The 72,089-nt window shown below is 39.7% G+C and overlaps 1 protein-coding gene across 1 annotated transcript; it reads left to right on the plus strand.

Moving 5' to 3' along the window:
• The first annotated feature begins 1,029 nt into the window (after positions 1–1,029).
• On the plus strand, positions 1,030–60,452 carry LOC122725876 (beta-1,4 N-acetylgalactosaminyltransferase 2-like). The gene is given in 12 exon segments (XM_043963223.1): positions 1,030–1,100; positions 1,426–1,431; positions 6,838–7,041; positions 14,702–14,833; positions 23,997–24,103; positions 42,513–42,550; positions 42,913–43,093; positions 44,014–44,100; positions 53,315–53,502; positions 56,370–56,510; positions 58,795–59,014; positions 60,241–60,452. Coding segments are annotated over 12 exon segments (1,587 nt in total).
• Positions 60,453–72,089: the final 11,637 nt, after the last annotated feature.

Below are 72,089 nucleotides of genomic sequence, written 5' to 3' on the forward strand. Positions count from 1 at the left end.
AGTTCCTGGGACCCAGCACGGTTGGATCTGGGAGGTGGGTCAGATTCATTTTGTCTGCTGGATTCCCGATGGACTGTTATGGGTGAGTGGGAATGCGGGAGGCATGGCATGAGAGGTGTGGAGGGGGAGAGGAGAAAGTTGTGGGAGGAAGCGTGGGCTACACGGGGAAGTGACTGTCTTTTCTAAGAATCTCGAGATTTACAGCCATAACGTACTCTAGAAAACTACTAGTCCAAACCTTCATTTTCTAGAGGAGGAAACAGGCCAAGACGGAGGTGGGTGGAGGGAGATTGGGGGGTGGGGTGGGGAACGCAACGGCTTGGCGAAGGTCAAACCGCCAATAGGTCGTAGGGATTGGTCCCCAGGTGCCCTGCCCTATTCCTCTACTTTTCTCATGATACCCCTCCACTACCTTGCTGAATGGAATGTGGGCGATAATGGGTAAAAAGTACACATTGACTCCAGTTGATTGTCTCCAGAGTAGACTGGTGCTGTGCTTTGCGAATCATCGGAACCCATAAAACCAGCCCTGGAGGGAGGAGAGTCCAGCACCCCTCCGGTTTTTACCGAAGCCCACATAGTCTCACTCTCTTCTCTCCCCACCTTTCCCAACTCCTCAAAGAACTATCTTTTTGGAACGTTCCCGACAGTTTGGAAGTTCGTCTTTTGTTTGTAATCGGTTCTGAGCATTCAAATCCACTGGCATGTTCTACTTGGAATGCTCCCTTGAGAAGGTGAAATATGGGAATTTTCACCTAGAATCTGCTCATCCCTCGCGGGGTCAGATCCTTTGCACCTGTGTCTGCCTAGTTCAGAAAGCTGAGAAGGAAATTGCTGCCTGGTGGGACGAAGCAAAGCCCCCCCCCCCGACCCCCACCACTATCCCGCTCCCTTTTTTGTGGTGTTTGGGATCCCTTTGGACTTAGGGAGTCTCCTCTGCTTCAAGTCTGGAGAAGAAAAGATCCCCATGGTCAATGTACGCATTCTTCACAACAGTCTTTCCCTCCTCTCTATCCAATTTCTTCATCCATGACCGAGAAGAGAGGAAGATAGTGGGGGTCTCAGCTCTGCTCTCTGGACAGAGTGGGACAAGGGTAAGAGTCCTTCAGGGATTCAGGAGACTTGAGCTTCATGCCCAGCCCTGGGAAGCAGTTCCACATGACAGTTTACTTCTCTGTAAAATGAGGTCTTTAGACTAAATAACCTTAAAGGATTTTTGGAGCTTTATGACTCGCAGAAACTGTTTCCTCATCTGTATAACCATGATAACTGTCTCTTCCCTGATTGCCTCCTTCAGGACTCGGATGAAGATTGAATGAGAACTTTTGCCAAGGTTGTAGACATTTTCTTTGAAATTGGTCAAGTTCTCTAGCTGTGTGACCCTGGGCAAGTCACTTAACTCCCATTGCCCCAAGAAAAGAAAAGAAATTGGTTAAGTTCTGTCACAGAACCTGAATTGGAAAAACATCCTGGGTATATAATAATATGATGATGATGAAGCTAGCATTTACCTAATGCTTTAAGGTTTTGCAATGTAATGTAATCTCAAATATAATCTCATTTGATCTCTTCCAAACCCATTACTTGAAGAATTTCTTCTCCCACCTCCCTAAGAAGGTGTCTTCCAGCCTCTGTTTGAAGACCTCCAAGGAACTCATTGTAATTTAGGCTTACTCTGATCGTTAGAAAATTATTCTTATATAGGTCTAAATCTGTCTCTCAGCAACAGTTCCCTATTCATCTTAGTATTGCCTTTGGGGCCAACAGAACAAACTTAATCCTTTGTCCACAGAATAGTTCTTAAAGTATTTGAAGACAGCTAGCTCTCTTGTTCTCCCCAAGCCTTTTCTTCTCTAGATTAAATATTCCCAGTTCATTCAATCTGTTTTAAACCCTTCACCATCCTGATTACCCTTCGCTGAATGCTCTTTAGCTTATCAATATCCTTCCTAAAATATGGCGCCCAGGTCTAAGCACAATGCTCCAGATATGGTCTGAGCAGAGAGCAGTGGGATGCTTACTTCTTGATCTTGATACGGTGTCCCTACAACCTAAAATCAAATGACTTTGTTTGATTTTCATGTGTAAAAAAATTAATTATTAATAACTATGTCTAATCTAGTCTGAAAAATTATGAGTATATGAAAAATTATAAGTTTAGAAAAATTATAATTGGGCCATAAATCCTGCTGTGGTCGCCGTTCGAATGTAGAATATTTTGATGACTAGGGCTAATTTGGGGGGACTAATTTGACTGGTGGACTGATCTGGGGACTTTTGACTGTTTGGCTATCACTGCTCCACTCCCAAAATGATAAGCAAAATATTAAGAAGCCTCTTAACTAAATAATCAAAGCAGAGTTTATTTATGAGATACTATTTAAAATTAAGAATACAGGGAAATAAAATGTACAATGTGACTGCTTTCCGGTTCTTCCTTTCACCTGCTGAGCCTGGAACCTTTTTAATACAATAAGGGCCTTAGCCACCTCTCAACTCAGGGTATGTTACACTTTCCCTGCTTAGCTACTTTCTTCTAACTCCTCTTAATCTTCACTTTCTCCAACCTGTATCCTGTGCTGACCTTCTCTGCTCTCCACTGCCTCCTGGTCAGTCTGCCCTCTGCCGTCTTTGCCGCCCCTCTAATCTTATCCGCCTCTCTTAATCTCATCTGCTGGCCTTTCCTCCTTGCTCCTAGTCCTGCGTTACTGTTCTTCTCGTCCCACCCCTTCTAATCTAACTCCCAGGTCTATAAATACCTTTTCTTCTCTCCACTCAAATCTAGAGGCTTTCTGTACATGTTAAAGCAATGTATTGACTCCTAATTGAACCTATAGCCCTTGAAAATCCTCGTATCTCTTTTAGCTGAACTGCACTCCCTGCCTCCTCCACTGTGTATTTGTGAAGCCAATTTATTGAACCAAATATTTACACTTGCCTCTGTCAAATATCATCAAGTAAGATTTTACCCATTTGAACCTTTTGCAGTCTTTCAGGATTGTGGCATGTTAGCTCTGTGTTCCAGCTGCACATTTGATAAGCATGCCCCTGTTTCTTCATCCAAGTTATTGATAAATGTATTAATATAACACAAGGCCAAGGACTAGATTCCTGGGGTACTCTACTAGTACCTCCACGGTCCCAGTTGACATCATGATTCCCCAATGGATCCACACATTCAGTCAATTCTGAATCCACCAAACTGTCCTATTTTTATTGGCCTCAAAGGATATAAAAAAGTTTGGCAATGAGGATCTCCTGAAAATGTCTATTCAGCTTTAAGACATAGGGCAGAGATGTCAAATACATAACCTATGTCCCACAACATTCCTGAGGGCTGCCCAACCAGATTAAAATGTAATTGGGAGGGGCAGCTAGATGGTGCAGTGGATAGAGCACTGGCCCTGGATTCAGGAGTACCTGAGTTCAAATCCGGCCTCAGACACTTAACACTTACTAGCTGTGTGACCCTGGGCAAGTCACTTAACCCCAACTGCCTCATCAAAAAAACAAAACAAAACAACAAAAAATGTAATTGGGAAATAGTTAACAAATATATATATAGAAATACAATAAAAATAGATAATATTACATTTTAAAACCAAGTCAATATGTAGTTCACAGCGATCCTTATGTATGACTTTTGTGGCCCCATTTCTATTTGAGGTTGACACCACTGATGTAAAGGATTAAAAACTTTAGAGATAATGGTAATGTCCCCAATTTCAGTTCTACCCAGGGCTTCTCACTCCCCAGGTTTTCCAGATAGATGGAAGGTGAGATTCTGCTATTTTTCCTGTGGCCAAAGGTTTTTATTCATGTGTCTGAAATAGACTGTGAATTCCCTGAGGACAGGGGTTGAGTCTTGTAATTTACATTGCTCAAACCCAGTGCAATTAGACACCTAGTCCAACTTCTGTGAAGAATAGAAGATGAGGAACTTCCGGGGTGGATCCAAGATGTCAGAGGAAAGGCAGTGAGCTCCCGAACTCATGACATGATCGCTCCAAAAAACATCCAAATAACGCCATAGGACAATACCTGGAGCAGCAAAACCCACAGAAGAATGTGCTGAAATCATCTTCTAACCAAGAACAGCTTAGAAGGTCAGAAGGAGGGAGCTGCTATGCTGATACAGGAGTCGAGCCCCCAACCCCACAGTCACCCTGTCACAGATCCAGTCCCAGGAAGGCCTCACCAGAAAAGCAGACCCCCCCAGAGCCTCTGAATTAGCTGAAGCGCCAGTGTTGTCTGGAACTAAGCTCACAGTCTGGTGAGTGGGCTGAGCCCTGGGCAGGGGGGAGACTACAGGGGTCTATGCTGGTGCTAAGGCAGAACTTCGATTTTACACCCCTGCTGAGAACCAGGAGGTAGGCTCAAGCAGCAGTGGCCCAGGTGGGGGAGGGGCACAGGCTCGTCAGAGCTAACAACCACAACACACAAAGCTGGTTGATTACCAAGTTGGTCTGGGGTCATCTAAGGACTAGGGAACAGGCCGGGCAGGGAAGAACCTGATTCTCCTTAAATCATACCACCTGGGACTCTTAAGCTTGGGATACTGCAGCCTGGAAACAGTGCCCCACTTTAAGGAGCTAAAAGTCTAGTAAAAGAAAGGCAAGATGAGCTGACAGAGAAAGGTGAGGACCATAGAAAGTTTTTTCAATAACAAGGAAGACCAAGGGGCACCCTCAGAGGAAGATGTCAACATCAGGGCCCCTATATCTAAAGCTTCCAAGAAAAATATGAATTGGTCTCAGGCCATAGAGGTACTCAAAAAGGATTTTTAAGATAAAGTTAGAGAGGTAGAGGAAAAAATGGAAAGAGAAATGAGGGTGATGCAGGAAAGACCTGAGGAAAAAAGTCAACAGCTTAAAAAGTCAAATTGGCCAAATGGAAAAGGAGGTACAAAAGCTCTCTGATGAAAATAATTGCCCAAGAATTAGGATTGAACAAATGGAAGCCAGTGACTTTATGAGAAACCAAGACACAATAAAGCAAATCCAAATGAATAAAAAAATAGAGGGCAATGTGAAATATCTTCTGGGAAAAACTGCTGACCTGGAAAATAGGTCCAGGAGAGATAATCTGAAAATTATTGGTCTACCTGAAAACCATGATCAAGGAAAGAGCTTAGACATGATCTTCCAAGACATTCTCAGGGAAAATTGCCCTGAAATTCTAGAAGAAGCTAAAATAGAAATTGAAAGAATCCACCAATCACCTCCAGAAAGAGATCCCAAAAGGAAAACTCCTAGGAGTATTATAGCCAAATTCCAGAGCTCTCAGGTCAAGGAGAAAATATTGCAAGCTGCCAAAAAGAAAGAATTCAAGTACTGTGGAGCCCCAGTCAGGATAGGACAAGATCTAGCAGCTTCTACATTAAAGGACCGGAGGGCATGGAATATGATATTCCAAAGGGCAAAGGAAATGGGATTACAACCAAGAATCACCTACCCAGCAAAACTCAGCATAATATTTCAGCGGAAAAAATGGGACTTTAATGAAAAAGAAGACTTTCAGATATTTGTGATGAAAAGACCTGAACTGAATGGCAAATTTGACTTTCAAATACAAAACCCTAGAGAACCATAAAAAATTGGAGCTGGGGGACATACCTGGGGTCGTACAGTCTTGTGTCTGAGGCTGGGTTTTGCCTGGGATCCCCCTGGGTCCAGGGGAGATGCTTTATCCACTGTGTCACTTAGCTAGGCGATGACATCTTTAGGGTTAAATTGAGGGGTGAAGGGAATGCACTGGGGGAGGGGGAAGGGCAGAAGTGAAATCCTACATGAAAGTAACAGGAAAAGGCTTATGGAGTGGGGGAAGAGATGGGAGAGGAGCAGGTCAGTAAATGAATTTTACACTCATTGGAAAAGACTCAAGGACCTTAAACTCATCAGAGCTGCCTCAAGCAAGGACTAACAGACACACTCAACTGGGTGTAGTAATCTGTTTAATCTGGGCAGTAAATGAGCCTAACACTCATCAGAATTGGCTCAAGGAGGGAATAATGGACACACGCAATAGTGTGGAGTAATCTCTCTAATCCTGCAGGAAAATAGGAGGGGAAGGGGATAAAGAGAGAGGGGCAAAAGAAGGAAGGGCAGAGTGGGAGAGGGGACAGACAGAAGCAAATCCCTTTTGAAGAGTGATAGGATGAAAGAAGATGGATAATAGAATAAATATCATGGGGAAGGGAATAGGATGGAAGGGAAACAGTTAACAATAGTAATCATGAAAAAGAGAAAAGGGGGGGAAATTGTACAAAAAAATATTTATAGCAACTCTTGGTGGAGGCTAAGAATTGAGAATCAAGGGAATGTCCATCAATTGAGGAATGATGGAAAAGGCTGTGTTATATGATTGTAGTGGAATGGTCTTGTGCTACAGGAAATGACAAACAGGATGATCCCAGAAAAACCTGGAAAGACTAATGAACATTGATGTATAGTGAAGTGAACAGAGCTGGGAGGACATTGTGCATAGTGACAGCAGTATTGTTCAAGGAGCAATTGTGAATGACTTAACTACTCTCAGCAGTGCAATGATCCAAGACAATCCCAAGGAACTAATGAGGAAGCTTACTATGCACTGCTATAGAAAGAACTGATAAAAAGAACACTTGTGGATTGTACATATATAACCTGATTGCGATCTTGTGGAGGGGGGAGGAAAGGGAGGGAGGGAGAAAAATTTGGAACTGTAAATCTTATGAAAATGAATGTTGAAAATTACCCTTACATGTAACTGGAAAATAAAAAAATAAAAGTTTGTTGCAAAAGAAAAAAAAAGAATAGAAGATGAATCTGTTAGGTAAAATGTCATTTCTCCCCACAGCTGGAGATTCCTGAGGCAATGGATCCATCTCAGATGGTTGCTGGTGTTTTCCCTTTTGTTGGTTGGTTACCTTCTCTTTCAAGTCTTCAGAAATCTCCAGGAATTCCAGGAAAACCTACCCAAGTCAGACTTTCCAGCTCCCTTTGTCTTGAAGTTATTGCCTCAGGAAGAACTCAAGAAGCTCTTTAACTATGATGGACTATGGTGAGATGTTACCCCTTACCCCACTTCTCTCTCCTGAACCCTAGTTCTGCTCACCTGCTCTTGATAAATTATAGATTTATAGTTGCAAGGGCCTTCAAAGAACAATTAATTCCTTCTCATTTTGAAGATTTGGAAACTTGAGAGAGGCTTAATAACTATCCCAAGGGAAAGTCAGGATTTAAACCCTGGTCCTCTAACTCCAAATGTTAGATGAGCATCTTTCTTCTCTAGATAACCAAGCCCAACTCTATATAGCCCTCCTCTTTGAGTTGCTTTCAGCCCTCAAATCCTTTATTTTAAAGGTCACATCTTTATAGTATGAACTGGAATCATTGATCATCCATTACTAAGTATTAAAGGGATACTGAGAGTAAATAGGGAAAGGAGAACTCACACCTCATCAAAGAGCTAACTTTGTTTTTTCAAGCTATTCTTGGGCACACCCTCTATATTCTCTTCTCAGTTAAAACAATTTTCACTCCCTGCAAATTTTATTAGGTTGCTCTTATCACAGTATATGGCTAGGCACTCCTAAAATCCAAAGTCCTTTGTATAGGACCAGACTTCCTTTTCCCAGCCCCCATCATGCCAGTTAGTGATTTAGGTGTGGGGTTAAAATGCAATAAAGAAAAAAATGCAATAAGGTTCTTGTGAACCATTAAATGTGGTAAAGACAACTTTTCTATTGACAGGGATAAAAAGGATACAATTTCTAAGGTTAAAAAGATAGTAAGGGGGCAACCAGGTGGCACAGTAGATAAAGCACCAGCCCTGGATTCAGGAGGACCTGAATTCAAATACTTCAGATTCAGATACTTGACACTTACTAGCTGTGGGACCCTGGACAAGTCACTTAACCCTCATTGCCCCACCAAAAAAAAAAAGTAAGTTAAAAAGATAGTAAGAAATGGCTACTTCCCTCTGTTTCTGCATTCATTGTTGTTATCAGTCATGACAGGTCAGAAAAACCTTCCTTACTAAACTGAAATATCCAGTACCAATTTCTCATGGAAGAGGAATTTATACCTCTGGCAAGAAAACATCTCCACCTTCTCGAGGGACTAGCCCAAACAATAGAAAATAGATGCCTCTCTTACCTCCCCCACACATAATTGTATAATATTCTTCTGGTAAATCACTCCTGCCTTGGTACTTACAAGATTGTTTAAAATTGCCTTCCCTCATCTTCATCTGAGCTTGTCCAAGTCCTAACCTATCCTGCAAAGTTGAGTTGAAGTACCCTTCTTTCTTAAAGCCTTCTCCGAATTCTCCATCCCTTCTCTGAACTCCTTATAGAACTCAGTACCACCTCCTATCATTTTGTTCTCTAGTTCCAATGGCTAAACCTGTTTCCTAGGAGGTGGTTAGGTAATGTAATGGATAAAGTGCTGAGCCTTGTCTCAGGAAGACAAGTTCAGCTCCAGTCTAAAATATTTACTAGCTGTGTGACCCTGAGCAAGTCATTTAGTCTCTATCTGTCTCAGTTTGCTCAACTGTAAAATGGAGTTAATAATAATATCTACTTCTTAGGGTTGTGAAACTCATATGAGATAATATTTGTAAAGAGCTTAGCACAATGCCGTGTGTGTGTGTGTGTGTGTGTGTGTGTGTGTGTGTGTGAATGAATCAGTCAATCAAAAAGCATTTAAGTGTTTACTGTGACCCAGACACTATGGTAAGTGCTGATGTTACAAAGAAAAGCAAAAAACCATGATGCCAGTGTCTTGGGAAGTTCATATTCTAATGGGGAAGACAACATAAATAACTATGTATGCAACAAGTTATATACAGTTTAAATGAATGGTATTCTCAGAGTGAAGGCACTAGCATCAGAATGGATTGTGAAAGCCTCCTGCAGCAAGTGGGGTTTGATTTGAGGACACCAGGAAAGCCAGGAAGTGATGAGGAGGCAGAGAATTCCAGGGATGGAATGTGCATGGAAGCATCTGGCCAAAGTACAGGTGTAGAAGGCTGCACAAATAGGAAATGCATGTTGTTCAGTTGTTTTCAGTTATGTCTGACTTTTTGGCCCCATTTGGGGGTTTTCTTGGCAGAGACGCTGGACTGGTTTGCTATTTCCTTCTCCAGGTCATTTTACAGATGAGGAAACTGAGGCAAGCAGGGTTAAGTGACTTGCCCAGGGTCATACAGCTAGTAAGTGTCTGAGACCAGATGAACACTCTCCAGGTTTGGCACTCTATCCTCTATACCACCTAGATACCCAGAAATACATGTACTCAGGGCAAATACAGGAGAAATTTATGTTTCTTATGCTGTAGGATGACCATTGTCTTCTAATGATGTCATCATGTAACCCTCACTGAGCCTGATTCTGCTGGGTGTGGCTCATCTTCCCGGTGCCTTATCCCATTAAGGTCTAGGTGATCCTTGGTGATTGATGAGTCTATAGTCTCAGCTAGGTGTTGCACTGTTGATCTTGTGGTGTTTTATTGTCTTCTCTGTGTTTAATCTCTGCTGGGTATAGTTTCCTGTTCAGGGATTGTGATAGTCATCTCTCCTAGGATTATACTTCTAGCTTCTGTGGGAGAAGGTTTGGTGAGGAATAGGAGAAGAGAGGAGGACTTGAGCTAAGGAAGAAGAAGGAAATAATTTCAGTACCTTGGAGGGGTTTGAACTAACAAAATAGGGCAGAAGTTGAAATTGGTGAGAGAAAAACTTGATAAAATTTGGAAGAATTTGAAGAAAAGTTGAAGGAAAACAATCTCCAGGTCTAGGTCCTACTTTCAGGATGTAAGAGAAGCAAAAACAAGGAGAATTAAAAAGGATATAAAAGGATTAAAGTGGATAAAGATGGGCTAAGGAGGAGAGGTTGGAGTGATAGATAAAAGGGGGAAGAGAAAGTAGATGATAAGACTAGCCAAGGCCAGGAAAGTAAGAAAACAGAAGGGGAACAATTATGGGGGTTAAGTACATTGATAGAGTGTATTAGTGGATGAGTCAAATTGGTTGTAAAATGTTTTAACTTTTAAAAGTTAATAATTGACTATTTAATCTGATTCTTTGGGTTGAGCTGTAAACAACCATTATTAGTTTCAAGAAACAGGGTAAAGGTCTCAATCTTTCTGGATGGTAGGGGAAATTTGTGCAACATCTTGGATCATGGTATAATGTTTTTATTTCTTCCACAATCAGGATGACTGTAATCTTAGGCTCTTTGTCTCATTGCAGGTATTAGCTGATGGGTTAATCCATTGCTGGGTTAGTTAATCAGGGGGCTGGACTGTGGCTGGATCTTCTCGTTGACCTTGGCTGCTGTTGTTAGTGGCTCTGGTACCCAGTGGTACCCCTATCAGCGTTGATGTATTGTCCAGTCTCATTGGTCACTTGGGAACTCCTTTCTAGGGATACTCAGGAAAGAATAAGCAGAAAAGATGGAGAAGAGGCTTGTGTTCATAGATAGATGGTAGCTAGGTGAGAGAGTGCAGTTGCTTCCCCTGTCCTTCCCAGTAGCACATAGGATTTCTTGCCTCATACACCTCCAGGAAGGAAAAGAAAGAAAAGGAGGTTGAGGTAAAAGCATATTAATTATTTTGTATTTGAACTGTTTCAGTTCAGTACCTCCCAAGTCATTGGTGCCTAAGTCCATAGTCAGCCAATAGTCAACACAGCACTGGCTCCCAAATAACTTATGGACAAAAATATCTCACCAAGGTTCCTTATGTGACTTTATTGGAATCAGGACAAAGAATATCCATATGTTCTGTGTATAATTCATCAGGAAGGAAAGCTTAGGTGTTATAGTGGATAGAGTACTGGGCCCGGAGTAAGAAAACCTGAGTTCCAATTCAGCCTCAGACATTTATTAGCTGTGTGATCCTGGGCAAGTCACTTTCCTTATCTCAGTTTCTTCAGCTGTAAAATGAAGGTAATAATAGCACCTTCCAGGGTTGTTGTGTGGATCAAATGAGATAATAATTGTGAAATGCTTAGCACAATGCTTGGCACATAGTAAGTGCTATATATTATTATGCTTTTATTATTTACTTTTATATTTTAAGTACAACCATCCACACAAACACATCATTAGAATTTAAAACTATAAAAGAAATGGATGATTATTATTAAAACTATAAAATTTCATGTGACAAATCAAGAAGTAAATAAGTTAAATAGAACATCAAGACCTTACTGAAGGAAAAATTACAAGTGCTCATGTTAAAAAAAATCACAACCTAAGTAAAAGGAACTAAGTAAAAGTTAATTATCCAACAAGTAACTCTTATCACATATAGACTCTTTATAAGCACAAAGGGGGAAGTATCCATATCCTTCTATAGGGAAAATAAGGTTTTGATTGCTAAACTAGACAAAGATTAGATTGAGAAAAAATTAAAGGTCATTAAAATCATAGATGTGGTGAAAATAACAAATAAAATGCTAGCAAATTGATTAAGTAAAAAAGAAAAATTATGTTATGACCAAAGAGATTTCATAATTAGAGTGCAAAGATATTTTAATAGTAGAAAACAAATAAATGTTATAAATCATAGCAGCAAGAGAAAAAATAAATATGGCATGATTATACAAAGAGAGGCAGAGAAAGGCATTGATAAAAATATGGAAATAGAAACATTTGTCCTAATAAGGTAAAAAAAAATACCCCCAAACAAATACAAGTTGTTTTAAAATACAGTTATTGCTGAGGCAGCTAGGTAGTGCAGTGGATAAAGTACTGGCCCTGGATTCAAGAGGACCTGAGTTCAAACCTATAGCTTTCAATACTGATTCAGCCATAGAATCAGAGAATTTTAGGGCTTGTCAGTACCTCACAGTAATCTAGTCCATCCCATGAACAGAAGGAACCCCCACTGTAACATAACATAGAAATGGTCATCCTGACTTCTGCTTGAAGACCTTCAAGGAGGGGAAAGCCACAAATTCCAGAAGCAGTCCATTTGAGACAGCTTTAATTTGGGGGGATTTTTCCTCTGACTAGTCTAAATTTACTTCTTTCCAACTTTCACCCATCATTCCTGATTCTGTCCTGTGGGTTGAATCAGAATGTCCCTCTTCCACATGACAGCCCTTCAAATATTTGATGGCAATGTCCCCACTGGGTCTTCTCTTATTAGTCTATCCATATGAAGTTTTTTCATTAGATCTTCATATAACATGGACCCATTCTGGTTGCCCCTCTTTGAAAACTCTCCAATTTATCAATGTCCCTCCTAAACTGGGGTGCCCAGAACTGAACACAGTACTCCAGATTAGGCCTGATGTAAACCACGTACAGAGAGACTCTTACCTCTCTATCCCTCAAAGCTATGTCCTTAATGCAGCACAAGGTTGCATTAACTTTTTTGACTGCCACATCACACTGCTGCCAAATTGAGCTTGCAGTCCACTAAAAACCCCAGATCTTTTTCAGAATAAGTCCTCTATACTGCCCCCCATAGACTTGTGAAATTGATTTTTTTTTGCATTCAAGTATAAGACTTGACATTTATCCTTATTGAATTTCCTTTTATTAAAATTAGCCACATACTATAGCCTCTCAAGAGCCTTGTGGATCTGGACTGTCATCTACTCCCACATTTGTGTCATCCCAAAATTTACTTGGAAAATTCATATGCAAGAGTAGAAGGCAAGAATATTAAAAAAAAAAGAATTTTCTAAAAGCACAATATCTAATCATGTCTTAACTTAATGATAATTTTATTTTTCAATAGATAGAGGAACAGTTATGGGGATAGTAGCTGGATGCAAAGTGTTTGAAGTTCCATGTGGCAACTTACAAGAAAGGTTCCCAAACCAATTATACTTTTGAACCATATCCATAAACATTTATTAAGTGCCTACTATGTGCCAAATACTGTGCTAAGCTTTGGGGATACAAATAAGAAAGATAGTCTCTGCCCTCAAGGAGTTTACAATCTAATGGGAGAAGACAATGCCCAAAAGAAAATTGAAGGGGAGAGAGGGAGAAAATGAAGTGGAGTTGAAACTAAGCATAATAGCTAATAGTAAGCAAAGTTAGCTGGAAAAATCTCAGCCCTTTATAAAAGCCCTCCAATCAGAAGGGAAAAGCAATTGAAGTTGTTAAATAGCAAAGCTGAATTAGTCTCCATGATGCAGAGATTTCAGGTGATAAGCTTATCCTAGGAGAGGCATGGTGTGTGTTGAAACCAACCAGAGCAACTGATGGTAAATGAATGAACCATGAAAATAACAAAATAAATAAATGATGGCTCTCCCTAACACATTTCAAAGTATATTACAAGTTATTTTTTAACTGATTCTGGTGAAAAAAATAAAGAAACATATCCAAAGACCAAAACAAAAAGCCCAGAAATAGAATCCAGTGTATATAAAAGGGTGTTGGACAAACCCAGGTCTAAAAGTCTATGGGACATAGAATCACCATCCAACAAAAACTGTTGGCTTTATTGTGAAAAATAGGTTTCAAGAAATACTTCAGGGGCAGCTAGATGGCGCAGTGGTTTAAGCGCTGGCCTTGGATTCAGGAGTACCTGAATTCAAATCCGGCCTCAGACACTTGACACTTACTAGCTGTGTGACCCTGGGCAAGTCACTTAACCCCCGTTGCCCCACAAAAAAAAAAATACTTCATATGATACACTACATTGATGTTTAACTAGATCAATAATTTGAATTCCTTTGGTCATAAAAAATATCGGAAGAGAAGGAATAATATATTTGTCTCCATTATGAAGAAAGAAGTAATAATTTTTATAATGAAAACAAATGAAATATATGATTAGGGATAAAATGGTTTGATTATACAAAGATAAAAGGATTTTGTCCCCCCAAAAGTAGTTCTTCTAAAGTTAAAAAAAAACAGTTTAGGGGAAATATTTATAGCATGTTACAGGTTTCCAGCTGAAAGGGTCTAACATCCAGAGTTTATAAAGAATTAATACATAGCTTTATAAGAAGGGGGCAACTAGGTGATGCAGTGGATAAAGTTCAAATCCAGCCTCAGACAGTTGACACTTACTAGCTGTGTGACCCTGGGCAAGTCACTTAACCCTCATTGCCACACCCCACCCCCAAAAAAGATAAAAGTGACAGACACTCACCAATAGAGAGGGGATCAAAGGACATGAACAATTATTGAAGGAGACTTTGTTGGGGGGACAGTAGCAGAGTACAAAGCGTTTGAAGTTCCATGTGGCAACATGTGAGAAAGGTCCCCAGACCAATAATACCTTTGGATCCAAAGATTCCATTGCTAGAACTGCCATGATTAAGTATAAGGGATTTTTCTTCTGTTCCCTTTCCTAAAGTTGGACTGACCTAAAGTTGGAATTTCTCTGCATATGTGAAGAACCATATATGTAGTTTCTCTGCCTTCCTCTTCCTTTCTTTTTCTTGTTGTGCAGTGGCTTTGGAGTGAATCCCAAATGTAGAGAGTTGGCTCAGGAAGAGTGGCATCACATGACAAATGAGCAGTGTCTCTGGACCCATAGCTCCTCCTACATCTCTAGCCTTGACATCTCTTTGTATCTCCATGGAGAAAACCCATGTTCTGTTCCTAGTCTTTCAGTCTAACTAGACCACCTCCAGGAACAACAGGGAAGAAATAATGGGATGCTGTTTTCCTGGGGTGAGTCTCCGGGTCCCCCCATTCCAGTCCATCCACATGGACTGTGTTTTATAGTCTGCCCTCTTTCTACAGGTTGTTCCCACAGAGGCAGTGTAAATGTAAAATGGAATCAGGAAACTTCTTCTTTCAAGAGTCCTACAACAAGAATGAACTTGAGGCAGTGAAAGTCAGAAGAAAGGCAGAATTTGAACACTTCCAAAGGAGGTAATGCAGACCATATAAATGAAGAATCTCTAAAAAGTTCTCTGGCTGTACCCTAGGATTTTCCAGGGTCTATGTCTCAGGTGGATCCTGGGGCAAGATCTCTCTTGAGGTCACCATAAACTGCAACTCCTGGTAGCACTTATAATCCCATTTGCCTGGCTTTGGGGAGTTATCCTTTTATCATATACCATTGGTGAGGGGAGTTTGGTTCAATTTAAGGGTCTGAGAAGATAGAACTGAGGGGAAAAAAACAGAAAATATCTATGAGGGTGAGGGAAAGAGTGTAGAGGGAAATAGATGGGCAGCTGGGTGGTGCAGTGAATAGAGCACTGGGTTTGGAATCAAGAAGACTGATCTTCATGAATTCAAATCTGGCCTCAGACATTTACTAGCAAGTCATTTAACCCTGTTTGCCTCAGTTTCCTCATCTATAAAATGAGGTGGAGTAGAAAATGACAAACCACTCCAGTATCATTGCCAAGAAAATCCTAAATGGGGTCATGACTGAACAACAACAACAACAAAGGGATAGAGAATCCATTTGGATCTTGAGTTTTGTATGGGTATTTAGGCAAACTGTATTCAAGTCCTTTTCAAGTGAGATCATCTTCAGGACCCCGATGAGTACGATACCTCTGTGGACAGAACACTGTCAATCACTGTTGGTAATAAGGCATGTCTCTGTGTGATGCGTTATGGAGCTTAAAAGAACAAGAGAGACAGTCCATGCCTTCACAGACAGAGTTCCTAGTATGATAAGTGGGGGATAGTCTCTCTATTAGACATTGGAGCTGGGAATATGGGGAAGATATGAAAGGAGAACAAAGTTGAGTAGGGGGCATAAGAGAAGATTTTTTGGAGAAGAGGAAAAGGAGATGTTTATCTGACTAGAGTCTTACAATTTCTCCCCAGTGAAGTAGATCTTTAGTGCTGTTTCCCCTCTTGAAGTTACCCTTTTCCCTACTCAAAAACAACAAACTAGGCCGGTAAATAAACCTGTGCTAATTGAAGAGGGATAAAGGAGACACACCAAGACCTACAACCCTACTCCCCACTTCCAGGAAGCATTTTAACTATAACCTTCTGGAGATAGTTACTCCACTTGAGATAATGTCTTCCACCTTTATTGTCTAGGCTTCAGGAGTGCCTTGAAGATTGGGAATTTCACTTAAACTCTCTGGGTATCAATATCTTCATCTGTAAAAATAGTTGGATTAAATTACCTCTAAGGTCTCTTCTCATTCAAAATCCTTGAACATACATATAAGCTAAAAGGGCAATAGGAAGACACATGATAGGTTTGAATAGGAAAGGCAGATAGGCAGCACAATGGACAGAGTGGTGGACCTGGACCTGAGTTCAAATCCAGCCTCAGATACTAACTAGCCATGTGATCTTAGAAAAGTCACTTAACCTCTGTCTGCCTCAGTTTTCTAAACTGTAAAATGAGGATAAGAGAACCTATCTTACAGGGTTGTTGTGAGGATCAAATGAGATAATATTTGTATAGCGCTTTAAACCTTAAAGTGATATACAGATGCTATCTATTATCATCAAGTAATCTTTAGCATATTGTCAATGTTGATTTACAAATAAGAATTGAGGAGCAGTTAGGTAGTGCAGTGGATAAAGCACCAGCCCTGGATTCAGAAGGACCTGAGTTCAAACCCAGTCTCAGACACTTGACACTTACCAGCTGTGTGACCCTGGGCAAGTCACTTAACCCTCATTGCCCCACAAAAAACAAACAAATAAGAATTGAATCAAAATGTATCATCAAAGATGTTTCTGGTAGGAAAAGAAGGTAGACAGGTTGTGTATAAAAAAGGAGAAATTACACAAGTATAGATCCAATGCTGAAATGGTCTCCCTGATGTAGAATAAAAACCAAAGGCAGGGGGCAGCTAGGTGGTGCAATGGATAAAGTACTGACCCTGGATTCAGGAGGACCTGAGTTCAATTCCGGCTTCAGACACTTGACACTTACTAGCTGTGTGACACTGGGCACTTAACCCTCGTTGCCCTGCCAAAAAAAAGGCAAGTCATAGTAAATAGGTTGGATCCTTGGTGGACAATTTGTGGAAAGCATGGGCAAGAAACCTTGAGGGGTTACAGATTGCATGAAGCAATAGATTCCCACTTGTGAAATCACCACTTTATCAAAGTCTCAGAGGGTCTTGCAGTAGCTATCAGATGATACTGTTTTGTCAAAGGTTTGCTGAAAGACCAGGACAACCCTTGAAAATCCTTCCTTAGAGGGGGCGGAGCCAAGATGGGGAGAGGAAGCAGCAAGCTGCCTGAGCTCTCCTTCTGTTCCCTCAAAAAGAACATTAAATCAAGCCTCTGGATGGATTCTGAAACTACAGAACCTGCAAAGCGACAGAGAGACACAGTCCTCCAACCAGAGATAATTTAGAAGACTTCAGGAAAAGGTCGGTCTGACTCGGGCAAAAGGGAGGCCCAGTGCAGGGCAGCAACCTAGCGCTGAGGGGGTCAGGGCAAGTCAGCTGGAGCTGCGGGCCACAGCCAAACAACTGAGGCCCCTGGAACCTGATTCAAAAATCTGGTGGCCAAGAAGGACAGTGGAAAAACCTACCTGCACCGGCAGGAATGGACACCAGGAGCGGGCGCCTGGCTGGCCGAGCGCACCCAGACAGGAAGTGCAGGGCGGGGGATCGCCACACACCATAAAGGCCTCAGAGTAAAAAGCTGGTCACACAGCACCTATACCCCTGCACAAGAAGCCCAAAACAGGGACTCTGGTGCCCCGAGAGCAGACCTCAACTTAAAAAACAAATAAATAAGCTGCAATAATGAGTAAGAAGCAAAAAAGAGCCCTCTCCATTGAGAGCTTCTGTATCAATAGGGAAGAAGCCAACACAAATTCAGATGAGGACAATACCCTCAAATTGCCTACATGTGAAGCCTCACGAGGGAAGGTGAATTGGTCTCAGGAACAAAAAGCCTTCCTGGAAGAGCTCAAAAAGGATTTTAAAAATCAATTGAGAGAGGTAGAAGAAAAAATGGGGAGAGAAATGAAAGCAAAACAAGAAAACTATGAAAAAAGAATCAGCAGCTTGGAAAAGGAAGCACAAAGATTGACTGGCCAAATGGAAAAAAAAGTGCATAATTTCACTGAAGAAAACAATGCCTTAAAAAATTCAGTTGGCCAAATGGAAAAAAAGGTGCATAATCTCATTGAAGAAAACAGTGCCTTAAAAAATTCACTTGGCCAAATGGAAAAAAAGGTGCATAATCTTACTGAAGAAAGCAATGCTTTAAAAATTAAAATTGGACAGTTGGAAGATAAGGAATCCATGAGACACCAGGAATCAGTCAAGCAGAATCAAAAGAATGAAAAAATAGAAGAAAATGTGAAATACCTCATTGGAAAGACAACTGATCTGGAAAACAGATCGAGGAGAGACAATTTGAGAATCATTGGACTGCCTGAAAGCCATGATCAGAAAAAGAGTCTAGACACCATATTCCAGGAAATCATTAAGGAGAACTGCCCTGATATCATAGAATCAGAGGATAAAATCATCATTGAAAGAATACACTGATCACCTCCTGAAAGAGACCCCAAAAGGAAAACTCCAAGAAATATTGTAGCCAAATTCCAGAATTATCAGGTGAAGGAGAAAACACTCCAAGCAGCCAGAAAGAAGCAATTTAAATATGATGGAGCCACAGTCAGGATTGCTCAGGACCTGGCAGCTTCAACATTAAAGGACCGCAAGGCTTGGAATATGATATTCCGGAAGGCAAAGGAGCTTGGATTGCAGCCAAGAATCTATTACCCAGCAAAAATGTGCATTTTCTTTCAGGGGAAAAGATGGACATTTAATGACATTGGGGACTTTCAATCTTTCCTGGTGAAAAGACCAGAACTGAATAGAAAATTTGATCTCAACATACAAGACTCAAGAGAAGTTTAAAAAGGTAAACAGAGGGGGAGAAAAAAAAAAAGGTTACCCTATTAGGTTAAACTGTTTATATCCCTACATGGGAAGATAATACTCATAACTCTTAAGAACTGTAAATATATTTGGGCAGAGAGGACTTTACACAGAGGGTATAAATATAAATTGTCTTTGATGTGATGATACAAAAAAATTTTTAAGGGGTTAAAAAGGGAGTCTCTGGGGAGGAGAGGAAAGGGGAGGTGGAAGGGGATGAATTATATCATATGAAGAGATGAAAAAAAAAACCTATTACAATAGAGGGAAAGAAAGGAGGGGTGAACATTGTTTCAACCCTATTCTCATTAGATTTGATTCAAAGAGGGAATAACATATACGTTCATTGGGATAAAGAAACTTAACTCATTCTTTAGGGAAGCAAAAGGGGAAGGGAAAGGGGGGACTGATAGAAGGGAGGACAAAAGCAAGGGAGAAAAGGGTAAAGAAAAGAGAAGGGGGTGATAAAAAGGGAGGGGCAGATTGGGGAGGCAGGGGTAAGAAGTAAAATGTCGGTGAGGATGAATAGGGTGAAAGAAGGGGGGGAAAGTACAAAGGGGGAAAATAGAATGGAGGGGAATAGACAGTCAGTAATAATAACTGTGAATGTGAATGGGATGAACTCTGCTATAAAATGGAAGCGAATTGCAGAGTGGATTAAAAACCAGAATCCTACAATATGCTGTTTACAAGAAACACATTTGAAGCAGAGAGATACACACAGAGTAAAGGTAAAAGGCTGGAGTAGAATATATTATGCTTCAGCTAAAGTAAAAAAAGCAGGGGTAGCAATCCTTATCTCAGACAAAGCACAGGCAAAAATAGATCTCATTAAAAGAGATAAGGAAGGAAATTACATCTTGCTTAAAGGTACTATAGATAATGAAGTAATATCAATATTGAATATATATGTGCCAAGTGGTATAGCATCCAAGTTCTAAAAGGAGAAGTTAAATGAGTTACAAGAGGAATTAGACAGTAATACTATACTAGTGGGGGATCTGAATCTCTCCCTCTCAGAATTAGATAAATCTAGCCAAAAAATAAATAAGAAAGAAGCGAAAGAGGTGAATATATTACTAGAAAAGTTAGACATGATAGATGTCTGGAGAAAATTGAATGGGGATAGAAAGGAATATACCTTTTTCTCAGCAGTACATGGCACATTTTCAAAAATTGACCATGTATTAGGGCACAAATGTAGAAAGGCAGAAATAGTAAATGCATCCTTTTCAGATCATGATGCAATAAAAATTACATGTAAGAAAGAGCCAAGGAAAAGTAGAATGAAAATCAATTGGAAACTAAATAATTTCATTCTAAAGAATGAATGGGCCAAACAAGAAATCATAGAAACAATCAATAACTATATCCAAGAAAATGACAATAATGAGACAACATACCCAAATCTATGGGATGCAACCAAAGCAGTGCTTAGGGGGAAATTTATAGCTCTAAATGCTTACATGAATAAAAAAGAGAAAGAGGAGATTAATGAATTGGGCATGCAACTTAAAAAGCTAGAAAAAGAACAAATTAGAAATCCCCAATTAGATATTAAATTAGAGATCCTGAAAATCAAAGGAGAAATTAATAAGATTGAAAGCAAAAAAAACTATAGAATTAATCAATAAAACTAAGAGCTGGTTTTATGAAAAAAAAACGATAAAATATTGGTTAATTTGATTAAAAAAAAGAAAGAAGAAAACCAAATTACCAGTATCAAAAACGAAAAAGGGGATGTTACCACCAATGAAGTGGAAATTAAATCAATAATTAGGAATTATTTTGCCCAACTGTATGCCAATAAATTTGACAATCTAAATGAAATGGATGAATATTTACAAAAATACAAACTGCCCAGGTTAACTGAAGAAGAAATAAAATCCTTAAATAAACCCATATTAGAAAAAGAAATTGAACAAGCCATTAATGAACTCCCTAGGAAAAAATCCCCAAGGCCAGATGGATTTACGGGTGAATTTTATCAAACATTTAAAGAACAATTAATTCCAATATTATACAAATTATTTGGAAAAATAGGTGAAGAAGGAGTTCTACCAAATTCGTTTTATGACACAAATATGGTGGTGATACCAAAACCAGGCAAAGCAAAAACAGAGAAAGAAAATTATAGACCAATTTCCTTAATGAATATTGACGCTAAAATCTTAAATAAGATATTAGCAAGGAGATTACAGCAAGTGATCACCAGGATAATACACTATGACCAGGTGGGATTTATACCAGGAATGCAGGGCTGGTTCAACATTAGGAAAACTATTAACATAATCAACCACATCAATAAGAAAACCAACCAAAATCATATGATTATCTCAATAGATGCAGAGAAAGCTTTTGACAAAATACAACACCCATTCCTAATAAAAACACTGGAGAGTTTAGGAATAGGGGGAGCTTTCCTTAAAATAATAAATAGTATCTACCTAAAGCCATCAGCAAGTATTATATGCAATGGAGATAAATTAGAGACCTTCCCAATAAGATCAGGGATGAAACAGGGATGTCCATTATCACCCCTATTATTTAATATTGTCCTAGAAATGTTAGCTTTAGCAATCAGAGAAGAGAAAGGAATTAAAGGAATTAGAATAGGCAAGGAGGAAACAAAACTATCACTCTTTGCAGATGTTATGATGGTATACTTAAGGAATCCTCAAGAATCAACTCAAAAATTACTTGAAACAATTAACAACTTTAGCAAAGTAGCAGTATATAAAATAAATCCACATAAATCATCAGCATTTCTATACATGACCAACAAAGTCCAGCAGCAAGAGATAGAAAGAGAAATTCCATTTAAAGTAACAGTAGATAATATAAAATACTTGGGAGTCTACTTGCCAAGACAAACCCAGGAACTCTATGAACACAACTACCAAACACTCTTCACACAAATCAAATCAGATCTAAATAATTGGAAAGATATCAATTGCTCATGGATAGGCAGAGCTAATATAGTAAAAATGACAATACTGCCTAAATTAATTTACTTATTCAGTGCCATACCAATCAGACTGCCTAAAAATTATTTTATAGAGCTAGAAAGAATAATAACAAAATTCATCTGGAAAAACAAAAAATCAAGACTATCCAGGGAAATAATGAAAAAAAATTCACAGGAAGGTGGGTTAGCAGTACCAAACCTGGAGCTCTACTATAAAGCAGCAGTCATCAAAACCATCTGGTACTGGCTAAAAAATAGAGTGGTAGATCAATGGAATAGGCTAGGCTCAGGAAATGCAGTAGTAAATGACACTAGTAATGTAGTGTTTGATAAACCCAAAGACTCCAGCTTCTGGGATAGGAACTCAGTATTTGACAAAAACTGTTGGGAAAACTGGAAGATAGTATGGCAGAAATTAGGCATGGACCAACATCTTACACCTTATACTAAAATAAGGTCAAAATGGATACACGATTTAGACATAAGAGGTGATACCATAGGTAAATTAGGAGAGAAAGGAATAGTCTACCTATCAGATCTTTGGAAAGGAAAACCGTTTTTGACCAAACAAGAGATAGAGTATATTATAAAATGCAAAGTGGATGATTTTGATTACATTAAATTAAAAAATTTTTGTACAAACAGAAGCAATGCATCCAAAATTAGACGGGAGGCAGAAAGCTGGGAAACAATTTTTGAGGCCAGTACTTCTGATAAAGGCCTCATCTCTAAAATATATAGGGAACTAAATCAAATTTATAAGAACCCAAGTCATTCCCCAATTGAGAAATGGTCAAAGGATATGAACAGGCAGTTTTCTGATGAAGAAACCAAAGCTATCTATTCCCATATGAAAAAATGCTCTAAATCTCGAATGATTAGAGAGATGCAAATAAAAACAACTCTGAGGTACCACCTGACACCTATGAGATTGGCTAAAATGACAAAAAAGGAAAATAATAAATGTTGGAGAAGCTGTGGGAAAATTGGAACACTAATGCATTGTTGGTGGAGCTGTGAACTGATCCAACCATTCTGGAGAGCAATTTGGAATTATGCCCAAAGGGCAATAAAGCTGTGCATACCCTTTGACCCAGCAATACCAATTCTGGGTCTTTTTCCCAAAGAGATCATGGAAGGGGGAAAGGGACCCACATGTACAAAAATATTTATAGCTGCTGTTTACGTGGTGGCAAAGAATTGGAAGTTGAGGGGGTGCCCATCAATTGGGGAATGGCTGGACAAGTTGTGGTATATGAATACAATGGAATACTATTGTGCTATAAGAAACTATGAGCAGGAGGAGTTCAGAGAAACCTGGAGGGTCTTGCGTGGGCTGATGATGAGTGAGATGAGCAGAACTAGAAGAACATTGTACACAGTAACATCAACATTGAGTGTTGATCTACTGTGATGGACTATATTCTTCTCACCAATGCAATGGTACAGAAGAGTTCCAGGGAACTCGTGATGGAAGAGGATCTCCAAATCCAGGAAAAAAAAAAAAAAGAACTGCGGAGTATAGATGCTAAATGAACCATACTATTTCTTTTATTTTTGATGCTGTTGTTTTTTTTCTATTTTGAGGCTTTCCATCATTGCTCTGATTTTTTTCTCTTATAACATGACTAATGCAGAAATAGGATTAATGTTATTATATATATATATACATATATATATATATATAACCTATATCAGATTACCTGCTGTCTAGGGGAGGGGAGGGAGGGAGAAAAATCTGAAATTGTAAAGCTTGTATAAACAAAGGTTGAGAACTATCTTTACATGTAACGGGAAAAAAAAATACTTTATTAATTAAAAAAAAAAGAAAGAAAATCCTTCCTTAGAGTTTTCAGGTTCAGGAAAGTTCTCAGAACCTCATCCATCAATATATGTCTTCAAACTCTACTTCCCTCAAATGAGCAAATGTGGAAAAGTTTATAGTACATTATTTTCACCCCATTGCTGGATGACTCTGTAGGTGTTCTCAAGTTCTATTTGGTATGCATACTCCATTTCCTACAATCAGAATAGCTATTTCCAGAGAGAAGGTACTGCATCTCCCCTAAACATTTCTGCTCTCAGATGAAAAGTTTCCCCATGCTGTCTCTCTTCCCACAGACCATCTCAAGTCACCATTCATGGGAAATGTTTTGTAATTGCTTGTTGGAGGTGAGAACAAATGGGACAAGAGGATCTCAAAACACTGCACTCATATTTCTTTCTTCTGCAGAAAAGGGCTGCCCCACCCTCCACCTGTGCTGGCCCAGCCAAACATCCCTTTTGGGTATCCTATTCATGGGGTGGAGGTGATGCCCCTTCACACAATACTGATCCCAGGTAGGTGCCTGCTCATTTCCTTGGCCCCATTCCCCTCCCTTGTTTTCATGCTTGCTCCCAAGACTGAATAATGGCTCATTTATCATTTAATTCTCTCACTCTCAATCACCAGTCATTAATTAAGGGCCAACTTTATTCCAGGCTAGGTTCTAGGGATAAAAAGAAAAAAAATGAGACTTCCTGTCTTCAAGGAGCTTACATTTTAATAAAGTAGAAAACATAACACACATATAAATATATGCAAAGCATATATATAACATCTGATGTGGTTTACCTCTAGCATAGAACCCACACACACACCATATTCAATCTTTTGTCTGGCTCTTTTACCTCAACCTGACTTCACACTGTCAGATCTGAGTTCCCAGAGAAGGACCACAATTGGCTGTGCTCAAATTCTGTTAGGATCCTAACATGTAGCTTTTTTTGGGAGGTTGGAGGAATACATTCCTCATAGCCATCGCAGATCTCATGTTCTCCCCTGTATACTTCCATTTGACTAACAATAATGGTGCATTAGATAGAAATAAATATTTACTTAACAATAAAGTAAAAGAAACAATCATAACATCACAATTATTCATGTAAGGCAAATAAAAGAATAATAAATACATCACAATTTGCACATAAACCTGGGTCACGCTCTTCCACCAATGCACTTAGTGGCTGTATAGAAGAGTGGGCACAAACCTGGCAGGGAAGTGCATGAGTAAGGAAAACCCATGTGCTTGGCATAACACAACTCTAGAACTGAACTTTAGTGCCTTCTTGTTTCAAGAACTAGCTTCTGTATTTAATAGACACTTCTACTTCTAATATAAAGTTTATCTATACTATGCTAGAATAGTACTAACATCTCAGCCACCCATATCAATCCACTGAATGACTTCTCTGATTCCCTACTTCCAAGTTGTTCCTCCCCTCAGTTGCACTTACTCCTCAATAGCCACTGTAATATCTATCACTTCCGGATTCAGGCTTAGCTGATGCCTTCAGCTAAAGTATTCTTACACTCTTTTAGGAAAAGGCAATGACTTTGACTCTAATTTTAGTAAAGACCTCTTCAACTCTTATCCTAAGGATCCTTCTTTTCTACCTCTCAGCAACAAGTAGCAATGCAGAGAAATGTATTCTGTCTTCTCTTCACTACTCTTACTCTCAGCAGAAAATCACAATAGATGGCAGAGTATATTCTCTCTACTTCTTATTATCCATATTCATAGAAGCAAGTTATAATAGAGAACATAGTATATTTTTTCTCTTCCTTCTTCCTTTCAACAGCAGGTAACAGCAGAATAATCTGCTTCTCTTTGGCATATTAATTGGCTTTGCTTCTAGTGTCAGTACAGAGATAGAGTTATGATCTCTAAAACAATTCTTAAATCTTTACTTTCACCTCTTTAATCTTTCTAGGTACATGGTCTGGATCCTCTCAGGGAATTACCCCACCTTATCTTATGGTTGGTAACCAAATTTTTGTCTACTGCCTTTGATCTAGCAAAGTATATGTGTCCTATATTCACAGAACAATTCTGACATCCATATGTCCTATTATTAACTTTAAAGTGATCTAATCAACCTGCTCATCATATAGCACAGCAGTATTCCATCACAATCATATTCTGCAGCTTTTTTAGCCATTCCCTTGTTGAAGCACATCCTTCAATTTCCAGTTCTTTGCCACCACAAAGAAAGCTGCTATAAATGTTTTAGAACATACACGTTCTTTTCCTTTTTCCCTAATCACCTTGGGAAACCGACCTAATAGTGGTATTGCTGGGTCAAAGAGTATACACAGTTTTATAACTCTTTGGGCATAATTCCAAATTGCTCTCCAAAATGGTTGGATCACTTCACAATTCCAACAACAGGGTATCAGTGTCCCAATTTTTCCACATCCCCTCCAACATTTGTCACTTTTATTCTTTTAGCTAATCTCATAAGAATAAGATCATATCTCAAAGTTGTTTTAATTTGCATTTCTCTAATTGATAGTGATGTAGAGCATTTTATATAACTATAAATTATTTTTATTTCTGTACTGGAAAACTGCCTGTTCATACTCCTTGACCCTTTATCAATTGGACAATGACTCACATTCTTATATATTTCACAAAGTTCTTTATATATTTGAGAAACTGTCTATAAAATTTCATCTCCCACCCCCAAATTTTTTGCTTTCTTTTTAATCTTGGCTACATTGGTTTTATTTGTACAAAACCTTTTTTAATTTAATGTAATGAAATTATCCATTTTATACCTCACAATGCTCTCTATTTCTTGTTTATTCATAAATTGTTCTCCCACCCATAAGTCTAATGGATATGTTCCACATTCACCTAATTTTCTTGTAATAGCTCTCTTTATATGTATCCATTTTGACCTTATCTTGGAGAATGGTATAAGGTATTGGTCTATGTGCAATTTCTCCCAGACTGCTTTCCAGGTTTCCCAACAATTTTTTTTAACCAAATAAAACTTAAACTTTTTACGCTTGTCAAACACAAAGTTACCATAGTCATTTGATGCTGTGATATTGTAGGTATACTCTATTCCACTGATCTACCTTTCTCTTTCTTAGCCAATATCAGATAGTTTTGAAAATGACTGCTTTATAATATAGTTTAAGATTTGGTAGTGCTAAACCTTCATCCATTACACTTTTTTATTAGTTCCTTTGAAATTCTTTACCTCTTGTTCTTCGACATGAATTTTGTTATTATTTTTTCTAACTCAGTAAAATAAGTTTTGGTAATTTAATTGTGATGGCATTGAATAAATAGATTAGTTTAGGTAGAATTCTAATTTTTATTATATTGTCTCTGCCAATAAACAATATTTATCCAATTATTTAAATCTGGCATTGTATAAAAAGTGTCTTATGTTTCTGAAGTTCCTGGATTTGTTTTGGAAATTGTGCTCCCAGGCATTTTATGCTATCAACAGTTATTCTAAAAGATATCTCTTACTACCTCGTTGCACAGGGCTTTGTTGGTGATATATAGAAATACTGATGATTTATGTGGGTTTATTTTGTACCTGATACTTTGATAAAGTTATTAACTATTTCGACTAACTTTTTAGTTGAATCTTTAGGATTTTCCAAGTAATATTGTCTACCAAAAGAGATAGTTTTATCACCTCATTGTCCATTTTAATTCTTTCCATTTCTTTTTCTTATCTTATTGCTATTGCTAACATTTCTAAATAATATTGGATGATATTAGTGATAATGGACATCTTGCTTCACTCCTGATCTTATTGGGAAAACCTCTAGTTTATCCCCATTATAAATAATCCTCGCTGATGGTGTTAGGCAGATGATTCTTATCATTTTAAGAAAATATCCATTTATAACTTCTTCCAAGTGTTTTAATAGGAATGAGTGTTGTATTTTACCAAAAGCTTTTCTTGCATCAATTAATATAATCATGTGATTTTGTTTATTTTGTTATTGATATAACAAATTGTGTTAATAGTTTTCCTTATATTAAACTAACCCTGCATTCCTGGTATAAATCCTACTTCATCAGAATGTATGATCTTTTTGATATTAGGATTTTTTATTAACTTGTGAAATTGGACTATAATTTACTTTCATTGTCTATTATTGCTTTTAGGTGTTATCAATCCCCAGAATGTTAGCATTGCTCTTATGGCATCCTTCAGCACCATGGTCAGGGGTATAGGAAGGAACAGAAAACTATGAGCTCCGTCAATACTAGAGCAAGGTTGCTTGCAGTTAAGCCATGCTGTTTGCCATTGGGGGCATATGAAGATGACATATAGTATGATATTTGAGAAGGTTATTGTGCCTGTGAACAGTTTGTAAGTGAACCTCTTAGGCTTGAGAAAGATTCTGCAAAAGAAAATGCAGACCACAAAAACTTCCAAGAAAAATAAAGTTTTAAAAGTATGCTTCAATCCGTATTTTGACTCCATCAATTCTTTCACTGGAGGTGAATAGCATTTTTTCATCACAGGTCCTTCAAAATTGTCTCAGATCCTTGTATTGCTGAGAATAGCTAAGTCATTCACATTTGATCTTCATACAACATTGCTGTTACTGTGTACAGTGGTCTACTGGTTCTGCTCACTTCACTTAGCATCAGTGCACTTAAGTCTTTCCAGGTTTTTCTGCTCATCATTTTTATAGCTCACAACATAATCATATACCACAACTTGTTCAACCATTCCCCAATTGATGGGCATCCCATCACTGTAAATATTTTTTTATACATAGGTCCTTTTCCTTATATTTCTTTGGGATACAGACCTAGTAATGGTATTGCTGGGTCAAAGGATAAACAGTTTTATAGCTTTTTGGGTGTTCCAAATTGCTCTTCAGAATGGTTGGATCAGTTCACAATTCCACAAATGGTACTTTAGTGCCTGATTTTCCCACATCTTCTCCAACATTTGTCATTTTCCTTTTATGTCATGTTAGCCAATCTGATATGTGTAAAGTGATATCTCAGAGTTGTTTTAATTTTCACTTCTCTAATCATCAGTAATTTAGAACATTTTTTTTTCCTATGACTTTAGATAGTTTTGCTTTCTTCATCTGAAAACTACATATTCTTATCTTTGGGCCATTTATCAATTGGGGAATGACTCGTATTTTTATAAATTTGACTCAGTTGTTCGATAAGACATATGAAGGAAGATACTATCTGTATCCAGAGAAAGGACTGAGGGGGCATCGAGGTGGCACAGTGGATTAAGCACCTGCCCTGGATTCAGGAGGACCAGAGTTCAAATCTGGCCTCAGATATGTGACACTTACTAGCTGTGTGACCTTGGGCAAGTCACTTAACCCTCATTACCCTGCCCTCCCAAAAAATACAATTTATTTTTTTAAAAAAAGAAGAAGGCACCTAGGAGGTGAATTGGATAAAGCACTGGCCCTGGATTCAGAGAAAGGACTGATAAGTAGAACTATGCATAGGATGGTTTTACATATATAAACATATTTGTGTCTAATTGTAGCTATCTATAGGGGAAGAAAAAAGTTACATAACAACTTTATTATGTATTTAAAAGGAACATCAAGGTATACTTAATAGATTTGTAGTTTCACATAAAAAATTAAAGTGATGTAAAAACTTTTAAAAGAGAAATGAGACCTTTATCAGAGAAATTTGCTTCAAATTCCTTAGCAGTAGCAGTTTTCTGCTTTGGTTTTGTTTGTGAAAACCTTTTACATTTAATATAATCAAAATTATTCATGTTACATCTAGTAGTGCTCTCTTTTATTTGGTCACTAAAATTTCCCTTATCCATAGATCTGATAAGTAAACTATTCTATGCCCACTTACTTATTTATGATATCACATTTCATGTATACCCATTTGGATCTTATCTTGGTATTTGGTGTGAGATCTTGGTCTATATCTATTTTTTTTTTTTACCAAATTGCTGTCCAGTTTTCCAAGCAATTTTTTTCAAATAGTGAGCTCTTATAAAAAAAGCTTTGATCTTTGAATTTATCAAACACTAGATTACTATGGTCATTTACTACTGTGTCTTCTGTACCTAATCACTGAGCCACCATTCTATTTCTTAACCAGTACTAAATTGTTTTGATGGTTATTGTTTTGTAATACAATTGGACATATGGTATGCCTAGGTCACTTTTCTTCACATTCTTTTTCACCTTGACATTCTTGACCTTAGTTCTGGCAAATGAATTTTATTATTTTTTCTAGCTCTATGTAATAATTGTTGATAGTTTGGTTGTTATGACACTAAATAAGTAGATTAATTTAAGTACAATTATCATTTTTATGATATTGACTCAGCCTACACATGACCAAGGACATCTAGGTGCCATTGTGCATATAATGCTGAGCCTGGAGTCAGGAAAACCTGAGATCTGGCCCCAGACACTTATTAGCTATGTGACCCTGGACAAGTCACTTAACCTTGTTTGCCTCAGTTTCCTCATCGATAAAATAAGCTGGAGAAGGAAGTGGCTAACCACTCCAGTATCTTTGCCAAGAAAAACCCAAATGGGATCATAAAAAGTCAGACACAACTGACACAGCCAGTTAGATTTTAATTCAGGAAGATGAGTCTTCCTGACTCTAGAGCTGGCACTCTATCCACTGTACCCCCTAGCTGCCTGAATTTCGACCCTATCATACTACTGAAACTGCTTTCTCAAATGTTACCAGTGATGTTGGAAGGGAAGTTGGTTGTATAACTAGATTATACAACCTTTTCCCAATTGTTTACATCTGACTTTATTTGTGTGAAAAAATATTTTGTAATTGTATTCATATAGTTCCTGGTTTTGTCTTGGCAGGTAGACTCCCAAGTAGTTTATATTGTCTCCAGTTATTTTAAATGGAATTTCTCTTTCCTGCTGGACCTTGTCAATAATATATAGAAACACTAGGGCAGCTAGATGGCTCAGTGGATAGAGTACTGGACCTGGATTCAGGAGGACCTGAGTCCAAATCTGGCCTCAGACACTTAACACTTATTAGCTGTGTGACCCTGGGCAAGTCACTTAACCCCAATTGCCTCACCAAAAATGTGTATATATATATATATATATATATATATATATATATATATATATATAAAACACTGATGTTTTGTGTGGATTTATTTTTTGTCCTGCAACTTTGTTAAAGTTGCTAATTATATCAACTAGTTTTGTAAATATTAATCCATTTCACTTAGATTGTTAGATTTATTGGCATGTGATTGGGCAAGATAGCTCCTAATAATTGCTTTAGTTTGGGGCAGCTAGGTGGTACAGTGGATAAAGCACCGGCCCTGGATTCAGGAGGACCTGAGTTCAAATTTGGCCTCAGACACTTAACACTTATTAGTTGTGTGACCCTGGGCAAGTCACTTAACCCCAATTGCCCTGTAAAAAAAATAATAATTGCTTTAGTTTCATCTTCATTGGTGGTGAATTTATACTATTTATTTTTGATACTGGTAATTTGGCTTTCTTTAAAAAAAAATCAAATTAACCAATGGTTTGTCAATTTTATTGGTTTATTCATAAAACCAGTTCCTAGTTTTATTTATTAGTTCAATGGTTTTCTCAATTTCAGTTGAGAAAATTTCAATTCAAGATTATTTAATTTCTAATTGATTTTTAATCTATGCTTCCACCGCCCTTTATTGAATGTAATTTTTATTGCATTATGATCTGAAAAGGGTACATTTACTACTTCTGCTCTTCTGCATTTGGTTGAAAGGTTTTTATGCCCTAATACATGGTCAGTTTTTGTGTAGGTGCCATGTACCACTGAAAAATGTATAATCCTTTCTATTCCCATTCAATTTTCCCTACCATTTCTAACTGCTCTAAAATTATATTCATCTCCTTAACTTCATTCCTGTTTATTTTATTTTCTTGTTTATTTTACAACTAGATTTATCTAGTTATAGGAGGGAAAAGTTGCAGTCCCCTACTAGTATAATTTTACTGTCTATTTCCTCCTGTAATTCATTTAACTTTTTCTTTAAGAATGTGGATGCTATGCCATTTGTTGCATATATGTTTAGGATTGATTTTATTTCATTGTCTATGATACTTTTTTTATTTTGAAAGGAATAGCAAATTGGGGGGGGGTGTTTTGTTTTTGTGGGTCAATGAGGTTAAGTGACTTGACCAGGGTCACACAGCTAGTAAGTATCAAGTGTCTAAGGCCAGATTTGAACTCAGGTACTTCTGCCACACCATCATAGTATTTCATTACATGAATGTACCACAATTTTTTTGCGGGGCAATGAGGGTTAAGTGACTTACCCAAGGTCACACAGCTAGGAAGTGTAAAGTGTCTGAGGCCGGATTTGAACTCAGGTATTCCTGAATCCAGGGCCGGTGCTTTTATCCACTGCACCACCTAGCTGCCCCCTGAACTCAGGTACTTCTGAATCCAAGGCCAATGCTTTATCCACTGTGCCACCTAGCTACCCCCTGTCTGTGATACTTTTAGCAAAATGTAGCTTCCCTAATTATCCCTTTTAATTAGATCTATTTTTGCTTTTGTTTTGTCTGAGATCATGATTATTACCCCTCCTTTTTTTAAACCTCAGATGAAACATAATAGATTTTGCTCAGGCCCCTTATTTTCACTCTGTGTCTCTCTGTTTCAAGTGTATCTGTTATCATAAAAGTATTTTATTATTTTCCAGTTACATGTAAGGATAGTTTTCAACATTTGTTTTCATAGGATTTTTAGTTCCAAGTTTTTCTCCCACCCTTCCTTCCCTCCCCCATCCCCAAGATGGAAAGCAATCTGATATGGGCTGTATATGTACAATCACATTAAACATATTTCTGAAATGCTCTAAATCACTATTGATCAGAGAAATGCAAATTAAAACAACTCTGAGGTATCACCTCACACCTATCAGATTGGCTAATATGACAAAAAAGGAAAATAATAAATGTTGGAGAATCTGTGGAAAAATCGGAACTCTAATGCATTGTTAGTGAAGCTGTGAACTGATCCAACCATTCTGGAGAGCAAATTGGAACTATGTCTAAAGGGCTATGGGATTGTGCATACCCTTTGACCCCGTTATACCACTACTAGATCTATATCCCAAAGAGATCATAGAAGAGGAAAAAGGACCCACATGTACAAAAATATTTATAGCAGCTCTCTTTGTGGTGGCAAAGAATTGGAAATTGAGAGAATGCCCATCAATTGGGGAATGGCTAAACAAGTTGTGGTATATGAATGTAATGGAATACTATTGTGCTGTAAGAAACAATGAGCAAGAGGAGTTCAGAGAAACCTGGAAGGATTTACATAAACTGATGCTGATTGAGATGAGCAAAAACTTTTTAATTTAATGTAATCAAAATCATCCATTTTGCACTTCATAATATTCTCTTTCTCTTGTTTGGTCAAGTGTATTTGTTATAAACAATATATTCAGGCAGCTAGGTGGCACAGTGGATAGAGCACTGGTCCAGGAGTCAGAAGTACCTGAGTTCAAATCTGGCCTCAGACACTTAACACTTACTAGCTGTGTGACCCTGGGCAAGTCACTTAACCCCAATTGCCTCACTTTAAAAAAAAAATTTAGGGGGCAGCTAGGTGGTGCAGTGGATAAAGCACCGGCCCTGGATTCAGAAGGACCTAGGTTCAAATCCGGCCTAAGACATTTGACACTAGCTGTGTGACCCTGGGCAAGTCACAACTCCAATTGCCTCACTAAAAAATAAATAAATAAATAAATAAAAACAATATATTGTTGGAGTCTAATTTTTAATCCATTCTGCTATACACCTGCATTTTATGGGTGAGTTCATCCCATTTGCATTCAAAATTATAATTACTGTGTATTTCCCTCCATCTTATATTCCCCTGTTTATCTCCCTCCCTCCCTCCATCTCTGTCTCCCTCTGTGTGTTTCTGTCTCTGTCTCTCTCTCTTCTGTCCCTCCTCAAATCTGTTTTGCCTTAATCTACCACCCCTTCTCTTATTCCATTCTCTTTCTACTTCCCTGTAGGGTAAGATAGATTTCCATGCCCAACTGAGTGAGTATATTATTCCCTCTTTGATCTAATTTTGATGAGAGTAATATTCAAGCACTGTCTCCCACCACTACCCCATTTTCCATTCCATTGTAAAAGTTCTTCCTTTTGTGCTTCTTTTATGTTAGATGATTTCCCCCATTCTTCCTCTCTCTTCCCCCTTCTTCCAGTGCATCCCTCTTTCTCACCAATTGATTTTATTTTTTAAATCAATCCATTATAATCAAAGTATACTTTGCCTTATCTATGTACATTCCTTCTAACTGCCCTAAATAAAGTTCTAAGAGATTGAAATTATCATCTTCCCATATAGGAATGTAAACAGTTTAACCTTATTGAATCCCTTATGATTTTTCTTTCATATTTATCTTTTTATGATTCTCTTGAGTTTAGTGTTTGAAAGTCAAAATTTCTATACAGCTCTGCTCTTTTCATCAGGAATATTTGAAAGTCCTCTATTTCATAAACTGTCTATTCCTCCCCAAAGATTGTATTCATTTTGCTGGGTAAGTTGTTCTTGTTTGTAATCCTAGCTCCTTTGCCTTCATATTCCATGTCCTCTAATGCTTTAATGTAGAAGCTACTGAATCTTGTGTGATCCTGACTGTGTCTCCACAATATTTGAATTGTTTCTTTTGACTTCTTGCACTATTTTCTCCTTGAGGGCTCTGGAATGTGCCTATAATATTCCTGGGAGTTTTCATTTTGGGATATCTTTCAGGAGATGATCAGTGGATCCCTTCAATTTCTATTTTATCCTCTGGTTCTAAGATATGAGTGCAGTTTTCTTGATATTTTCTTTAAATATGATATCTAGGCTCTTTTTTTGTGGCTTTCAGGTAATCTAATAATTCTTACATTATCTCTCCTTGATCTGTTTTTCAGGTCAGTTGTTTTTCCAATGAGATATTTCACATTTTCTTCTATTTTTTTTCATTCTTATTATTTTGTTTTATTGTTTCTTGGTCTCACAAAGTCATTAGCTTCCACTTGCCCAATTCTAGTTTTTTTTTTTCCTTTGGTTTTTTTTTTTTTTTGGTGAGGCAATTGGGGTTAAGTGACTTGCCCAGGGTCACACAGCTAGTAAGTGTTAAGTGTCTGAGGCTGGATTTGAACTCAGGTCCTCCTGAATCCAAGGCCAATGCTCTATCTACTGCATCACCTAGCTGCCCCCAATTATAGTTTTAAGGAATTATTTTCTTCATTGGATTTTTGTGCCTTTTTTGCCACTTGGCCAATTCTATTTTTTAAGTTGATATTTTCTTCAGTATTTTTTGTAATTCTTTTACCAAGATATTGACTCTTTTTTCTTACATCCCCTTAATTTCTTTTCCCAATTTTTCCCCTACATCTTTTAACTGATTTTTTTTTTTTAGTGAGGCAGTTGGGGTTAAGTGACTTGCCTAGGGTCACACAGCTAGTAAGTGTTAAGTGTCTGAGGCCGGATTTGAACTCAGGTACTCCTGGCTCCAGGGCCGGTGCTCTATCCACTGCGCCATCTAGCTGCCCCTTTTAACTGATTTTTAAACTTTTTTGAGCTCTTCCAAAATTTCTTATTGTGCTTGTGCCCAATTACTTTTTCTTTGAGGCTTCGTTTGTAGCTGTTTTGACATCCTTGTCTTCTTCAGAGTTTGTGTCTTGATCTTCCATCACCATAGCAACTCCTTATGGTCTGGTTCTTTTTGTTGTTGTTGCTTGCTCATTTTTCCAGCCTATTCTTTAACTTTTAACTTTAGCTCTTCTCAGCAAAAAAATGATCCAAGACAACTCTAAAGGACTCATGATGGAAAATGCTCTCCACATTCAGAAAAAAGAACTGTGTGTTGTTTTGTTTTTTGAGGTTTTCCCCTTTTGTTCTGATTCTTCTTTCACAACATGACTAATATGGAATTATGTTTAATGTGATTGTACATATATAACATATCATCACATGGCTTTCTGTCTTGGGGAGGGAGTAGGGAGAAAAAATTGGAACTCAAAATCTTATAAAAACAAATGTTGAAAATTATCTATATGTAACTGCAAAAAATCAAATACTATTAAGATTGAAACAAACAAAGTTGGACTCTACTTCTGGAGTGAAAGAAGCACTGTCCCAATTTTCAGGGTGTGTGTGTGTGTGTGTGTGTGTGTTGCTGCTGCTGTTTTCAGAGCTAGTTCTGGGGATCTATGGGTTTTCAGTGTTTCTAAGGTAGTCTGATTTAAGGACAGGTGTGGGCCCTGCTTTCCTGGTCTATATTCTGGTCTTTACTCAGGAAGGGACCTTGTTTCCCTGTAGCCACAAGTGCTAGTACTCCTCTTGATCCTGGAACTGTGACTAGGCCCCCTGCTCTCTTGAAGCCACAAACACTAGTGCTCCTTTCTGCCTTAGAATTGAGACCAGGGGGGCAGCTAGGTGGTGCAGTGGATAGAGCACCAGCCCTGGAGTCAGGAGGACCTGAGTTCAAATCCGGCCTTAGACACTTGACACTTACTAGCTGTGTGACCCTGCACAAGTCACTTAACCCCAATTGCCTCACCAAAAAAAAAAAAAAAAAGAATTGAGAACAGGGCCCCTGCTCTCTTGAGGTTATAAGTGCTAATGATCCTCTTTGATCTGGAATTGTCACCCAGAACTGTGTATGGACAATGCAACAGCATCCTGAATCCAGTGCCAGCAATGGGTTTCCTATAATCTTTTTCTGATCAGTTGTCAGATCTGTGATCTGAGAGCTTTCAAAGCTGTTGCTGATACTGATGCAGTCACCTCCAAGGCCTGCTTCTGATGTCATGGTACAGTCTACACTGCACTGGAGTCCAATCAAACCTGGTGAGACAGACCTTTCTTGTCAACCTACTAAGTTGTCTTGGACTGGAATATTGTTTCACCTAACCTTTTGTTGTGTAAAATATTTTACTGATTTGGGGCTAATCTGCCTGGTGGCCTTAATCTGTGGATGTTTGGCTGGCTGGCTATCTGACTGCTATTAATTTCCCAAGCCAATCTGTTAGGACCTTCCAAAAATTTCTCCACACTGCTCCGCTTCCAAATTGATAAGCAAATGATTAAGAAGCCTCTTAATAAAATAATCAAAGCAGGGTTTATTTATAAAAATAAATGTAAGAGATAAGAAATGCAAAGTTATACGAGAACTGACTGCTTTCCATGCGTCTCCCTCCTGCCACTGCTTGTGCTTACTCTTTACCATCTAACTTTCTTAGCATCCCCCTGTGTAGCAACGGACCTTCTTCTAGTATTCCCCCTTTCCATCTAACTTCCCTCTCTGCACCATAGTGACCCCTGAAAATCCTCTTACTCTGTACCACTCCTTCCTCTGTCTGTCTGCCCCCCTCAGTGTCTCTTCTCTCACCGACCTTCCTCTTCTGTCTGACCATCCTGGTATATAAAAAGTTCTCTCCTCATCTGAAACTCGGGCTGACCACCTACACATGCCAAGTTAATTCACTGGCTGGGCTAGCTCTGTGGCCGGGGGGCTCAAGTGGGCTGTGAGCACCAAACCCAGGGCTCAAGGGGCCCGTGCCCCTTGCTGTGTGCCCAGAACTGGCAGGGCAAGCCTGGGATCTCCATCCACCTTGCTGGTGTTTCCTAAGGCCCACGGGGCTCCTCAGCTCAGCTGAAGTGGAGAGGGAGGGGTACCAGCCCCTCTTACACAGAGAAGAACCCTGAGGTCCTAAGGCTTTTTAATCTCAGCCCAAAGGCAGGGTCCCCAAATCACAATAAATTCCCACAGTTGGTTCTGCCACTCCAGAATTTTATTGATGCATTATTTTAAAGTTGTTTGGAGGGGAATTTACGAAAGTTCAGGTGAGTTCTTGCTCCAACTTCACCATTTTGATTCGGCCCTGTGGTAAAATATGAAAGTTTTTACCAGTTGGTTAGGATAACTGAAAGACGCCACTGGTGTCTTTCAGTTATCCTAACCAACTGGTAAAAACTTTCATATTTTACCACAGCCCCATGTTCATTATTTTTTTTTTGAAAAATACAAGATTCCCTTGTGTTTATTAAATCTATTTTTAAAAAGTTTTTGATGCAATAGGGCAAAATGTCACTTTAAAGGCTCTCTTACAAAAAAACTCCCATGAAGACCTCAAAATTCCTTGAAAGATATAACAGAGAAAACTATACTATAATCGTGAATATTAGATGAGGCATAAAACAAGGAGACTTAGTCTTGTCAAAGCATATGTTTCTTGCTATCAAGGGGGAGATCCAGTACAGAATCCAAGTCAAGAATACAGGAAAAATTCTTCATAGATGATGAAATCCTCCAAAATCTCATGTTCATAGATGACATTGTGTTGGTTGAGATTCATATCCACTCAAAACAATTTGGTCTAATCATCCCCACAGGAAAAACCTAATGAATATGCAGTTAGATGAACAGTCTAGACAGATCTTCCACCAGGATAGATAGCTTGAACAGACACTGAAAACAAAGAATTTAACCCAGAAGAAGGGGAGAAAAGCCTGCATTGCCTAAACGAAATTATAGAACACCTTTAATTATCCCAAATTTTTCCCTACAATGGAGTCCCATCTTTTTAACATTATTTTTTAATGGGGAAAAAAGAACCCAAGCTTCAAATCCAAGGCTTGATTCCCTCCCCAACAAAGAGTAGTTCCACAATAAACACACAGAGCAAATAACAAAGAAACACATTTATCCTAGTTAATAGCAAAACAGAAATCAGAGAAAGTATAAATAGGAAAATATTATACAAGACCATAAAGAGTGAAAAAGCTCAACAATGAGAATAAAATAACTCAGCTCAAACAAAAAAGATCTCACCCAAAGAGGGAAACTTTCCAAAGTCTCTAGTGTAGCAAGCTGGGGACATGGACATGATGAAGACTGACAGCTCCTATCATGTTCGCTTCTTTCCCAAGTCTTTTTCTCCCTTTTGGCAACCTGAAATGGGATTGGTTTTGTCCATCCTCTCTCTTAAATCTGGAAGCCATAAGCCTTTGAAATGGTCTTCAGAGACTAAAGAGAGTCCAAAAAGAGAAGAACTCCCCTCTTTCCCACTCTTGCCAACTCTGCCCTGTCCCTTGCACCCCCCCCCCTCACAGGCAAGGGGCATTGCTCTCTACTAATAAGGGGAATATATCCCACCAATAGACTTTGGAACTGAGGACATAGATATATCAATGAATCTGTGGTGTCATCAATCACAGCACCCACCCTGTTGTGCAATAAGGTTGCTTTACAATCTGTGTGTGCCTTTTCATATTGTTCAATTCTTGTCTAAGTCCTAGAGCCAGCAGGTGCTGAAGTGGATAGAGTGGTGGGCCTGAAGTTAGGAAGACCTGAGCTCAGATCTGGCCCTGACACTTACTAGCTCTGTGACCCTTAGCAAGTCACTTAACCTCTTTCTCCTCAGTTTCCTCAACAGCAACATGGGAATCATAATAGCATCTATCTCACAGAGTTGTTGTGTTGTGGAAATCAAATGAGAAAATATTTGTAAAATTCACTTAAAACAGTACATTGTTGTTATTCAGTCATTTTTAGTCATGTGACCCCAATTTGGGGTTTTCTTGAGAGAGATACTGGACTGTTTTGCCATTTCCTTCTCCAGCTCATTTTACAGATGAGGAAACTGAGGCCCAGCTAGTAAGTAGCTTCATCACCCTCTTATTTCTCAACCCTCTGCAATTCCCACTGCTGAAATTGATCTAAGTGATTTAAGATCACTAATAATTTCCTTATTGCCAAATCTGATTTAACTTTTTTTTTCAGAATTTTCTTCAGTCCTCATCTTATTTGATTTCTTTGACTTATCTGACAGTATTAACTAAACTCTCTTCCACTGAGTTCTGTGACACTTCACTGCCAAGGTCCTCCTCCTACTTCTCTGTTTACTTCTTATGTGTCCCTGGCTCCTCATCCCACTCATTAATTGAGGGAGGAGAGTGGCCAAGGTTCTGTCTCTGAGGCTCTTCTCTACCCCAAAATTTCAAATCTGTATCCCTAGTCCTCCTATCTTTAGCCAGAGGAGGAATGCTGTTGGGTCAGTCATTTGTGAGGGTTTCTTGGCAAAGATACTGACATGGTTTGCCATTTCCTTCTCCAGCTCATCTTACAGATGAGGACCTGAGATAAACAGTTAAGTGATTTGCCCAGGGTTACACAACTAGTAAGTGTTTGAGCATAGATTTGAACTCAGGTCCTCCTAATTCCAGGGCCAGTGCCTCTATCCATCCTACCACCTAGCTGCCCTAAATAGGAGTGTTACACTTGTTTCAACTGGAGCATAACAGAAGCTTTTTCAGCTAAAGAAATGGCTTAGAGGGGAAAATCATTCCTTTCAACTCACTCAGATCCATAGCTTTGCATTGTTAATCATGTCTTGGGGGCAGCTAGATGGCGCAGTGGATAGAGCACCGGCCTTAGAGTCAGGAGTACCTGAGTTCAAATCTGGCCTCAGACACTTAACACTTACTAGCTGTGTGACCCTGGGCAAGTCACTTAACCCCAATTGCCTCACTAAAAAAAAAAAATCATGTCTTGATAAGAGATAGGTTGGTACAGGTACTTTCTGACATGTTCCTGCTGGTCAAAAGTTTTTTACCTCTGTCACTCCAAGCTTCCTTAGGATGATGAGTATTTTTCAATTCCCATGATCCTTTGGGAATCTTATGTAGATGAGAAGCTAGAGAAAATTGAGAATGCAGTCTATGCCCTGGAGGCAGCTCGTTGTCTTCTTGACTTCTTCCTATTCAATTAAAGTATTCCCACCTTGCATTCTTTCTAACATGGGGAACATCCATTTTTGCATATGAAGGCTTTCTTTACCTTTTTATACCTCTAACTTGGGAGCAGCTAGGTAGCACTGTGGGCCAGCACTGGCCCTGGAGTCAAGAGAACCTGAGATTTAAAATCTCACCTCACTTTTTGGCTGTGTGACCCTGGGCAAGTCACTTAACTCCAATTGCCTTAAACATCCAGGCCCTCTCCAGTCATCCTGATACATATCTTGTCACTGGACCCAGATGGCTCTGGAGGAGAGAGTGAGGTTGGTGACCTTGCACAGCCCTGACTCACTTAAATCCAATTCACTGCAAGTCATAACATCACCTCCACATCATGGTCCTCTTCCAGAATGAAGGACAAACAACAACCTCTATAGTTCTTCAGTTTGGGGGGGTTGGGTTGTTATTGTTTGTTTGTTTGTTTTTCTGAAATCTCTCTAGGTCTCTCCCCTTCCATAAAGATAAGGAAACTAAAGGCCCAGAGGACACCATCATCTTCACCTTCACCCAAGCTCATAATCTTAGAGTCAACTTTGCCTCTTATCTTTCTCTCCAAGATCTCTCATCCAATCATTGTCCTGGTGCTGTCAAGTCTACCTCTGAAAGGGTCTCTCAAATCCATCCAGTCATTTCCATTCCCACTGCAACCACCTTAGTTCAGGCTCTCAAGTCTTCTTGCTTAGCATATCATAATAGCTTTCTAACTGATCTGCCTCCCTACCATCCAATCTGTCCTTCCAACTGTTCCCTGTATATTTTTCTCTTCTCAACTCAGAAAACTTTTCATTGCTTTTCATTGCCTAACTTAAATAGTTAAGGTTCCTACCACCCCATCCCACTATTCCTTGACCTGGCATTTGGAAATAAAATCCAGCAGACCTTTTATTAACTCTCCATTCACGGGGCAGCTAGATGGCGCAGTGGTTAAAGCGCTGACCCTGGATTCAGGAGGACCTGAGTTCAAATCCGACCTCAGACACTTGACACTTACTAGCTGTGTGACCCCGGGCAAGTCACTTAACCCCCATTGCCCAGCAAAAAAAACAAAACAAAACAAAACAAAAAAGCTCTCCATTCACGTGCCCTACAATACACCCAAAGTAGACTATAAACCTTTCCTGCCTCTTCTTCTGACCTCACCCTTCTCCCTTGCTCTCTCCTTATCTTCTCCAGGTCTTTCATCACACTTTCTCCCATGCCTGGAATAAATTCCTCTCCCATCTCTACCTGTTGAGTCTCTCACTTCTTTCAAGAATCTTCTCAGGTGCCATCTCTTGCAAGATACTTTTCTCCTAACTTGAAAGTAATTTCTTCCCCCTCCAATTTCTCATAGCATAATCTCCTTTACACTTATCATATTCCCTCTAGCATCATAATTATCTCCCCCTATTTAGTAGGGAACCACTTCCTCCTTCTTTATTAGCCATAAACTTACCAGTAGCCTCCCCTTCCATTCCCACCACCCTAGCACCACCCCAGGTGCCCATATTCAAAGTCCTTTCAAGTACCACCCAAAGCCCTATACTCATCTCCTCTAGTGACCAGAGGGAAGTCAGAAACTTAGCATCTAAACATAATACAGAATTTTACATTTAATATAGGATCTTATCATCATCACAGCTCCTGATGCTTGTATTGCTTCCTGTTGGGGTACTAAGACCCAGTACAGTGTCTCTTTTGATCTCAGTTCACAAGTTGGGATGCAATCGTTTCCATACTTGTCCTAACAATCCATTCTCCTTTAAATTAAACTTTTCTCATACAGCAGCTGGAGCCCAAGCTTCACAGTGATGCTCTGTCTTTCTTTCCCATACAAAAAGATTTTTTCTCCTATTCTACACCAAAATCTATAGCATTTAAAGGATGGGGGAAGGGGAGTGTTGGAGAATGAGCAGGATTTTTATATTTATTGAGATATTGAGGACGTTCCATATTGAAGGGGAATGGATTGAGCAAACCTATGGGAAGTGTAGGGTATATATATAAAAAAGAGAAGTCCTAGGCATAATCAGAGAAGTACTTGGTCCTGAGCACCCCTCAGTATCACCCCCCTCTAACTATTAGTGGAACTAGGAACTGTCTGAAGGAGCCACGGTACCTGTTCTGATGTCTCTGTCTCTTTTTCTGTTTTCAAGGCCTGCGGTTTGATGGAACAGAAGCACCATTGTACGAGGTCAGTGTTATTATCCCTCCCCACTTCCTATGGCACCCAACCCTTTCACCTCTTTGTCCCTAGCCTCCTTCCCATGTTCCCTCTTGTCATCTTCTCACCAGCCTCTGTACTCAAGAAAGCCAAATTCCAGGTTGACTATGCAGATACAAACCCAGTGTTCTTGAGGATGCAGAAGACATTATGTGTCTAGATTTCCAGTGAGCATGGGATGGGAAGCAGCAACTTCAAGCCTCCAAGATACTCCATCCATCCACAGCCTTCAAATCCTGCTACAAGAACAGCCTGGGTGTTTGTTTGCCAATCTCTTTGGAAGGAGGTTGTCCAACAATCAAATTTAGTGTCTGTTTACCTCACCCACCCAGGTCATCCTGAAGGCTTCATTAGGGACCCTGAACACTCTTGCTGACACCCGAGACAATGAAGTGCTGGGCAGAGGACAGAAGCAACTGACCATTTTGACCCCTTCCCAACGTCGCCTGAATTTCATCCTGCAGCATGTGACATATACCAGCACTATCTACCAGTCAGGAGCTATGGACATTGGTGAGAGAGCCCATCACTTGAACCCGGAACCCTTTGGGAGAGAAAAAGCACCACTGAGGGCTCTCTCAGAGAAATATGTATCAATCTAAGTAGGTAGAGAGAGGGAATGGGTTTTTTGCTCATGTGTCATGCTACACCTGTTCAGGAGTTGGCTCTTTCCACTTCATTCTGTCCACAAGGTGCAGTGCTCACAGGTCAAACTATAGAGAGAAGGAAGTATGATATCTGTGAAGATCTGCTGAGGGGCAAGGGGAGCTTTCTCATATCTTCTGTTTGGCCCAGGTCCTATGTTCCTGTTCTATAACAGGGTCTTTGAGAGTTACCTGAAGAATTAAGAAGTTAAGTGGCTTCCCCAAGGTCACAAGTCAGAAACAAGATTCAAACCTAGGTGTCTTTATTCCTGAGGCTGGTTCATTATCCATTGTGTCACAATGCTTCTCAGACACACTAATAATATCCTGAATTTTCATTCTTTCTTTCCAAAGAATACTCAGATTTCTGTGACCTTAACTATAATTTTGGAGGGAGAGAAAAGGAATGGAATTTGTCCACTCCTTTTATTGAGCACAGCCTTATGCTGAGAAAGAGTTCCTTATCTCCAGGTGATCCCAATCTGATGTGAGAGACAGGGCATATGGCCCAGATAGAGAAACAGATTGTAGGCATTACTAATAAAGTGATGATTCTGTCATGTTCTACATAGGGAGGGAAGCAGAGACCTATAAAAGTTGATGTCCTCTAAAGGTCATAAGACAAACTAAGGACAAAATGAAGCTAGAAATCCTGAATCCCAGACTCAGGTCCACTCCTCATAACTTCTATTCCCTATCAATCAGATTTCCCTGAGCTAGAATAGAAGGATGCTGCTCCCCCAGGCTAAAGAAAGGGACCTCACACCGACCCCCTCTTTTTCATTTCAGTGAGTATTGAGTCTGGAAATTCAGTGGCTAAGTTTCCTGTGAATGTCAACCAGCCCACTATCCCCAAGTTGTTTGACCCTGGACCAGGTAAGTCCTTTTTCCATTTAACTCCATGAAGATATGTGTAGTAGCACCTCAGAAATGGCTTGGAAATATTCTAGTTTGTTTGGTTTAAATATCTAAACTCATTTACAGGTTGTTGTTCATCTTCAGTTTTATTATTTCATTTATTATTTTACTGATTTATCTCCACTCTGCTAGATGGTGGCGGTTACAAAAGCAAAAAAGGAAATAATCCCTGCCTTCAAGGAGCTTACATTCAACACACAACATGAATACACCATGGGGAGTGCAGGGAACAAGGGAGAGCTGGGACAAAGTATTCTAGGTCTGTTTGAAGAAAGAAATAACATTAATATCTAGGACAATCAGGGAAGGTCTCTAGGATGAAGTATCACTATCAACCTTGAAGAATGATAAGGAAGGAATATGAAGTGTGAAAGGTGGGAAAGAGAGCATTCCAAGGATAGGAACTGGCTTGTACAAATGCTTGGGAGTGAGAAATTATATGTTACATTCAGGAAACTGCTACTAGTCCATCTTGGCTAAAACATAGAGTACATAGAGGGGGGGAAATATAGAAGACAAGCCAGGGAAGAGCCTTGAAGGATGCCTAAGCTTGGGGAGAAGGAGATGGATGACTTAGTAGATAGAGTACAGGAGCTGGAGTCAAGAAGACCTGAGTTCAAAACCTGCCTCAGACACTTGCTAGTAGTTTGACTAGTAGTTCTGTCTGTGCCCTAGATTCCGTATCTGTAAAAATAATAGTATATACCTCCCACAGTTGTAGTGGGGATCAAATTAATAAGCCTATGTAAAGTGTTTATTATTGTTATTCAGCAAAGGAAAATGATGAATGATCAGAAAGGCAAGAAGACAACCAACTGAGAACAGTTGCAAAAGTCAAGTGAAGAGGGAGCATCTATGACATAGGGGTAGTTAGGTCAAGGAGTATGAGAACCAAAATAAGCCAACAGGAATTAAAAAGTTATTGGCTTCTCCCAATAGATAAATGGTCAAAGAAGAGAATAATCATTTCTCAGAAGATTTGTATATTATTAACCATCATTTAATAGAATGTTCCCAATTACTAATGAGAAATTCAAAATAAACCAACTCTGAGATTTCACCCCACAACAGCAAATTGGTATAGAGGACAAAAAAATAGGAATAATCAATGTTGAAGGGATTGTGGAAAGACAGGCACACTAATGCATTGTTGGGAGAACTGCGTTTTGGTATGACCATTTTGGAAAGCAATCTGGAATGATGCAAAGGAAGGGACTAAAATGTTCATAACCTTTCATCTCAAGATTTCACTGTTAGACATATACCCCAAGGAGGTCTGTGACAAAAAGAAAGAACCCAAACACACCAAATATGTATAACAGCACTCTTATGGTAGCAAAGAACTGGAAAGTAAATGCCCATCAATTGGGGAATGGTTAAACAAACTATAGTACATTCATGTAATGAAATATTACTATGCTTTAAGAAATAATGGGGGGCAGCTAGGTGGCGCAGTGGATAAAGCACTGGCCCTGGATTCAGAAGGACCCAAGTTCAAATCCAGCCTCAGACACTTGACACTTAGTAGCTGTGTGACCCTGGGCAAGTCACTTAACCCTCATTGCCCTGAAAAAAAAAAAGATTCCTTTCGGGGCAGCTAGGTGGCACAGTGGATAGAGCACCAACCCTGGAGTCAGGAGTACCTGAGTTCAAATCTGGCCTCAGACACCTAACACTTATTAGCTGTGTGACCCTGGGCAAGTCACTTAACCCCAATTGCCTCACTAAAAAATTAATTTAAAAAAAAGAAATAATGAATATGATGAATACAGAGATACACAGAAAGACTTATATGAACTGATGGAAAGTGAATTAAGCAGACCCAGGAGAACAATAAACACAATGACAACAATATTGTAAGCAGAATGAAAAATAATAAGAAGACAATCAAAATTGAAAGCTACAGAATTATAACAATTTTGTTGTTGTTGTTGTTGCTTGCCCTTCATTCTCAAAGAGGACCATGGCATTGGGAGGTGATGTCATGACTTGAAATGAATTGGATTTAAGTGAGAGAGGACTGTGCAAGGTCACCAGCCTCTGTTCTCCAGAGCCATCTGGGTCCAGTGGCAAGATATAGATCAGGACTGCTGGAGATGACCCTGGATGTTTAAGGCAATTGGGGTTCAGTGACTTGTCCAGGGTCACACAACTAGTAAGTGTCTGAGGTGAGATTTTAACTCAGGTCCTCCCAACTTCAAGGCCAGTGCTTTATCCACTACACCACCTAGCTGTCCCAATTCTGTTGTTGTTTGTCCTTTGTTCTCAAAGAGGACCATGACATCAGGGTAATGCCATGACTTGCAAACTGAGGCAAATGAGTGACTTGCCCAGGATCACACAGCAAGTTAGATTTGAAATCAGGAAGATGAGTCTTCCTGACTCTAGACCTGGCACTCTATCCACTGTACTACCTAGCTGCCTGGATTTCGACGCTATCATACTACTGAAACTGCTTTCTCAAATGTTACCAGTGATGTTGGAAGGGGAAGGTTGAGGTTGTTTTTTTAAATAAGTTTTGTTGATTTTTTTTTGTTTTTACATTATCTATATTTTCCACTATATTCTCTTCCCCTTTCCCTCAGTGCCCCATTATCCTTTATAATAAAGTATAGCTAAAGAAAGAATGGGACAGCTAAGTGGTGCAGGGGATAGAGTGCTGAGCTTAGTTAGGAAGACCTAAGTTCAAATCCAGCCTCGGACATTGACTAGCTGTGTGAACCTGGACAAGCCGCTTAATTCTCTTTGCCTCAGTTTCCTCATCTGTAAAATTAGTTGGAGAAGGAAATGACAAATCACTTCAGTATCTTTGTCAAGAAAACCCAAATGAAATCACAAAGAGTTGGACACAGCAGAAAGAAAAAACTGTTTTGCACATCTAAACAACAGATGAAAAAAAGTCTGACATATGTAGTATCCCACATCCATGGTCCTCCACTTCTACAAAGAAGCAGGGAAGGAAAGTACCTTTTCATATCTCTTCTTTGCGTCCAAGTTGGATTATTTAATGAGGTTGGTGACCTTGCACAGCCCTCCATCACTTAAATCCAATTCAGTGCAAGTCATGGCATTACCCCCATTGTCATGGTCCTCTTCGAGAGGACCCTGTTTGCCTGGGTTTCTTCATCTGTAAAATGATCTGGAGAAGGAAATGGCAAACCATTTCTTTGCCAAGGAAAAACCCCCACATGGGGTCATGAACAGTCAGAAACAACTGAACAATAGCAACAGAGTCAAAATCCAGATTGCAAGGTATTGAAGAGGGATGTTGCTAATGAGAAAATGGTGTGACTATTCTATTTTAAGAGTTTAACAGGGGGCAGCTAGGTGGCACAGTGGATAAAGCACTGGCCCTGGATTCAGGAAGACCTGAGTTCAAATCCGGAATCAGACACTTGACACTGGCTAGCTGTGTGACCCTGGGCAAGTCACTTAACCCTCATTGCCCTTTAAAGAAGAGTTTAACAGTAAAAGGTAGCAGGGCTCAGAGATAATAGATTGAAAGGGTAGGAGGATGAAGAGAAGGGGTGTGTGTGTGTGTGTGTGTGTGTGTGTGTGTGTGTGTGTGTGTGTGTGTGTGTGTGTGTTTAAGGATAGGAGAATGTTGCACATTGGATCTATAATCCAGAGCTAAAAAAGACCGCAGAGATCTTTTAGTCCAATACTCTCATTCATATTACACATAAGGAAACTGCGACCAAAGAAAGTCAAGTGACCTGCCCAATGTCACATAAGTCACAAGCAGTGGGGTTTTTGAACCAAGGCTGGGACCTGAAGTAAAGTCCCCTCACTCAAAAGCTAGTGTCCTTTCCACTGTATACTACTGCCTCCTTCATTGGTGGGAGGAAAAGAGAGGATCCAGGAGAGATTGAAGATAAGGAAAGGGAGGAGAGAATGCTGATAATGATCAATGGCTTCTGCTATGAGAGACTGGAGTTTGTTATTCCCAGTTGTCTGCTCATTAACATAAAAAGCAGTAGATTTGGCTTAGTAGGACATGCATTTGAATCTCTATTTACTACCTGTGTGCCCTTGGGAGAGTTATTTCCCATCTGGAAACCCTAATTTCCTCATCAATCAAATGAATGAGGTCTCCCATTGCATCCAGGGCCATTGTCACTTGTCCTGACATTTGTCTTGCCACTGGACTCCAAAGACTCTGGAGGAGAGGGTGAGGCTCATGACTTTGTACAGCTCTGCCTCACTTAAATTCAATTCACTTTCAAGTAAAGACATCAGCTTCCTGATGTCATTGGTCTTCTTTGGGAATGAAGGATGAACAACAATCTGTGAGCAGGAATCTATACTCTCAAGTATTCCTTCTGCCTCTAAATCCTCACTTGAACTGAAACTTTCTCCTCTGCCATCAAGGAACTTATGTTTCTGTGGAAGGGATCTTACTAGCTCTTAAGACACCAAATTCCAGGCCCTGGGCGGGAGGGGGGGAGGGGAACGGACAGGAAAGTTATCAATGTTATAATTATATAAACCCTATGAAAAAAAAAAACATGAGAAATTGTATTACTACTCTGGCAGCATCAACTGTAGCAATTTAAGTTCTAGCAAGACTTATTGCCACAACCTGGGCATTTGGGTTGTTCAAAGAGTAGGATTCGGAATCTCTTGGGTACATCCTCAGGCTAGTGCAGGCCTTCATCACCTCTCACCCATACTATTGCATAGTCTCCTATGCATCCAGGCATAGAGGCATGATATGGTGGAGAACATCAGATCTGGAGTCAGGAATACTTGAGTTCAAATCCAGCCTCAGACACTTACTAGCTTGGTCAATGACTAAGCAAGTCATTTAACCTCAGTTTCCTCAACTACAAAGTGGGAATAATACTAATAATAGTTAGATTGTCATGAGGGTCAAATGAGATATTCGTAAAAGAATTTAGCACAATGCCTGCCAAATGGTGGTACTATATCAATGCCTATTCCCTTCTCCTCCAATCATCTGCCACAGAGATGCTAAAGTGTCCCTATTACCTCCAGGATCAATATATATTAATATAAACTCATTTGTTTGGCATTTAAAGTTTTTTCACAGCCTGGTCCTTCCCCATTGAAATAAAACTTTGAGAACTGACTGACATCTTAGGATTTGTACTTCAGAGGACCAATAGGAGTTGTTGTTTGTCCTTCCTTTTCAAAGAAGACCAATGCAGTGGATAAAGCACCGGGCCTGGATTCAGGAGGACCTGAGTTCAAATCCAGCTTCAGACACTTGACACTTACTAGCTGTGTGACCTTGGGCAAGTCACTTAACCCTCATTGCCCCACCCACCCCCCCAAAAAGAAGAAGGAGACCAATGGCAACGATGATGTCTTGACTTGTGCATGAACTGGATGTAAGTAAGGCAGAGCTGCCCAAAGTCACCAGCCTCACTCTTCCTGAGTCATTGAAGTACAGTGACAGGACAAAAGTCAGGATGACTGGCGATGATCCAGATGCAGTGGATGATGTTGTTGTCTTTGAGGTCAGAGGCACGAACATTGTCTTGCAGCCCTGAGAGCAATCTAGACTAATTCCATTTTTGTGTGTGGAAGGGAATTTGAGTCACATCCAGGAATTTTGAAGAGCTATATACCTTCTCTTTTTTTTTTTTCAGGGCAATGAAGGTTAAGTGACTTGCCCAGGGTCACACAGCTAGTAAGTGTCAAGTGTCTGAGGCCAGATTTGAACTCAGATCCTTCTGAATCCAGGGCCAGTGCTTTATCCACTGCGCCACCTAGCTGTCCCCTTATACCTTCTCTTTCAAAGGATATATACCTTAATATACTCTGCTCCAATCTTTTTTTAAGCACTTGCTATATCCTGATTCTGCTTCAAATATAAAGAAGCAAGGGGTTAGCTGGAAATACACCAAGTTAAATTAGGTCAGAGAACTCAAATACTGTCTTGATGTTGTTCTGTCATTTTCAGTCATTTCCAACTCTTTGTGACCCTATTTGGGGTTTTCTTGGCAAAGATCCTGGAGTGGTTTGCCATTTCCTTCTCCAGCTCATTTTCCAGATGAGAAAACTGAGGCAGTGTTAAGTGACTTGCCCAGGGTCACACAGCTAGAAAGCATCTGAGGCCAGATTTGAACTCAGGAAGAGGAGCCTTCCTGGCTCCAGGTCCAGCAATCAGCCTATTCACTATGCCACCTAGCTGCCCCTATCTCTATCTAAATGTTAGGAATTTTCCCAACTTTTGAGTTGTTGAGTTGTGATTGTCTGATTATCAACTCCAGAAAATATCAAAGAAAGGTGGGGAGGAAAGGGGGAGTATATATTGGCCCTAGAATAAAAGCAAGTGAATTATTATAATGGGGTGTGGCTGATTCAATATCCAAAAAGAGGAAAGGAATTTGGCCAAAGAGTAAACAGGTGAGGCCGAAGTGGATAAATTAATCCAGTTTCAGTTCTACCCAGTCAAGTGGGAAGAGGAAGTGAGAAAAAAGTGGAAAGGATAGAGTGCTTTCCATAGTGACGCCCACTGGCATTATACCATCTTTGGGGGGAGGGCAATGAAGATTAAGTAACTTGCCCAGGGTTACACAGCTAGTAAGTGTCAAGGGTCTGAGGCTGGATTTGAACTCAGGTCCTCCTGAATCCAGGGCCGGTGCTTTATTCACTGAGCCACCTAGCTTCCCCTATACCATCTTTTAACATATTACTCCTCTTAGTGCACTCATTGTCCATTCACACACTTGTTGTTTCACACACAGCACCTGTCTCCATGAATTTGTGCTAGCTACCCTCCATGCCAACAATGCTCTCTTTTTGGATGTCTGCCTTACAGAATTCTTGGTCCCCTTAAAGATTCATCTCAAACACCAGTACCTCCTCTAAGAGTGCCCTCAGCTATACATGCCTTCCCCTCTGAGATACTTTCCATCTACTCTGTATTTATCTTAAATGTCCCAATTTATGTATTTATGCCTCCCCCATTAGAATGAAAGCCTCTTGAGGAGAGGGACTAGCTTTTATTTATTTGTTTGTTTGTTCGTTCATTTGTTTGTTTGATTTTGGTAACTCTAGGACTTAGAAGAGTGCCTAAAACATCATAAATGCTTAACAAATCTTTATTGATTGATTGAGACCCAGTGAAAGGTGCAAGAATATTGATAGATTTTCTGGGGGACCCAGGAAGTGTTCTTAAACTGGGCATATGACTCTTCCTCACTTCATTCAATTAAGAAAGCAGTGTTTTGTTTGGAGTCAGGAATACCTGAGTGACATCCTTTTTCCTGGGACTCTTAATAGCAGCACTTGGCAGCTCCCTCATTCATTCATTCATTTTTAAAGTTTGATCCATGTCTTTTCTTTTGAGATCATAGCATTTTGGAATATACTCATCACCACCACAGTGAAATTCCCCTTGTTCCAAAGACATACTCATCAAAACTAGCTACATAACCAACATGTCACACTCATCCGAATCCATCTTTCACTTAGCAAGGTCATTGATCTTCCTCAAAGGCAGATCTGACCGTGTCACCTCAACTATTCAATGAATTCCATGGACTTCCAGAATCAAAAATCGAATCCTCTGTTTGGCTTTGAAAACTCTCCATAACTTGGTCCTTTCCTACATTTCCAGTGTTCTTATGCCTTACCTCACTCCATATACTCTACTATTCAGTGACACTGACCTTGATCTTTCTCAAACACCTTGGTTCATTTCCTGACTCCAAGAATTTTTTTTTTTGCCAGGCAATAGGGGTTAAATGACTTGCCCAGGGTCACACAGCTAGTAAGTGTCAAGTGTAAGATTTGAACTCAGGTCCTCCTAAATCCAGGGCCAGTGCTTTATCCACTGTACCACCTAGCTGCCCCAACTCCAAGCATTTTTGCTGACTGTCCATACCTGGAACTCTCTCCCTCCTCATTTCTGCCTCCTGACTTTCTTCAAACCTCAGCTAAAGACCCAACTTCTACAAGAAATTTCCATCTTGGTGCCTTACCTCTGCTATTGTCCCAATTCATCTGAATATGTCTTATTTGTACAGAGAGCTGTTTGCATGTTGTTCCCCCATTAAATTGTGAGTTCCTTGAAAGTAGGGACTGGGGGCAGCTAGGTGGTGCAGTGGTTAGAGCACCAGCCCTGGATTCAGGAGGACCCAAGTTCAAATCTGGCCTCAGACCCTTGACACTTACTAGCTGTGTGACCCTAGGCAAGTCACTTAACCCCAATTGCCTCACCAAAAAGAAAAAGAAAAAAAAGTAGGGACTGGATTTTTTTTGATGGTAGGGGAAGGAAGATTTATCTTTTTTGGTATCCCCAGTACTTAGCACAGTGATAGCACCTAGTAGGTGTTTAATAAATGTTTATTGACTTGAAACCTGTCATTCCCCACCTCTCCAAAAAAGGAAGGGAATATATTTTCTCATCTCTTCTCCCAAGCCAAGACTGGTCATCATAATTATGAAGCACTAAGAGAAGCATTGTTTCCAGACCAAGAAAGGTCATAGTAAGGTAGGATTTCTATTTGGAAGGTAGGTACCTTAGATATCATCTAGTTCAAACCTCTCATTTTATAGATCTGCAAACTCAGGCCCAGGGATCTTAAGTACCTTGGTGAAGGTTACACACCTGATAATTAACAGAGCTAGCATTGGAAACATGTCCCAACTCCAATTCTAATTAACCAATTGACAGTCATTTCATAAACACCTACTGTGTTCTAGGCACTGGGGATACAAAGATAAAATGAAACAATCCCTCAAGGATCTTACATTCTACTTGGGGAAATGCACATGTGCATAGATAAATAAATACAAAATGGTAACAAAGGAAATATGAGGCAATTTAAGAGTAATTTGCACTTGCAAACAGAGGAGAATTACAAAGTTCTCATTATGTACTAGGCACTGTGAATAAAAAATACAAAGAATGAAATAATCCTCACTCTCCAAAAGCTTATATTCTAATGTGGAATCTGAAAAGGTCTCATGTGGAAGGTCACACTTGACATGAGCTTTGAAGGAAGCTAGTGATTCTAAATGGTCATCCCAGGCATGAGAGACAGCCAGTGCAAAGGTGTGGAGATAGGAGATGGAATAGTGTTGCCAAATTCAATGGTCTTTCAACTATACCATAACAAGACAGTAGAGGTTATTGAAGAAATGTCCTGCAGAGGAATAAGAAACAACACCGAACTCTATCTTTTTCCTTCTCCAGAAAGGAAGCTCAGGAACCTGGTGACCATTGCTACTAAGACTTTCCTTCGTCCCCACAAACTCCAGATTTTGCTTAAGAGTATCCGGGAATATTACCCAGATGTGACTGTGATTGTGGCCGATGACAGTGAGAAGCCAGAGAAGATCAATGACACCTATGTGGAACATTACATCATGCCCTTTGGAAAGGTACAGATCCAAGGCACCAGATCCTTGGGTCCTCAAGAGGCAGGAGAGTTACAAATCCCACCTAAATTCCACCATGGATGGAGGATAATATCGTTGCTTTTATGACGAAGTACAAGGTTAAGGTTATGGAGATAGAAAGGTCTGAATACTCTGTTTCTAGCCCTGAGCCCTGGTCCTTTTCTCCCTCTGCTCACCCTTCCTAGTCTGATTGAAAGATCATTCCCAAATTTACACCAATGATATGACTAATCTGAGGGTCCCTCCTCTTGGTCTATAGAATTCATTTTGGTCCAGACTAAGGATATCCAATGTTTTGTGGATTCACAGCCCATTTAACCCAAGTCTAGAGAAATACTGGGAAGACCTGTGTCAGGGGAGTAGGATGGAAATCTGACTAATTTCCATTGCTTACCTCCCACTCTATTCCTTTACCTCCTTGCTGAGAATGGAGGGCATCATTATTGGCTTAGACAAAGCTCCAACCTTAGCAGTTACCCTTTCTCTAAGCTCAAAGGCCAGCCCATGCTTTTCCCTGGACTCTGGGGAGAGTTAGAAGGATCTGGGGATGAAAGAATACCTGCCCCACCCCACCCCCACCAAAGGAACAGAGAATCCATATATCAAAGATTATCCACCATACACAATCCTTACAGGTTTGTTGGGGTTTTTTGAGATAGACTTTATTTTTTGTCTTTTATTTTTAAAAATATAGAATTTTTCCCAATTACATATAAAACCAATTTTTAACATTCATTTTTTTTCAAAAATTGAGCTCTACAGGGCAGCTAGGTAGCACAGTGGATAAGCACCAGCCCTGGAGTCAGGAGGACCTGAGTTCAAATCTGGCCTCAGACACTTGACAACTTACTAGCTGTGTGATCCTGGGCAAATCACTTAACGCCAATTGCTTCACAAAAAAAAAAAAAATTGATCTCTAAATGCTCTCCCTCCCCTATACCCTCATTTAAGCTCCTTTTCCATTTGGCTTTTCAAACTGTTGACTTTTTTCTCATGACTCTCCTGCATCGCTCTCATTTCTCTTTCCATTCCTTCCTCTCTTTCTCTACATCTTCGTTCTATCTCTCCTACTTTCTCTTCAAAGTCCCTTTTGAGAGCTTCCATGGCCTGAGACCAGTTCATATTTTTCTTGGAAGCTTTGGATTTTGGAGTTTTGACCCTATTATTATCTTCTTCTTCTGAGGATGTATTGTGGTCTACCTTTCCCCCAAAGAAGTTTTTGATGGTCTTCTGCTTTCTCTGCCTACTCATCCTGGCTTACTATTTCTTGGCTTTTAACTCCTTCTTAAAGTGTAGTACTGCTTCCAGGACACATTGTTCGTGCTACAGCATGGCCCAGGGGGTGATTGGGCTTCTTCTCAGCGTGCCTGGCTTGTGAGTAATCCCCCTATACCCTCATTTAGAAGACAAGCAATTTGATATAGTTTATACATGTGCAATATGCCATATTTCCATATTAGTCACGTTGTAAAAGAAAAATCACCCAAAAAACCCCAAGAAAAATAAAGTGTTATGTGTGTGTGCGTGTGTGTGTGTGTGTGTGTCTGTGTGTATGTGTTTTGATCTGTATTCAGACTCCATCAGTTCTTTCTCTGGAAGTGGATAGTATTTTTCATCATAAGACCTTCAGAATTGTCTTAGATCATTGTATTGCTGAGAATAACTAAGTCTTTCACAGTTGATCTTCATATAATATTGCTGTTACTGTGTGCAATGTTCTGGTTCTGCTCACTTCCCTTTGTATCAGTTCATGTAAGTCTTTCCAGGTTTTTTTGAAAGCATTCTCCTCATCATTATAAAAAAATTATTCCTCTTAAACTTAAACACAAAATGAGAAAAGAAAAAAAACATTTTCATGTACACTGAAGAATATGAGAGGATTCAATATGAAACAAATTTACATTTTTCAAAAAGCTATGCAATAAATCCAACATATTGTTTTCAAAGCAACCCAGCTTTTCTGTGCTTTCTTCTATGTTTTCTTTTGTTCTCTGCTGTGTACTTTTAATTTTATTTTTTCTCTCCCTCCTCCCCCCAACACCCTGAGAAGGCTACAATTGAATGTATGTATGCACACACACACACACGCACACACACACATACATATATTTAAGAATACTCTATGCATATTTCCATTTCTCAGTTCTTTCTCTAGAGGTGGATAGCATCTTCCTTCATAGGTCCAAGTCTTTCCATGTTTTTCTAAATCAACGAGCTCATAATAGCAGTATTCCATCACAATCATATCCTTTCTGACAGATCATCTAGGAAAATCCTTTCCCAATTTTCTGCTTTTCTTCTAATCTTGGCTACATTGATTTTATTTATATAAGAAAATTTTAATGTAAAAAAAATTGAAATTAACCATTTTCAACAATGCTCTTGCTTTATAATATAGTTTAAGGTCTGGCGCTGCTGAATCTTCTTCCTTTACATTTTTCCCTTAGTTTATTTGAAGTTCTTGACCTTTTGTTCTTCCAATTCAATTTTGTTATTATATTTTCTAAGTAAAATATTTTTAGTAATTTTATTGGGATGACATTGAATAAATAGGTTAGGTAAAATGTCATCTTTTATATATTAGCTTTATCTACCCATGAACAATGAATATTTCTATAATTATTTAAATCTGACTTTATTTGTATAGAGTAGCATTCATGTAGTTATCTATGGTTGGATTGGGCTAGATATATACCCTCTGAGATCCCTTGCGGCTCTACATCTCTGATTTTATGATTCTTTTTCCAGTTCAGCCAGTGTTCAGTTCCCAGACTTTGCAACCATCATCCCCCTCTCCAGGCTGTCTTTTGGAGCCTCAGCTCGTGATTTATGTCTTCTCTCATTCACAGGGTTGGTTTGCTGGCAGGAATTTGGCTATATCTCAAGTCACTACCAAGTATGTGCTATGGGTGGATGATGACTTTCTTTTCACAAAAATGACCAAGATTGAGGTATTGGTAGATGTCCTAGAGAAAACAGAGCTGGATGTGGTAAGAGATATTTACTATTTCATCCCTCCCTCACCATTGAAGTCTGAGAGGAGAGGGGTATACAGTGTGGAAGGTGGGGGGGTTCAGCTAGCTTTGGCTTGGTGGTAAAAAGCCTAGACTGAAGGCAGGGTCAAAAGAACTAGGTGTGAGTGCTGATTCTACCAAGGACTCATTTTGAGATCTTTAGGGAGTAATTTAACCTTTCTGTGCCTCAGTTGTTCCATCCCTAAGGTGGGACAATAATGCATCTGCCTGACCTACCTTACCTGAATGGGATGTGGATAGATTCATTTCAATTCAACAAGCATTTATCAAGTATCTTCTATGTGCTAGATACTGTTCAAAACTCTGGAAACACAAAGACAAAACAAAATAGTCCTTGGCCTCAAGGAGCTTGCATTTTATTTAGAGGAAAAATAATATGCAATCATATAAGTAAATACAAATTATATACAGAGAGATTTTCAAGGAAAGGGACAGATATAGTATGAAGGACATTTTGTTAACAATGGAACAGTGATTTCAAAGGGCACAGTGGAAGGGTAGATAAGATACGAATAGGGCTGAGATGGATGGAGATGAGGGAGCAAGAAGTAATGATCAGAGTTTCAGCATAGAGAATCTCTGAGGAAGTAGATTATTATGACTTTTAGAATAGTATTTAAAATGTTGATTTGATTATTAATCCCTAAGAAGGAGATGGAAGCAGGTAGGGGTGAGGCATATTTGAAGTACTCACCTCATCCAGGTCAGCTCTGCCCCAGGATTCACTCCAATGAAGGAGAGGGAGTGTTAGAACAGTAGCTGGGATACAATAGATGGTGTAGAAAGATCAAGGAAAAGGATGGGAAAGACTTGAACATGCAAGATTTGGAAGGAAGTTAAAGGGAATGGGCATTATGGATGCTGGTAGAGGGATCCAACTTAGTGAGGACACATGTCTGTAACTAGAAAAAAAAAAAAAGAAAAAGGGTAATGATGCCCAGAAGTTTTAAGACAACCTTTTCTTTTATGGACCCCTTTGAAAATCTGGCGATACCTCTGGATTTCTCAAAATAATGATTTTTGAATGAATAAAATAAGTAGAATTATAAAGGGAATCAAATATGCTGAAATAGAGTTATCAAAGTATTTTAAAAACAAATTCTAGGGCCTCAGGTAAAGGATATTTGTTCAAAGGAATAGACAAGGGGAGGGAGCTCATGGAGGTCATAGAATTTTAGTTCAGTCTTCTATTTGAAATAGAGGTTAAAGTGGCAGCTAGGTGGCACAGTGGATTCAGGAGGACCTGAGTTCAAATCCAGCCTCAGACACTTGACACTTACCAGCTGTGTGACCCTGGGCAAGTCACTTAACCCTCATTGCCCCACCCCCCAAAATATATATATATACACATTTACTATAATAATAATATACTAATATAACCATATAATGAGAAATAGAGGTTAAATCATTGCTCTAAATATGTGTGGGGGTGGGGAAGGGTAAATTTAGAAGCAAAAGGAGCACAAAGGTTATTGAAATTCATAGTCTGATGAGGGAGACAACAAGCAAACAGCTATGTACAAACAAGATCCTTTCCCAACAGATTAGAGGAAATCAACAGAGGGAAAGCATTAGCATTAAGGGGCACCCGGAAAGGTTCCTTGCTACAGATAATGGAGTTTAGTACAGAACTATTGGAGGAACCCTGGAGAAAAGCTATAAAGAGGAAAATTTAGGCTGGGTATTAGGATAACCTTTCAATCAGAGTGGTCCAATGGTAGAATGGAATGAGAGAGAGAGAGGGAGGGAGGGAGGGAGGGAGGGAGGGAGGGAGGGAGTTCTCCATCATTATTGGTGACCACTTGTCAAAGATGCTATGGAGGTCATTCAGGAGCAGATGCTGTCTGAGCTCTCTCCAAACCTTGAAATTCCATGATTCCAAGGTGCTAGAGATCTCCGAACTTTGTCCCCGTGGGGACAAAGACTAAACATACTGACATAGTCCCCAGGGAGTTGAAACTGAAAAGCCTATGGGCTTTTGACTTCTCTAGAGAAAAGATACAGGCTCAGGAGAGGAAGGTGATGCTGTGGGAGGAAGAAAACTCAGAGGCCTTTGGGTATAATGAATGTTGGTAAATAGGTAGAATCATATGGGAGGAAGGAAGACAGAATGGGAGTGGGGGATAATTCAACATGGGAATACAACATGAGAAAGTTTCCCAAGAGAGGCAAACTGAGGATTGAATTAGGAGTTTCCCAATACAGATTTTCTGTGATCTCTTCCCCCACCCCGTCCCAGGTTGGTGGCAGTGTGGCCGGTAATGTGTTCCAGTTTAAGCTACTGATGGAACAAGGTGAGGATGGGGACTGCATTCACAAGAGGTCAGGCTATTTCCAGGCCCTGGATGGCTTCCCCAGCTGTGTGGTGACCAGTGGTGTGGTCAATTTCTTCCTGGCTCACACAGAGAGCCTCCAAAGAGTTGGATTTGATCCCCGACTGCAGAGAGTGGCACATTCAGGTAAGGAGGCTGAATGTGGAGACTGAGAGCAGCCTCAGATTAAACCACATTCAGCAGCTGGTTCTACTTCCAAGACATACACCTTATTTGCCTTTTTTTTTTTTTTTTTTGGTGAGGCAGTTGGGGTTAAGTGACTTGCCCAGGGTCACACACCTAGTAAGTGTCAAGTGTCTGAGGTCAGACTTGAACTCAAGTACTCCTGAATCCAGGGCCGGTGCTCTATCCACTGTGCCACCTAGCTGCCCCATTTGCCAGATTTTATTACAAAACAGGCTGTTTCCAAAAGTACTCCTATCCAAACTAAAGCAATGTCACGTAATAGAAATGGCACCAAAACGGATGTCAGGAGGACCTGAATTAAAATCCCATCTTAGACACTTACTAGCAGGATAACCCTGGGAAAGCTATTTAATCTGTCAGTGCCTCCATTTCCTCATCTGAAATACTAAAAATGGGGGTGGGTTTAACAATGACTTCTAAGTTCCCTTCTAAGTCTAAATCTATGATCCTATGATTTTTCATTTCCCTCTTCACCCTTCCCCATTCCGAGTCCTAACAGTGACTGTTTTCCATCTTGGGACACACTCTATCCTCCTCTCTGACCAATACACATCTGGAATGTTATATTCAGTTTGGGACACTGCATTTAAAAAAGAACATTTAGAAGTGGGAGTATATCTACCCTGCCCTTCCCTCTGAGCCCCTCTTCTTTCAGAAAATCTTCCCAGATTCCCCACATCCAAGTCCACTATTAATTCCCATCTGGTCTCCATTTCCCCCTTTCCCATTCCTCAGGTATAATGTATAGTGCTCTGTCCTGCTACAAGTATCTATTCATGTTTGTCTCTATATCTGTGTTTGTCATAATGGCTTATGTCCTAGTTCCTCCTTTAGACTGGGAGATCCTTGAGAGAGAGAAAAAGAAAGGAGGGGAGTAGAGAAGGGGTAGGAAAGGAGAAGGGAAGGAAAAAGGGGAGACACTACTTTCTCTCTAGGAGCTTACATTCTCAAAGGTAGAAAGAATAAGTATAAGAGGCTATGTCTTGCCTTCAGAATGGAAGCTCCCTGAGGACAGAACTGTGTCCCACCTTTCTCATGGATTATTTTCCAGGGTTTAGCATAGGACTCTGTTAAAGCCAATGCCAATACAGGTTGGGAACTTACCACAGGGGCTTCTGGCACAAAGTTCATAGCGCCCTCTCTCTCTATTTCCCCTCCCTTAACAGAGTTTTTCATCGATGGGCTAGGAAGTCTTCGTGTTGGGTCATGCTCAAATGTGGTTGTGAATCACCAGCCCCGCACCCAACCTTCTGACCCACATCAAGCCACCCTGGGAAAAACCTACAATCAGTTCCGAGCTAACACTCAGGATCAGGTCAAGTTCAAGTTGAAACTCCATTACTTCAAGAACCATCTCAAGTGCTACACTCAGAGATGAGGTGGTGGGTAATGTGGAAGGGACCAATGAGATTCTTCCATGTACCTTACCCCCCCCCCCCCCCCCCGTCAATAGGGAAGAGGGTATGGAATGTACCAATCAGTAATAAAGTGACACAAAATGGCCCCAGCTGACAGCTAGAAAAATGGACTAATTGATAAAAAGGGAACTATGGAATGGGTGATTTGGTAGAAAGGGCAATTAGGTTAAGATCAATCATTGGTTCGTGCTATGAGCCTACCAGTGGTCAAAGTAACATGGAATATAACAACAATAATGTTGATACTAATGTGGAGCTTTACCCCCAGCATTCCTGTGAGATATGCAGTGATAGTATCGTCAACCCCCTTTTATACATGAAGGACATGAAGATCAGACTTCCTCAAAGCCATAGTTATCTTTTCTTTGATTCAAAGCACATTAGACATGTTGATAGAATTATCAACACGTCAGCCGTAATACTAATACTAATACTAGTAGTTCATGATGTAGATGTTCTAAGAATCCTCTTCTAGAAAATATGGGATAACTGCAACAGAATATTAGTGGGCATCTGCTACATGGCCCATGTTTGCAACATGCCAATAACCCAACTATGTTGGTATAGAGGTTGCTATAATATTTGTAGAACACAAACTGAGACACTGTAATAATTTTGTGTAGTAAAGACAATTTTTATCATATTTCAATAATTTCTCAAGCAATGGCTTCCTTTTGAAAGAATCTTGGTAATTGTATGCATCTTTTAAAAATCAGCTGAAAGTATCCCTGTTATTCTTGAGAACTTTTTCAATGATTCCAAGTCCAGATGTGGTTTTTATACAAAATCACTTTGATTTTCCATTTTGCCATTTCCAAAAATGAAGTGGAAAGATGCTTTTGGCACAGGAAGCCATATGTGAATCTTTGTCCTTGTATCCACACCTAGGAGAAAGAAACAACTCTATCTTTTTGCTATTCTAAAAGAACTGAGGAAAGAATTTTACAATAATGGGGGGTGATCATTGATCATAATTTGGACCTGGTAGAGTGGTAGTGGGAGAAGTCTCCATTTGTCATCTGGATTATCTAGACAAGAGGTCTTAACCTTTTCCATGGTTCATAGACCCTTCTGGTAGTCTGGGGAAGTCTATGGGTTTCTTTTCAGGTTGATGTTTTTAAATTCATAAAAGAAAAACATGTAGAAACCAATTATATTGAAATATAGTTAGGGGCAGCTAGGTGGCACAGTGGATAAAAGCACTGTCCTTGGATTCAGGAAGACTTGAGTTCAAATCCAGCCTCAGACACTTGACACTAGCTGTGTGACCCCCGGGGCAAGTCACTTAACCTTCATTGCCCTGCAAAAAACAAAAACAAACAAAAAAGAAATACAGTTATCATTTTTTTAAAAATCTGTGGACCCCAGGTTAAGAATTCCTATTCTGTACCTTTCAAAGACAACTCTTGAGAGCTTTTCTCAATTATTCTAGATTAATGAGGGAAAGGGTAATGTGTAGGGGAGTGGGTGAAGGGGTGGTGGTAGAGGATTTTTTTAATCCAGGAAGACATGGAATCTTTTTAAAGCTGTTTTTCCTACTTCGTTTTATAATGACCATCTTAATGAGTTTTTAATTCTTAAATTATATCTTTAATAAAAAAAATCATAGGCAAACAAATGGTTGTCATTCTCTTTCAGGTTAAATGCAGTCCACAGGCTTTTCCAAGATCATTTAGAAAAAACAAAAAACCTTTGCCCTTAGACCAATTTTTTAAAAGTTGCCCTGCCTTGTCCCCTCAAAGAATTGGCTAGTGAAGCCCTCCATTAGCCTAGAAGAAGATACTTAGCTCTGGGTGCTAAACTCTTTCTTTTTTTTTTTTTTTTTTGGCCAGGCAATGAGGGTTAAGTGACTTGCCCAGGGTTACACAGCTAGTAAGTGTCAAGTGTCTGAGGCTGTGGATGCTAAACTGCAGGGACTTCTGGTTAAGGTGATGAAACCAAAAGTCATGAAGGAGCCCAGGTTCTCCACATTCATTTCAACAAAGATGTAAACAGGCACCAAATCGAATAATAATTGAGTAAGTAAGCCTGTCTCCTCAGTCCAGGACTGCAGAAAAAGATGGCCAGAAGCATAGGGTGCTAGGAGAGGTGTCTTGCTAGGGGAGATGGAAAGCAGCACAAGCCCATGGTAAAGACTCCCAGAGTAGCAGAGGCATTCAGACTACAAAAGGACCAAGACCAAACAGAGTGCATACATGTCATCTAAGAGTGTGGTCAAAAGCTGAGTGCATCATTGGCATAAAGGCCTGATATAATAACTAAGGTTGGAAAAAATAAGCAAAGAGAAAATGCTGAACACAATGAAGAAATACTATGACTTAAGAACAGCTCAAAGGGCATACCCAGGAGAAGAGAGTAACTCCATAAAAAGTACATGTAGTCACCTAGCTGCCTAGGTGGTACAGGGATAAAGCAACGGCCCTGGATTCAGAGGGACCTGAGTTCAAATCCCATCTCAGATACTTGACACTTACTAGTTGTGAGACCCTGGGCAAGTTACTTAACCCTCATTGCCCTGCAAAAAAATAATAATACATATAGAACTGGGCGGGAGGGGAGGGGGAATGGCTTGGCCACAAAGACTGCAGAAGTGGCCATAAAAAGATTTTTTAAATGAAATCAGAATTGGAAAAAGAGGTCTAGAAAATAGCAAAATATAAGACCAAAATTCACTCTCTATTAGCCAAGTCAAAGGATGTGAACAAAATAGTTCTCAAAAGAAGAATTACAAATGATTAACAACCATATGAAAGGATACTCCAAATCACTAATAATAAGAGAATGAAAATTCTGCAGAAAAAACACTAAAACACCCAGGTTTCGCTTCATATCCAGAAAACTGGCAAAGGATAACATAAGATGACGGGAATAGCCAGTGTTGATGGGGTTGTGGAAAGTTGATCATCCTAAAGCATTATTGGTAGAGTTGTGAGCCAGGGTCTTGTTCAATTCCTGCATCACCCACACCCCAAAGGTTACCATACTCTCCACACCTTTGACCCAGCCATATCACTAACAGGTCTGTACTATCCCCACTCCTCTCCAAGAAATCAAAGAATCTTTATGTACAAAAATATTTACAGGGGTGCTTTTTGTGGTAGCCCCAAACTGGAAACTATCGGAGAAGAGTTAAACAAGTATAGGAATGAAATGGGATATTTTTGTGCCATGAGACAATTTCAGAGGAAATTGGGAGGAGCTCTATGTGCTGATGCAGAAAGAAGTGAGTAGAACAGAACTGGAGCAATGTATACAATGATAACATCAAAGAGAAAAACAACTTTTAAAGACTTAAGAACTATGGGGGCAGCTAGGTGGTGCAGTGGATAGAGTACTGGCCCCGGAGTCAGGAGGACCTGAGTTCAAATCCGGCCTCAGACACTTAACACTTACTAGCTGTGTGACCCTGGGCAAGTCACTTAACCCCACTTGCTTCACACACACACACACATACACACACACACACACACACACACACACACACACACACAAAAGACTTTAGAACTATGATCAGGGCAGCAAGGTGGCGCAGTAGATAGAGCACCAGCCCTGGAGTCAGGAGTACCTGAGTTCAAATCTGGCCTCAGACACTTAACACTTACTAGTTGTGTGACCTTGGGCAAGTCACTTAACCCCAGTTGCTTCACTAAAAAACAAAACAAAACAAAACAAAAGAACTATGATCAACACAATGATAAACCACAAGTCCAAAATAATGAATCACTTCCTGACACAGAAGAGACTTACATTTCTGAATATGGCTAATGTGGGTACTTTTTTTGCCAGATGATGTAGATAGATATTGAGGACTTTATTTTCCCTAGTTGGTTTTTTTTCTTAATTTGCTTTAGGTGAAAGGGGCTATGAAAAGATAACTGGAGGGACAGATTAATTGAAAATGCTTGTTAATTGAAAAAATTAAAATAAACTATTAAAAATAAAAATGATCTGGGGACTTTGGTAGACAGCAAACTCAATAAGAGTGAGCAGTGTGATGTGGCAGCAGAAGCCGCCGTATTAAGAGAAGCAAAGTGTAAGGGGTGAGGAGATGAAGGCCCTTCTGTATCTTTCTTTGTTCAGAGAACGTGAGGAATAGTGTAATCAGTTCTGGCCATCATAGTTGAAGGACATCAGTAACTGAATAGTGTCTAGAAAAGGCTGACTTGTTAAAGCCCTTTGAGTATCTGTCGTGTGAAGATATGTTGAAAGAATTGAGAATATTTAGCCTGGAGAAGAGAAAGGGAGGGTGGTGGCAAAGGGATTGGATTGAATCTGTTTCGATTCACAGGGCAAAACCAAGAACAACGGACTGAAGTTGTGGAACACATAATTAGTTGTTAATAATTAGAGGTGTCCAAAAAGAAAAAAAAAAATGGAATGAGCTACCTCCAGAGGAAATACCACCTCCAGAGGTGGTAAGTGTGATGTGGCAGGCAAAAAGGCGGCAGTAAGAGAAACATAGTTTCCGGGAATGAAGAGTTGACAGTCCCTCTGTATTCACTCACAAGCAAAGAGAGGTCTTCTTTGGAGATCTTCAAGAAGAGGCTAGATGACTGTTGGTAAAGTAAGCTATAATTGGGATTGCTTTCCAGTGTGAGTTGAGCTGGATGGTTCCTGAGATCCCTTCCGGTTCTTAGAGTCTGTGATACTTTTCCAGACTTATTATGCATTATTCTATGGCTCACCTAACTGGACCTGCTTGCTGTCCTTCACAAGTGACATTTCCCATCTCCACACTTTTCCCTGAGATTTGGAATAAGAAATAGTATGGTGCCATGGAAAGCTCATTGGCTCTAAAAGCAGATCTAGGGTGTCCATCCCACCTTTGATGCTAACTATCTGTATGACCTTGGGCAAATCACCCATGGGGCACTGTGGGTTCTTCTCTAATACTATTGACTCAAGCCCCCATGCTGGTGTGGTCTTCCTAATTACCATAGTTACTGTCTCCATTCTATCACCAATACCCTCCAATGATTAACATGTCAGTATCCTTTAAGCAATTAATATCAATTAACTTTTACATAGGGATATATCCTGAGAAGATATAATAAGTACGAACATCTCTCCTCCCACTCTCTCTTAATTAACTTCTTAATTCACTGGGAAGAGTGGGCTCAATCTTAAAGTAAAACATTTACTCCACCAAGTTTGCTTCCAAATTCAGTATAGATGATGAAGAGATTCAATCTTGTAGGATCAGGCATCCTGGCAGATCAATCCATTGTTTGGCAACTAGATCTCTTCATTCCTTGGGTTGTGCTGGCTGACCAGGCTTGACTTCCCCTATTATGGACTCCTGTCACTGAACCTTTGGTGGCTCACTCTTCTGACCTTCCAAAGTTTACAAAGTTCCATCCTAGTCTTCTACCTCCCTAAAACTCCTTCACATAGAAGGCATGAAAGGATAGACACGACAGAAACACATGCAACAGAAGTGCCATATTCTCATAATTTCAGGTAGGTGTGGATAGTAAGACTAGATTGTGGTTACTAGTTCTCTTTCCCCACCCAGAGTCTTACAGAAATCCCTGCCCTCTCACTCAAACATAGGTAACAGGAAAAACAAGAGAGAGTCACTTTGATGTGTTAGTGCCTTTTGAACATATGCCAGCTTCCAACTTCTTGGCCAATTGAAAGTCCATTTCTTTTCCTTATGATAACAAAATCTGAAATAGTCATAGAATACCATGCTCTGAAGGCCATGTGGGAACTGAAACAGGCAAACACGTGATACGTGTTCATAACAGCTACACTTGGCCAGTTCCCCATTACATTTGTATTAATCTCCAGGGACAAACTTCAAAAGTACCCTATAGAATTCACTCCCATTCCAAGACAGTTTATTTGCTGAATTCTTAGAAACTGTGTGGCATGTCTGAACAGATACTCCGTATGAGGAACATCTCAGTCATTACTGTTACCACAAGTCCTGGTAATTCCCCTTAAAGGTGTTACCTATATTTGTTATTTCTAGAAATTTGGATATTAAAAAAAATAAATTAAATCACTGCCTCACAGTGCTTTTCTTTTCTCTCTCTCTTTTTTTTTTGGGGGGGGGGGGCAATGAGGGTTAAGTGACTTGCCCAGGGTCACACAGCTAGAAAGTGTCAAGTGTCTGAGGCCGGATTTGAACTCAGGTCCTTCTGAATCCAGGGCTGGTGCTTTATCCACTGCACCACCTAGTTGCTCCCCTCAGTACTTTTAGAAGAGTGTTCTAATCAAGCATGTTCTTGAGACACGTGGAAGTGGGTTTTGTGAATCATTATACTTCCTTGGAGACTAACCCAAGGCAATTCAACTCAATGTGCATTTATTAAGTACTTACTATGTACAAGGCACTGGGCTACCTGGGAACATGAGTAAAATGCTTTTCATAGCTCTTGGTAATTTAGGAAAAGAAATTAGGTTTCTCTTTTTTTATAATATTAACAACAAACAGGCTTATCAAAGTTATTCCTTTTATATTTGCATGATTACTGGTGCCCTTTAAAATTCTGATTAGCTCAAATAGAGAGTGAGACAGGTAGTTTAGTGGATGGAATGCTAGAATTGGAAGTCATGCAACCTCTGATGTCTGTTAGTTTTGTGACCCTGGGCAAATCACCTAGCCTCTGTCAGCTTTGGTTTCCTCCTCTCTATAATGGGAACAATAAATACACCTACCTTATAGAGCTGTGCTAAGTAAGGCTCAAATGAAATTTTATATTGAGAGCTAGCTGAGGTATACATGCATATATGTGTATTTAGACACATATATGTGTACTCAGGGCATCTTGGTGGCACAGTGGATAGAGTGTTCAGCCTAGAGCCAGGAAGACTCATTTTCCTGAGTTTAGATCTAGCTTCAGACACTAGCTGTGTGACCCTACGCAAGTCACTAACCCCTGGCAAGTCACTAACACCATTTGCCTCAGTTTCCACATCTTTTAGAAATGAGATGGAGGGGGCAGTTAGGTGGCGAAGTGGATAGAGCACCGGCCCCTGGATTCAGGAGGACCTGAGTTCAAATCCAGTCTCAGATACTTGACACTTACTACCTATGTGACCTTGGGCAAGTCACTTAACCCTCATTGCCCAACTGAAAAAAAATGTTAAAAAAAAAAAGATAAAAGAAAAGAAATGAGATGGAAAAGGAAATGGCAAACCACTCTAGTAACTTTATCATGAAAATCCCAAATGGGAGTCACAAAGAGTCATCTATGACTGAAAACTACTGGACAACAAACAACAACAGTTATCCCTTCCACATTGTACAGTTTTGATATAGCACAGGTCAGCATAAGAAATTAAATGGGAATTTTGGGGGAAATTTTGCAGAAGCTGCAGATGACACATGAAGGCCAGCAGATGACAGAGAAAGTTTAGAAACTCAGAAATGTATAAAATATATGTTTAGCATTGTATAATGTCAATTCACTTTATCTTTTAATATCATAATAATTCAGATTTCTTCTCCAATGTGAAGGGAGGGCCAGAAAATTTTATACAGACTTTCCAGATTGTGGGGGTCTGTCCCCCTAGCCCCCAGGATGTGGAAAGGATAACTGTATATGAATATATATGTGTGTGTATAAATATATATGCATTATATATAAAGTGTTTTGCAAACCTTTAAGTACTATATAACTGTTAGTTATTATCATTATTATCTTATTTTAACTATTATTTCAGTACTATGAACTCTTCTGGTTATTTCAGCACCGAGTCAGATCTTGGGAATAGCTAACTGTAATCCAGGGCCTGTTTAGGAACCACTAGTTATTTCACTGTAGCAAGCAAGCACTTAGCCCAAGAGAAATCTTGTGGTTTTAGGCAGCTTAGGCATAACAAGAGATAACAACGAAAATATGCCCCAGAAAACTCCAAGGAAGACTGGTTATTATGTAGCTTCATTGTTTCCCATCAGGCAGAGATGCCCATCTTTCTTCATTGAGCCCAGTCAAATGACGTCTCTGGCCTGAAAAAGAGAAGGGGGAGGAGGTGGAGGGTTAGAAACAAAGGCCACAGTGTTCTTTTATGAGGAAGCTTCTCCCTCTCCTGGACTCTTGGTGAACTGCAGCTATAGACCATCCTGGGTGATATGGGTCTCTTTTCTAAGGTCCAGGAGCTGTTGTTTGTCCTTTGTTCTCTAAGAGGACATCGGGAGGTGATGCCATGACTTGCGGTGAATTGGAGGGCTATGCAAAGTCACCAGCCTCACTTACTCCTCCAGAGCCATCTGGGTCCAGTGGCAAGATATAGATAGATTAGATGATAGATAGAGATGGAGGTAGAGATGTAGATGTAGATGTAGATGTAGGTGTAGATGTAGGTATAGGTATAGATATATAGATATAGATGGATATGGATATAGGTATAGATATAGATATCAGTATAGGTATAGGTATAGGTATAGATGGATATGGATACAGATATGGATAGAGGGATAGAGGTATGTGTGTGTGTGTGTGTGTGTGTGTGTGTGTGTGTGTGTGTGTGTGTATCAGAACGACTAGAAATGATCCCGGATGTTTAAGGCAATTTGGGTTAAGTGACTTGCCCAGAGTCACACAGCTAGTAAGTGTCTGAGGAGAGATTTGAACTCAGGTCCTCCTGACTTCAAGATCACTGCTCTATCTGCTGTACCACCTAGCTCCCAAGGGCCAGGAGTAAAGTCTAATTAATGTGGTAGAATTGGATCAAAGTCAAAGCCTTGTGGTCAAAGAACTTCAAACTGAACAATAACTGGACCTTTGAGTTCAATGACATATGGAATTCCCATATGAGGGAAATTCCTCCTCCAGTGCAGGTTGGCATATTCTCTCCAACTTATAGTCTTAGAGGGTTGCCTAGGACACTAAAGAGTTAAATGGTTTGCCCAGTCTTGGTAGGGACAAGACTTGAACCCAGATCTTCCTGACTCTCTCTACTCATCCAGTCAAAGGATTATAGATTTAAAACTGAAAGGGACCTTAGAGGTCACCTCATCCAATCCTTTTATTTTACAACAGAGAGGGGAAGTGATTTTCTCAACATCATGCACATTCATTAATTCAACAAACATTTATTATCTACCTACTTAGTCCAGCGAGGCAGCTAGGTGGCTCAGTGGATAGAGCACTGGGCCCAGAGTCAGGGAAGAACTGAGTTCAGATCTGATGAACCATGTGGCCCTGGGGAAGTCACTTAAGCTGTATTTGCCTTACTCCATTGGAAAAGGAAATGACAAACTACTCCAGTATCTTTGCCAAGAAAACCTCATAGACAGTATTGGTGTAGTATGGTCTACAGGGTCATGAAACACAACTGAACAAACTGAGTCCCAAGCATTGTACTAAGCAAAGTAGATACACAGAATCAATACAGTGGTATCTCTGCCTTCAAGAAGCTTGCACTCCTGATGGGGGCAGAGCATAGAAAGTGACATAGTCATGGATAAGCATAAATCTGTCTTATATTTGGGGGTGATGGGGCAAAGGAAGGATACAAATTGCCCTTAAATTTTTTAGCTAAGAGGAACATAGGACTTTGAGGAAATATAAAAATGAGGGAGGGAGGGAGGGAGATGGGGTAGCTAGGTGCTACAATGGATAGAGCACTGGCCCTGGAATCAGGAGGACCTGAGTTGAAATCTAACCCCAGACACATATTAGTTGTATGACCCTGGGCAAGTCACTTAACACTGATCGCTTCCCCCCCCAAAAAAAATTTTTTTTTAAGTTAAAAAAACAACAACCAAATGAGAAGGGAGTTATACAGGTTAGTATGACAAAATACAAAGAGGCAGGGTATAGCATGTCAAGTTCAATTAATACAGTTTAGCAGGAACCGATATGGCATGAAGGGGAGTGATGAGAAATGAGGCTGGAAAAGTAGGTTGAGGGTCAGATTATGCCAGGTAAAGTAGTTTATTTTTTATTCAAGGGGCAATACAGAGCCACTAGAGGTATTAAGAAGAGTGACATAGAACTACAGACTAGAAACATTAATTAAGCATGATATAAAGGATGAATCATAGAAGGGAAAGACCAGAGGCAGGGAAAGCCAATAGGAGCTTGAGAATAGTCAGGAGGATGCTGGTAAATGCTTAACAAGCAGCTCTCCAAAGGGAGAGGGAGGAAATCTACCCATAATGCACTTTAAGTTTTATTCTACTCTATATACTTAACAAGGGCCTGCTAGGTGGTGCAGTGCACAGAGTACTGGTCCTGAAGTCAGGAGGACCTGAGTTGAAATTTCATCTCAGACACTCACTAGCTGTGTCATGGTGGACAAATCACTTAACCCCAATGGCTTTAAACATTCAGAGCTATCTCCAGCCATCTTTTTTTTGGGGGGGGGTGGAATTGGGGTTAGGTGACTTGCCCAGGATCACACAGCTAGTAAGTGTCAAGTGTCTGAGGTCATATTTGAACTCAGGACCTCCTGAATCCAGGGCCAGTGCTCTATCCACTGCACCACCTAGCTGCCCCTCGCCACTTAGCTGCCCCTTGGTCATCTTGATATGTATCTTGCCACTGGACCCAGATGGTTCTGGAGGAGAGAGTGAGGTTGGTAACTTTGCACAGCCTCGTCTCACTTAAATCCAATTCACTGCAAGTCATGACATCACCCTGATGTCATGGTCCTCTTCAAGAACAAAGAACAACAACATTTTTAACATGTTCTCCAGACAGCCAAAAAAAAAACCCCAATAAATTAAGTCCTAATGTATAATGTTTACTGTTTTCTTTTTTCTTTTTATTTAATTATACTTATTTTTTGTTACATTTTCAGTTCTGAACTATCTCCCTCCCACCCCACCCCACACTAGAGAAGACCTGTTGGAGGAAACACCAAGGTGGAGGTGTCCAAAAGGCAGTTGGATACATGGGACTAAGAGGTCAAACAAGAGATTAGAAATATATGTGTGTGGCAGCTAGGTGGCGCAGTGGATAGAGCACTGGCCCTGGAGTCAGGAGGACCTGAGTTCAAATCCGACCTCAGACACTTAATACTTACTAGCTGTGTGACCCTGGGCAAGTCACTTAACCCCAATTGCCTCACTAAAAAAAAAAAAAAGAAATATATGTGTGTGTGTGTGTGTACATACATATACACACAGAAACACATATGAGGGTCATCTTGCATGGTGTGATAATTAAACCCAAGGAAACAGATGAAATCACCAAGGAATGTAAAAGCATTGATTAATCACTCAATAAACATTTATTAAGCATCTGCTCTGTGCCAGGCACTGTGTTAAGCACTGGGGATACAAAAAGAGACAAAAGACAGTCCCTGGCCTCAAGGATCTTACAGTCTAATAGAGGAGACAACATACAAAAAACAAATATACAAAGTAAGCTCTATACAGGACGAACAAGATTATGTATGTGTGCTTATGTGTGTATGTATATAAGTATATTTGTGTGTGCATATATGTGTATGTATATAAGCATATATGCATATATATATATATATAGCCTGCCTCTGCCTCTGCCACATAGAGGTCCCTTGTTTCCTTCAGTTCAAAGAAAACATAAATGAAGATTTTCTTGATCCCCTTCTTCTACTACTCTGTCCCAAAAAACTACAGCCTATATTCATTTTCTTTACAGTTTGTATTACATCTG

Source organism: Dromiciops gliroides, chromosome 4, assembly GCF_019393635.1.
Source record: "Dromiciops gliroides isolate mDroGli1 chromosome 4, mDroGli1.pri, whole genome shotgun sequence".
In the NCBI taxonomy this organism is placed as follows: domain Eukaryota; kingdom Metazoa; phylum Chordata; class Mammalia; order Microbiotheria; family Microbiotheriidae; genus Dromiciops; species Dromiciops gliroides.